The 70094-nt window shown below is 50.8% G+C and overlaps 2 protein-coding genes and 1 pseudogene across 6 annotated transcripts; all 3 read left to right on the forward strand.

Moving 5' to 3' along the window:
• Positions 1-22609: 22609 nt before the first annotated feature.
• LOC114886156 lies at positions 22610-23467 on the forward strand (annotated as a pseudogene).
• A 6221-nt stretch (positions 23468-29688) lies between these two features.
• ANKRD33 (ankyrin repeat domain 33) lies at positions 29689-32144 on the forward strand. 2 transcript variants are annotated; one of them, XM_029206469.1, is made up of 4 exons: positions 29689-29814; positions 30005-30145; positions 31279-31674; positions 31869-32144. In XM_029206469.1, exons 1-4 carry the CDS (start codon positions 29694-29696, stop codon positions 32018-32020), a joined length of 810 nt encoding a protein of 269 aa, XP_029062302.1. In that variant the 5' UTR covers positions 29689-29693; the 3' UTR covers positions 32021-32144. The 2 variants fall into 2 exon arrangements, with proteins under 2 accessions (XP_029062302.1, XP_029062301.1); XM_029206468.1 differs by adding an exon at positions 31131-31186 and having other exon boundaries at positions 29694-29814; positions 30005-30173; positions 31279-32144.
• A 12748-nt stretch (positions 32145-44892) lies between these two features.
• ACVRL1 (activin A receptor like type 1) lies at positions 44893-58249 on the forward strand. Of its 4 annotated transcripts, none has more exons than XM_029206069.1 (11): positions 44893-45180; positions 46808-46986; positions 49719-49787; positions 50347-50598; positions 50785-50996; positions 51249-51348; positions 51722-51868; positions 52160-52435; positions 53027-53224; positions 55769-55899; positions 57112-58249. In XM_029206069.1, exons 3-11 carry the CDS (start codon positions 49724-49726, stop codon positions 57244-57246), a joined length of 1515 nt encoding a protein of 504 aa, XP_029061902.1. In that variant the 5' UTR covers positions 44893-45180; positions 46808-46986; positions 49719-49723; the 3' UTR covers positions 57247-58249. The 4 variants fall into 4 exon arrangements, with proteins under 4 accessions (XP_029061902.1, XP_029061903.1, XP_029061901.1 ...); XM_029206070.1 differs by having other exon boundaries at positions 46826-46986; XM_029206068.1 differs by lacking the exon at positions 46808-46986.
• The last annotated feature ends 11845 nt before the right edge of the window (positions 58250-70094 follow it).

A 70094-nucleotide genomic window follows, 5' to 3' on the forward strand; every position in this document is an offset into this window, starting at 1 on the left:
GTGGGCTTCTCATTGCAGTGGCTTCTGTTGCGGAGCATGGGCTCTGGGCAAGCGGGGTTCAGTAGTTGTGGCGCTTGGGCTCAGTAGTTGTGGCGCTCGGGCTTAGTTGCTCCATGGCATGTGGGATCTTCCTGGACCAGGGACTGAACCCATGTCCCCTGCGTTGGCAGGCGGATTCTTAACCACTGTGCCACCAGGGAAGCCCTATAGTTTATTACAAGATATTGAATATAGTTCCCTGTGTTATACAGTAAATCCCTGTTGTTTATCTATACCACACAACTTTTAATGACAGTTTAATGTTCCATCATATGGACATGCAAGAATAACAAATTTCCTTTGTTGTAGATTTTTTTTTCCACAAATAAAAGCTTGATGAACTGACTTGTAACACCCACCTTTGTGCATACGTCTGGTTAAGATAAAAATACTAGTAATGAGAGGCTGGGAATGCATATTTTTAGCTTTGAGGAGCCACTACACTACCTCAGGGCTCTGGGTGGTGCCCTCACATTTCCTCCAGGCAGCCCTCCCAGACTGGCGTTTCAGGGCCCAGTGCATCTCCCAAGGCCCACGCCTTTCCCAATAGCGTCCTCCTTAAGCGACCTGGCCTGGAAGCCCTGAAAAATGCTCGGAAGCCCTGGCTGGTGAAGGCCAGGAGGGGCCCTGGGTGGAGAGCACAAAGCACAAAGCTTGTCTGGGGCACGGAGAGAGGCCCCGCCCCCTCGGGGCTGCTGGCCGAACATTCCTCCCTGGACAATGGCTGCCTCAGGGAATCCCGAGAATGAAGGAGGCCGGGTGGCTTCCCGAGGCCACCCCCAGCCACCTCCGCACCAAGTTGAACCCGTTCCCAAAATGGAAAGAAGGGGCGCTTTGCACTGGGGACGGGGTGGGTAGGGCCAGTGCTTCCTCTTGCCCACACCCCCCCTCCCCCGCCCCCTTCTTTCACCAACTGTAATCCGGGATGCCCCAGCCCGAGTCCCGCCCAGCCACCCCTTCCCTGTGGATCTTGGGCAAGTCCCGCTGTCTCTGTAAAATCCCTGCTTCCTCAACTGCAAAATCAGGGGCTTGTATTCAGCGACTGCTAAATTCCCCACGCATCTAAAAAGCCATAAGGTAGTGGCTAAGACAGGCACAGGCTCTGGAGCCAGATTGCCGGAGTTCAACTCTTGGTTTGCTCTTTACCCTGTAAATTTAACATTCCCGCCTCAGCTTCCCCATCTGTAAAGTGGATTGATGATAGACGCCCAGCCCTCACGGGGCTTTCCTGAGGAAGGATGAGAAGATGCTCATGAAACAAATGGCTGAGTCATCAAAATCTATGAATAGTGATTCACACTTACCTCTAAAGCTAACTGGATCCCTAGCCCCAGTCCCCTCTCTTGCCTAGTTGAGATTTTGGCCCCTGGACATTTTCCCAACAACTGGCCACACCTCTGGGAGATGAGGGGCAACGGATGTCCCAGGGAAGCCTCTGTCCGGCATGTTTCCACTTGCCCTTGCCCTTGCCATAAAGCCATAAAGCTGTGAAACTGTAAAGGCTTTTGGGGGCAAATACAATTTAAAATACAGGAAAACTCCTGTGTCAGGTCACACGTCTCCACTTTTGTTTGGGAACTGCCAGCATTTCCAATGCAGCCAGCCATTGCTACCCACCATGGGTGACAGGATTCCAGGCCCTTAATAACACATTGGAGGCTTAGGACTAACACACTTGAACAGTGAGCAACGTGGGCTTCCCATAAATATTTTTTGAGCTGTTTGCCACAGACCCCTGCCCAACCTCCTCTACTCTCCCTCACACACTTGTTCTCTGCTTTTCCTTACGCACCTCCTCCTCAACCCTATCCAATACCCCCGAATTAAAATCCTCTGCTGTCATAGAAAGAAACAAAATTGAGTTATGTGTAGTGAGGTGGATGGACCTAGAGTCAGTCATACAGAGTGAAGTAAGTCTGGAAGAGAAAAACAAATACTGTATGCTAACACATATATATGGAATCTAAATTTAAAAAAAAGGTCAGGAAGAACCTAGGGACAGGACAGGACAGGAATAAAGATGCAGACGTAGAGAATGGACTTGAGGACACGGGGAGGGGGAAGGGTAAGCTGGGACGAAGTAAGAGAGCGGCATGGACATATATACACTACCAAATGTAAAATAGATAGCTAGTGGGAAGTAGCCGCATAGCACAGGGAGATCAGCTCGGTGCTTTGTGACCACCTAGAGGGGTGGGATAGGGAGGGTGGGAGGGAGACCACAAGAGGGAGGGGATATGGGGATACATGTGTACATATAGCTGATTCACTTTGTTATAAAGCAGAAACTAACACACCATTGTAAAACAATTATACTCCAATAAAGATGTTAAAAAACACAAACAAACAAACAAAAATCCTCTGCTCCAAGTACCAGAAAACTCGCCGCACAATGGCTTATACAGTAAGGAAAACATGATCATATTTCATCCAATTTAGATGCCACTGATTTTTTTTTAATAAATTTATTTATTTATTTACTTTTGGCTGTGTTAGGTCTTTGCTGCTGTGCGCGGGCTTTCTCTAGTTGCGGCGAGCGGGGGCTACTCTTCCTTGCTGTGTGCGGGCTTCTCATTGTCGTGGCTTCTCTTGTTGTGGAGCACGGGCTCTAGGTGCGCAGGCTTCAGTAGTTGTGGCACACGGGCTCAGTAGGCACACGGGCTCAGTAGTTGTGGCTCGCGGGCTCTAGAGCGCAGGCTCAGTAGTTGTGGCTCACGGGCCTAGTTGCTCTGCGGCATGTGGGATCCTCCCAGACCAGGGCTCGAACCCGTGTCCCCTGCATTAGCAGGCAGATTCTCAACCACTGCGCCACCAGGGAAGCCCAACTCTTTATTATTAAGGAAGAAGACAGGAGAATGGATGTTAGGTGCTGCAATCTGTGTCGTCCACAGTCCTCATGCTTAAACCAAGCCCTGGTCACGGGGCAGGATTACTAGGATTGATGTAGATGCATCAAGATTTACTCCCGGGTGGACACAGGTTACATTCCTTGAGAGGTGGATCCCTGAACAAAACCCGAATTGTTTTGTTTTGTTTTCATTCATAGACATTTATTCCAGAAAAAGACTTAATAGTCACACAAAAATATTTTTCTTTTCTACATGAATATTTATGGCAGCTTTTTTTTTGTAATAACCCAAAACTGGAAAAGACCCAGATGTTCCTCAAAGGTTAATGGTTAAACAGGCTGTAGTACATCCATTCCATGGAACAATACTCAACAATAAAAGCAAACAATTGATACATGCAATGTGGATGCATTTTTTAAAAAAATTCTATTGGAGTACAGTTGATTTACAATGTTGTGTTAGTTTCAGGTGTACAGCAAAGTGAATCAGGTATACACCTACATATATCCACTCTTTCTTAGATTCTTTTCCCATAGAGGCCATTACAGAGTAGAGTCCCTGTGCTATACAGTAGGTCCTTATTAGTTATCTATTTTTTATATAGTAGTGTGTATATGTCAATCCCAGTCTCCTAATTTACCCCTCCCCCCACTTCCCCCCGGTAACCATAAGTTTGTTTTCTACATCTGTAATTCTATTTCTGTTTCGTAGATAAGTTCATTTGTACCCCTTTGTGAGATTCCACGTATAAGCGATATCATATAATATTTGTCTTTGTCTGACCTCACTCAGTATGACAATCTTTAGGTCCACCCACGTTGCTGCAAATGGAAAACCTGAATTGTTAACACTGAAGAAGCAGATAAAGCAGTCACTACTGGTTATTGACCAACAATCATTGCCCTTCCCCACCTTTCTTGCTAACAGAACCTTGATTTTGTTCAGGGACCGGACTGCCAGTTCTTCAGCAGAGGCTGAGCCCCTCCCCAGTCCCAGGGGTGAATCTGGATTAGTCTGAGACACCTGTGGAAATTCCATTCTCTCTACCAGTGTTTGGTTTAAGATTGGACGTGTAATGTGATCTTGGCCTATGACACATGAGGGGATGTTCTTTGGGAGACTTCTGGAAAGACTTCTCAGAGGCCAAAGGAGAAGCCCCTCTTCTTAGCTTCTGAATGTTGCTGTCTGCATGTGATATCTGGAACTGCGGAGCCATCTTGTGACTCTAAGAGAAGTTAGGGTACAAGGACAAAAACCAACATGATACAGATGGCAGAAAAAAGAGAACGCGATATGGTGGAATATTCATAGAATGGAATCCTACTCAGTAATAAAGATGAACTACCGATACATCCAACTATTTGGGTGAATCTCAAACACACTGTCTGAAGCAAAAGGGTCAGGCACAAACGAGTATATATAATATGATTCCATTCATAGAAAGGTCTAGAACATGCAAGACTGACCTATGGAGTTAGGAATCAGATCAGTGGTTACCAGTGGGGGTGAGGGAGGGACTGACCACATGTGGTCACAAGAGGACTTTCTGGCATGATGTCAAAGTTCCATATCTTGATTGGGATGGTGGCTACTAGGTATACACTTGTCAAAACTCATCAAACTGTACTTTTAAAATCTGTGCATTCTACTGCATGTAAATTATATTTCAGTAAAGTTGACAAAAGAAATAAAAAAGAAACAAACAAGGAAGGAAGGAAGGAACACTGGGTCCTTCCTTGGCCCTTGACAACACTGTTGAGTCACTGAATTAACCAATAGTCCCACCTATTATGTCTTGTTTTGCAACATAATAAATAAACATCCTTGCTGTTTAGGGCATTTTTAAGTTGGGTCTTCTGTTAACTTGAAACCCAATTCCTCTTGTCAAAGTGGGGAGAGGCACCCAGAGATCAGGACACAGATCCAGCCTGGGAAACTGTGGGCTTCAAGGAACAGCTGAAAAGGGCAAGAGACTTGGGAGCTCCATCTGATTTGGTGGGGTCTGCTCCCCACCCCACCATCATAGTGAGCCCAGTACAACTGGGGGTTTCTTCCCGCCGTTTTGCTGACCTTCTCCACCCCATTTGTAACATAGTGACCTATCAATCAAAGGACCTACTCTCAGACTTCTGGTGAGGATTAATTAAGAGAAAATGCAGGAAAGCTCTTAGCACAGTGCCTGGCACATAGTAAGGGCTCCATAAGGCTCTCGTCTTACCTCACCTGGCCCTCGTGAGGATTACCTGGGCCTGAACCAAGCGGGAGAGGTGGGAATAGAATTCAGAAATCTTTAGGAAGCAGATCCTGGAACTGTAAATGATTGATGACACCAAGGTCACAGGCTTGGGTGACAATGTAAATGGGAACGTTTCTCAGGATTTGGGCAAAGATTACCTGCAGTATCTGTTTTTATCACTAGGTAGATGCTGGTAAAGGGAGATAAGAAACATGGGAGGAGGAGGAGATTTGGAAAGTAAAAAGAAGAGTATAAGTTGAATTTGAGATGACTGTGAGCAGTATGGAGGGGTGGAAAAGAGCAAGGGCTCTGCCACCAAGTAGCTATGTGATCTTGGACAAGTTACTGCTTCTCTCGGAGCCTCAGTGTCCTCATCTGTAGAATGGGAATTCTAAGAATACTAGAATACTATCTCATTAGGTTGCTCTAAAGATTATATGAAACTGTATATTTAAAGTGCTGAGCATAGTGCCTAGCACATAGTAGGTGCTCATTAAATAGTGACACTAATTTTCATCATCCCTTCACACCCTGCCTCATCTGCCTTGGCAGGCAGCCTCACACTGAGTTACTGCTTAAAGGGATGGAGAGTTTTGAGCTTACACTTCACCTTCTCCTGATTCAAACAGGGTGTTCCCTTGCAGAAGATTTCCTCTCCTTTTCTTTTTATTTGACCCGTGCCTCCCTTCCTTCCAGGCTCTACTCTGCCCTCCCTCTTCCAGGAAGTCTTCCCTGACTAATGCCTCCCCCTTCCCTGCCAACCCCTCCACAAGCCTCCCTGTAGGGACTGGCTTCTCAGCCCAGAGTTCTATCCACTCCCTTCCATTGCCCCTCCCTCGGTAAAGACCACTCCAGCTCAGATAAGTCCTGGACCCATGGGGAAGGACGCTGGCTCTCCACCACATCTCCAGTGGTTGAAAGCTCAGACAGGGGTGGGGGGCTGGTAAGGAGGAGGCCACCTGCCAGAGTGGCAGCAGACAGGCCAGCTAAATCCTTGACCTACGATTTAAGGGGTCGGGCATAGTTCAATAGAGCACTCCAGGCTGAGTCCCAGCTCATTCACACAGGTCAGGGGGGTGAGGAGTAGGGAGGGGAGGAGGGCCATCTCCTCCAAAAGCCCCTTGGATTCATTCCCAGGCCTCGGAGGCGTAATCCAGCACCATGAAAACCCAAAACCCTCATCCCCATCAGTGCAGAACCTCCATCTGAGACTCCAAGTAGGGACTGGGAACCGGTAGGGGAGGCGGAAGAGCCGTGGAACGCATGGAGTCACAGAGCCTGGCACACAGTAAGGGCTCCTTAAGGCTCCTGTCTGTTTTAACCCAGAGTCCTTTGTTAGGTCCTGAGCCCCAGCATCTTTGCCCAGAGTTCCCAGGTCCGCCCTCCTCTCTACTCCCCTCCTCCTTTGGAATTTTCCCCCAGAACTGGGCCCTACCAAGATTTGGGGGCAGGTCCTTTGAACAATGGGACTGTCCAATGGAATCCCACGTGCAAAACAGAGACATTTCCCTCGCCATAAATGCTAGTCAGGTCTCAGGATGAGGGCCAAGCCTGGGTCCCGCTCTCAGCCAGTCGCCCCTACCCTTGGGATTCCCCATCGCCCAGGTTTGCCCACTGGGAGTGCTATGCAAATGAGATGCAAAGCAAGCCAAGATAGCCGTAGGGATTGGCTGACGCCGGAGACTTTGTCCGCCCAATCCCGGGCCTCCCGGCAGCTTTGGCTCCAGCACTCCATCCCACCCCACCCCCACCCCCCGCCCCCCACAGGTCGGTCCCGCCCATAAATCAGCTCCGTCAGCATTAATGGCTCCTGACTAATTGCCTGGACTCGACTCCGGGCTCGGGTCGCCAGCATTAAAATTCAATCAGGCCCAGCGCTGAGCTATTAAATATTCATTGGGAGAGCTTCCCGAAACCAGGCTGGGGGATGGGGATGGATTGGGTTGGAGGGACTACCCGAATCTACCAGCTCCGGAGGAGGCTCCCTGTTCCTCCCCAGTACTCTCTCATATCCTACAACTGCTGCCTGATTTCCATCCTGCTGGACCTGATTTCTCTCTGGAAGTCCCTAAACCCTCTCTAGAGACTCCTGGGAGATTGAGCTGCCCTGCAGGAGTGTGGTGTTAAGTTATGCCGAGGGGCTGTCCTATTCCTCTGCCCTGCATCCCCTCCATGCCTGGGCACCTCACCCCATGGACCTCTCACCCAGTCAGTGCCCACTGTGGGTCATTTTTAATGCCGGAACCTTAGGTCCCCTCAGGAGTAGAATAGCTCCAAGGCACAGATGACTTCGTCCTTAGCAGAGACCAGGAGGGGCCCCTATGTGCCTGGTGCTGCTGCCTTTGCCAGGGGCTTTGCTGGCGCTACTCTGGCCATCTTCAGCAGGCTGGAGAGAGCTCCAGGCTGGGCAGCCTGGTCTGTGCCGGAAGGGAGGAGGGTGCTCTGTGCAGTCCTCCTCTCCTCTCCCCTTCCCCCAGGAATGCAGCCTGTCCAAGCGCCTGGGCCCCTGGCCTGATGCTGAGCAGGCTGCCTGGAAGTTCTCAAGGAGGGTACCCAGGAGGAGGGGGCTGGGGCTGAGGGCCTGTAGGGGGTCACTGGGAGGGTCCTGGATTGAGCAGGAAGTGCATCCCCACTCACCCACCCACACATACAGACACACTATAGTCGGAGGGTTATGAAGAGGGTTTAGCAGGTGTGATGACAGCCATGGCCCAAAGGCTGGAGTGAGCCACTCAAATAAGGACTGGGAATTTTCCTAGACCCTCCATGTGGTATTGAAATATCGTGTGACGCACCTCCAGCCCCTGGGCCTGGAGGTGTTTGAGTTATAGGGGGAAGAGAGAGCACCAGGAAGTGTGCCAGGAGAAACCTGTTCCCCTCCCCGGTTTTACAGAGAATCCTCAGGAGCAAACCACCTGTTCACAAGGCTCTTCCCCTGCCCTTTGGACTGCTCCCTGCTCCTGGTGCCTGAGGTCCTGCAGGAAATGAACCCTGTGGGGCATGGCAGAGGCTGTGACTGCCAGAGCCACAGAGCGCCTCATAGATGCTACAAGGGAGGGATGGAGGCTAAGGGTACCAGTTACTACAAGGCCAGAAGCAGCTCAGGGCGCCAGGAGGTGTGTGAAGTCCAGGGCATGCTGTTTGGGGGGATACTGGGAAGGACTTCTTGCTCTGCTACTCTGAGATCATCAACCCTTGGCCCAGCAGGAAGCCTAGGATTCTGGTCTGAGAACCCCCAGTCCCCCAGAACTTAGGTGCTCTCCTAGCAGGAAATGGGGGTGGGGGGAAGCTGAGAAGCACCTCCTCTTCAGGACCCAGGCAGGCCCCTGAGCTGGGGCAGAATGTGTCTGGCAGCGATTACGAAGGGAGCTGGGGCTGGGAGGCCTCAGACTTCAGCAGGTCAGGAGTGACCTGAGCCAAGTGTCTGATTCCAAAGCCAGACGTCACAGGCAATCCAGGATTCCAGCTCACCCCACGTGTGGTTCCCATTAGGGCTGGCTGGGGTCTTCCTGAAGGCCAGGCGGATTCCTGAGCCCCTCCCCCAACACAGCCCCTCCCTCTTGGGGCTGTTTGGAATATCTTACCCAGTTCTTCCAGGTGGCCTGCTAAAGAGCAACCTTGGGGATTTTTTGGGGCATCCCACTCCAAATAGGTCTCCCTGCCCAGTAGATGATGTTTTTGCAGAGTCAAAGGGGACAAAGGGATAGGCGACTTATAACCCCCCAGGGAAGGCTAATCCCTGAAGACCCTACACTGTGCCTGGGGCCTTCCCTCCTCTCCAGGTTAGCTGCTTTTGTTCAGGCCTCAGCCCCTCTGGTCCTGACACTTGCAACTGCCCTCACTGACCAGGCCTTTCCTCCATAATGCCCCTGAGTGGGCGTTCTAAAACCCAGGCCTGTTATTCAGATCATTTCCCTCTTACAAAACTTCCAACAGCCTTCCGGTACGTTTGCATCCTCAGATATATCTGTGCTATGTGTGTTTTAGACACACACCATTTTAAAGATTTAAAAAATAGTTGTCAACATTTAAAAACCAGGAGGCAACACATAAAAACCTACACTTGTAATTTTTCTTGAAAATAGCTGACAATACTAAGCTCACAGGCTGGCATGGCAACAACTAGCCAGAGCTGAGTAGCAACTGGTCTTCCAGAAGGGATCCCTGGGGCTGACGTGAGCACCACAGTCCCCACCAGTCCCTATTGTCTCCCAGGTCTGAGGCCCAGATGAGTGAATGGTCTTTTTAATCACTGGGCTGGCACTGACTTTTATATCTTACTTCCTGTCAGTTTCACTCCTTCCAGCATCTTATGTTCCTTTCTGTCCCTCCCCATGCTGACACTTCAATTTGCTGCAACAAACCCAAGTCGAAGGTATGTGTCTCTTCAGCTTCCTTCACACACCTCTCTGCTCCCTTTCCCAGTCAGCTCCTCCCCCCCAACACTCCTGCTCCAGACACATCACTACCTTCACAGTCCCGAGTCTTTGCACATGCTGTTCTTTTTTTTTTAATTTTTAAATTTTTAACATTTTTTGAAGTATAGTTGATTTACAATGTTGTGCCCATCTCTGCTGTACAGCAAAGTGACTCAGTTATACACATATACACATTCTTTTTTGTTTGTTTGTTTTTGGCCTACGGAATGTGGGATCTTAGTTCCCAGACTAGGGATGGAACCTGCGACCCCTGCGGTGGAAGCTCGGAGCCTTAACCACCAGGGAAGTCCCTACATTCTTTTTTTTTTTGCGGGGGAGGGGATGTGCTGGGTCTTCGTTGCTGCGCATGGGCTGTCTCTAGTTGCGGTGCAGGGGCTACTCTTCGCTGCGGTGCGTGGGCTTCTCATTGTTGCAGAGCCCAGGCTCTAGGCACACGGGCTTCAGCAGTTATGGCTCAGGGGCTCTAGAGCGCAGGCTCAGTAGTTGTCCTACATGGGCTTAGCTGCCCCGAGGCATGTGGGGTCTTCCCGGACCAGGGATCAAACCCATGTCCCGTGCATTGGCAGGCGTATTCTTAACCACTGGACCACCAGGGAAGTCCCCTACATTCTTTTTAAATATTCTTTTCCATTTTGGTTTATCACAGGATATTGAATATACGTGCTGTTCTTCCTACCCCATGAACTTCTATTTCTCCTTCCAGCCCAAACCCAGAAGCCTCCTGATGCCTCCGGCAGGCAAGACCTTCAGGTTGTCCAGTGGTCCCTAGGATTCCAGAACATCTCACACTGCATCCCCACCCTATAGTGACAGCCCCTCCAGGGTTGGGAGCAGACCTGCTGAGCATCCCCACGGCTCACCTGTGTTGAGGAATCAGACCATCAGGTGGGTGATGGGGATGGTTGCGGGGAGGGGCTGTAGCTCCGCCCCTCTGGAACTGGCCTCAGTGGCAAACACAGGTTTGTTGGAGTTGGCAAGGTTGCAGGAGGGGAGGCAGCAGGCGTCCTGCAAGGTGAGGATCTTGGCAGGAGGGACACCTGTGTCACCCAGGGACCTTGACATGAGGAGGTGGGTGAGGGCTTGATACATATGGGAGCCTAATCTCACTCAGGATCACCTGTGCTTCTGCTCCTGGGGGATTGTTTAGACCCCTGAGGGTGTGTGTGAAGATGTGTAAGCATTTGGGCAGTGGCTCCTTGCGCCAGGGCAGTGGGGTACTCTGCCCTGTGAGCACCCGCAATGCCCCCAGAGCTGCCATCAGTACAGGGATGGAGAGGACAACATCCTCACCGCTTGAAGCTCATGTTGCAGAGACCCCAGGAGATGGGCTTGAAACCAGTGAGGCTGCTCGCTCGCATCGTCTGTTCCCTGGCCTCCTGTCCCTAGCCCACCCCCCTCTTCCCCAGCGGAGTCTCTGCTTCCTCAGGGTCCCCAGCTGTCACAGCACCTTCCACAGGACCCAGTCAACCCCTGTCATCACTCCCCCTGCCCCGGGGGCTCCCCAAGACCAGGGGAGGGCCTGATGCTCCTGGTATCCCCAAGACTAGCAACTAGCCCTCTGTGGAATCACCCAAGAAGTAGATACTGGGGTATCCCCGTTTTACAGTGGAGGAAACGTCTCTGAGCGGAGAAGGAACGTATTCAAGATGCCCCACCCTTGCGGAGTAACTGGGGGAGAATTTCAGGCCGGCCTGAGGGAGGCGTCTGAGAGCCAAGTTCTGTCTCCTCCACCCAGCCTCTTCGAGGGGGTTCCAGGCCCTCCCCTGGGTTCCTCACCCTCCCCTCCCCTTCCACCCACACCAGTCACAGCCGTCCTGTTCAGAGATTGATGCGTTAATATCCCAAAGCAAGACTTGACCACGGACCAATGCGTGCGTCAGCGAGTTGAGGAGGGACAACCCCCAGGATGCTTCAGAAGTCTCGACCCCACCAGGAGCAGAACCTGAACACTGGGATTCTGTGTCTTGTAAAGCTGTGTGACTCCAGCAGGGGAATCCACGTCCGCAGCCAAAGAGAGGCGGGTCGGGGCGCTCTCGGCACCCTACAGCATTCGCCCCAAGACGGGTTCGCGGGTCACCCCTGAGCTCCCGCCCTCCCCTCCCGAGCCGGGGTTGCGCGTAAGAGGGGGGCGTTCGGTACGCCTCAGCCCCTCCCCCAGGCTTGGGGGAGGAGGAGGGAGGAGGGAGCAGATGGCGGCAATTACCGCTCGGACCCTTCCCCGCCCTTAGCCTGAGGCCGGAAGATCGGCCTCGCAAGCTTTCGCGGGCGGGAGGGGCGGCGGCCTCTGCAGCCTGGAACCGACTGGGCCGCGAGCGGGGTGAGGGGCGCAGCTCCGGGAGAGGACTTCCTTCCCCCGGGAGCGGGGCTGGGAGATTCCCTTAGGAAAGGCCAAGCCCTCCCGTCCCGCTCCCAGCCCGAGTCGGCTCAGGCCGGTTGTCCCTCCAAGCCCCGCGCCTGTAGGTCTCAGAGCTCCTAGGGTGTTCAGGTCCGGGCAGGGGTTCAGGCTGGGGAGAGGGGAGCTGTACGGTTGTGCAGGTTGTGATCTAAACAAGGGCCGGGAGTTTAGAATGGGGTCCGAAATCCAAGCTCGGGCCTTGGCAGGAGTTGACTCTGGAGGAAGGCAAGGGGCACCTTTTCTCACGGAGGGATGGAAGGAGCAAGCCTGGACTGCCCGTGCTTTAGGGCAGCGGACTGTGTGCCGGAGCGCAGATGGCTCGAGGTGGCCTGTGTGGGGCAGGGGCAGGGCCAGAGAGAACAAGAGGGCTCTCAAGACCCAGGACACAGCTCTACAAACTGGGCTTCCCTGGCCCTTTCTCTCTTCCCGAATTACTCTCCCATCCTTCCCTTGTCCAGCTCATTAGCAAAATTTGGCCCTTCTGTCTCTAAGCTATTATCTTGGATCAGACCCCGCCCCCAACCTCTCCAGCATGTAAGCCCCTATTACTCCTACTTCCTTGCACAGCTTCAGAGGCTTCTGTCTGCTCTCCTGGTTCCCCAACAGTCAACTCATACAGCTGCCAGGGGGGCATTAAAAATACCAATCAGAAAACAAATCAGAGCATGTCACTCCCTGCTAAACAACCTCCATGGCTTCCTCTGGAAGAGAGCCCCAACTTCACCCTGGCCCCTGCCTATGCCGACGTCTCCTCCAGCATTCCCCCCTCTGCCTAGGCACTGCTCAGCCTGGCTGCCTTTCTGTTCCTTGAACTAGACAAGCTTTTCCCCACCTCTGGCCTTGGCCTTGCAGGTCCCTCTGCTTGGAATGCTCTGCCCAGCTCCTTCACAGGTATGTCACCTCCCCATCAGCCCTGACCACACTACTGAAGCAGCCCCACACCCATCTGCCTGATGTACTGTGTCACTTAACCTCACCTGTGTCTTCCACAGGACTCACCACTTTCTGTAATTATCCTCTTCGTTCACTTGGTCTGTGGTCTGTTTCACCCACCAGAATGTCAGCTTCATGAATTCAGGTGTCTTTCTTGTTCTCTGCTAGCATGATGCCCAGCACAAACCTAGAAGGTGCTCAATATTTCCATACATTTCAGGAATGCGGGAGTCCCCGGGAAATGAACTGGACACTAGTCTATCTGGTCACTCTAAGGGGTCTACTCCCTGGGGGGGGCCAGCTGCAAACCGCTGTGTTCACCCAAATGCCTCATATACGTGGGCAGGCCTGTGGTTTCCAGTCACGGTAATCTTAGCAGCCAACACTTACTGAGCATTTACTATGTGCCAGCCGTTAGGTGCTTTACATGGCTTAATTAATTTAATTTGTATGACAAAGTACCTACTAATATCCTCAGCTTACAAGTAGAGACACACACGATGTGTGATCGTTCAGCAAACATGCACACGCATCTCAGCGTTGGGTTCATTAATTTTCATCGCACAATAGATGCGTGAGATGAGTAATATACGGTTGAAGCTGGGGCATTTAATAACTACCGCAGCAAGGTGGAACAGAACAGGAGGACAGAACACCAGGGAAGGGTCAGCATGGGGGCACAGGGCTAGTGAGTAGAAGAGGATGTTTAGGCCACAGCTTGTGCCCTTGCTCTGGGTCCCCACAGCACTCAGAGGTGCAGCTGTGATGCAGAGGCAAGGGCCTGGGTCCTGGTGTTCTGCCCTCCGCCAAAGGGCAACCACTTACCTTCTCAGCGCCATATTAACGAAGCATCATGGGAGGCATACACAATACCTAACTCCCAGAGCCCTGGGCAGGATTACATTAAAAAATGCCCTAGGGGCTTCCCTGGTGGTGCAGTGGTTGAGAGTCTGCCTGCCGATGCAGGGGACACGGGTTCGTGCCCTGGTCCGGGAGGATCCCACATGCCGTGGAGCGCCTGGGCCCGTGAGCCATGGCCACTGAGCCTGCACGTCCGGAGCCTGTGCTCCGTAACGGAAGAGGCCACAACAGTGAGAGGCCCGCTTACCGCAAAAAAAAAAAAAAAGCCCTAACCTATAAGGGAAAAGTATCTGGAAAGAAAAAGAACAGATATATATGTATGTATAACTGAATCACTTTGCTGTATGCCTGAAACTAATACAACATTGTAAATCAACTATACTTCAATCCAAAAAAAAAAAAATTGCTTGTGGAAGTACTTCATCAGCTACAGAGGACTCGCTGAGGAAGGAGATCAGGGTACAGGTTGCCAGCCTGAAAAACTGGGGTTAGAGCTAGACTTTTGGTGCCTCTAAGTCACAGCCCGCTGTTGTGTGCTCCTCCAGGGCGGGCCAGGCTCTGCCTCTGTCCTCGGCCTGGCACAGTTAGTAATCAATGAGTGTTTGTTGAGTGAATACACGTGTTTGTTGAGTGAATGCCTGGCTTGAGGGAATGACCAGGGGATGAGTAAGAGAGGGAAAATAAATACTGTGATGTATTGACACCCAAACTCAAAGATAGAGTGAACGGAACAGGGACTAGAGACACCCTCTGCCCCTGAGCCTGTTTCTTCATCTGTCAAAAGCAGTGGAAAGGCTTGGCCCACCGTTCTCTCTGAGCTCCAGCGTGGATTAGATGAGATGCAGCAGGTCCATGGAGGCCCCCCTTTGCTGTCTATGCTGAGCTGAAGTGTCCCCTCCCCCGACATCCCTGTCCCCTGGAATTTATAGACTCTTCATTGTCCTGCACAAAGGCCTTCTTGGGGAGGAGATGGGGTGGGGGAGGAGACTGGGGAACTAAAAAGTCAGAGGCTGAGTAACAGCCGGCCACACCCGAGGCCCCATAAATCTGCCCCAGCTCCCTGTAAGATGGACTTCCTTTGCCTTCACCCCCAGCAGCTTGCAGGGCTCAGGCTGCTGGGATCAGTTCATCCTCCCAGCAGCTCTGGAGCCTCATCAAGGTGGAGGTGTGACGGGCGTGAAGACAAGACCCTGCGAGTGGTGGGGGACTCCTACCGTTTTATCCCTCTGATGTCAGAAAGTCCTTTCCCCCATTTCGTTCCCCTCCCTTGCGTGCCCTGTAATTCTAGTCCACTGCTGTTGGTTCTGAGCAGAAAAGTGAGCGTTCTGTGGGTATTCTGAGTGCAGACCCCAGAAAACAGCCTCTTCCCCAGCTCCGGCCTCTCAGGGAGAGAGGGTCGGGGCTGAGAGTAGAATCGGCAGATGGCGCAAGGCTAACAGATGACATGGAAAACAGAATTACTCAGATGTTCTGTCCCTCCATCTTCCCCCCAGAAGGGATGGCCTTCAAACTGGAAAGAGATAATGATATCAATTGGGAGGGTTGAGGAGGAGAGAAAGGGAAGCTACAGGGTACAGGGGACCACAAACCAGCACGGAAAAGACCTGGCTTGGAAGCCCATCCCTGCCACTCACCAGCTGGGTGATCTCAAGCAGGTCCATTAACCTCTCAGAGTCTGTGTTTCTTCATCTATAAAATGGGTCGATGAAAGAACCCTGCCTTACCTTCTCACTGGCTTTTATGAAGATGATGTGGATTTTCCTCTTTGTAAAATGGGCTTTACAACTTGTGAAGGTGTAAAAAAGTAACAGGTTACTTATAAACTGTAAGTGTCAGCACCTTAGTTGTTTGTAAAATTATTTTTTAAACATTTTTTCTTACAACGAAATAAAATGGAGTAGAAAACATTAGAGCGTGCCACAACTACTGAAGCCTGCACGCCTAGAGCCCGTGCTCTGCAACAAGAGAATCCACCGCAATGAGAAGCCCTCGCACCGCAACAAAGAGTAGCCCCTGCTCACGGCAACTAGAGAAAGCTCGCGCACAGCAACAAAGACCCAACACAGCCAAAAACAAATAAATAAATTAAAAAAAACAAAAACAAAAACCATCACAGTGCATCATATAGAAAAAGAAAACATCACAGTGCATCACATAGTTTTATAAAACTTTGCTTTTAGTTATATGTATGTTCATGTGTCCTGAGGCTGAAGGTGGATGTATTTACTGTGGGTGATGGTCAAAAAAGTTTGAAACATTCCAAATGGAGGAGATTCTTTAGTGATATCTCCAGAAAGGAATAGTGGATGGATGGAAGCTAACAACAAGAAATGCACCAGGGGGCTTCCCTGGTGGCGCAGTGGTTGAGAGTCCGCCTGCCGATGCAGGGGACACGGGTTCGTGCCCCGGTCTGGGAAGATCCCACATGCCGCGGAGCAGCTGGGCCCGTGAGCCATGGCCGCTGAACCTGCGCGTCCGGAGCCTGTGCTCCGCAACGGGAGAGGACACAACAGTGAGAGGCCCGCGTACCGCAAACAAACAAACAAAAAGAAATGCACCAGGTGAAACATATATGTCATTGGTGGTGGACTGTGGAACCCCAGGCTGGGAAGGTGAGCCCTGAGAAGCTCAGCAACTGAGGTTGGTGGCGATGGGTGGAGGGGCTTACTTAGGACCTATCTGCTCTCTCGGTGCGTAAGGAGGCTCTCTTTGCTTTGTAAAATGCCTGGGGCCTGAATCCTGAGGATGCTGACCCTGAACACCTACTAAGCCATGGATGCTGCTCCTTCAGCATGGTCCTGAGCTGAGCCAGCAAGAATGGGCTGGTCAGTGAGAACCTTGAGCTCCTGTGCCTGGACCCCTCCCCCCAAAAGTGCACTAAGAGTGCAGCAGGTACGATGTAGTGTTGGGCAGGACCCCCTGCCTGAACTTCACCCATGACCCTCATCCCCACCCCCACCCCCGGGGCCACAGTCTAGTGATGGTGAACTGGTCAGAGGGGGCCCTAAATCAATCCCAGGCTTCCCTGGTTGGCATTGAGTTACGAGCTGTGGGTTTTGTGATGTAGATCGTGGTTGGGGAGGAGGGGGCGTGACCTATGGCAGGTCACACAGGACCCCCAGAAGGGGCCAGAGCTGGGGTCAGAGGCCATCTCCTCCATTCTCCGCCCTACCCTGCTGGGTACCATTCCCAGTCCTTAAGCTGGGTTGGGCCATTTCCCTACTGACCTCTGGCCCCAGCTGTACCTGCCACCAGACCTGTAGGATAGGAATAGGGGGGCTCATGCTGGAAAAAGATCCTGAAAGAAAGGAAGAGGATGAGATGAGAGGACACTTGGCTCCTGACGGGTGCCTGGTCTGTGCTCCAAACTGGACCCAAGCGCTTTCTCAGCTCTTTATCTGAAGATTTGCCACTGTGCTCCCCCAAACTCCCCCTTTTTCTCTGATTGAATTCCACATGTCAAGACTCCTGCAAACCCCAGCCCGGAGGATTAGATGGCTGGAGATATGGCATGACAGTCAGAGAGCAAGATAGAGAGAGAATCAAGCCGGTGCTCCAAACAATGCATATTATCAGGGCTTAAGAGAGAGAGTTAGAGGGGTCAAAAGATGGAAAGACCCAGACAGAAAGATGAGAAAGATCAAAAACTGAAAAGATGGAGACAAGGTGAAGCCAGACAGAAGGCAGTGAAGAAAACTAAGCTGAAGAGAAACTGGAGTGGCAAGAAAAGAGCATTCTGGTAAACTCCTGTCAGACCCCAGCAGCTCAGAGATCAAAAGGAGGATAACCTGCACAATTCCTTCACTGTTAATCCTTAAGGCCGCCACACGGAGACTCCAGAAGGAAATGTACCTCACAGAAAGTTACCTGTATGACCCAGGATGTTATCCATTATTTGACACATTAACCAGGAACCCCCACTCCCCCACTGCCGCAATCATCTCTATCAGCAAAGACATACACAGGAAGGGTCAAGACCCAGGCTGAGGAACTGAGCAGGGGTGGGGGAGGGACACAGAGGTCTCCCGAGGCCTGGACGGGGCACCTCCAAATGGGCATCACTGCAGATGGAATGTAAAAGAAAACTCATGAAACTTCTGGGTGCCCGGACAAGCTGACGAATGATGACCTACAAAAATAATTCTCCTGTCCTTTGTGGTTTGCGCCACAAATCGAACTCCACCACTCTACCCCTGTGCACTAGTCCTGCCAAGACCCTGCACCTGCCCCCAGAACCCTCTGCTATAGCCTCCACTCTGTTGGGTGGGGATGCTCTCCCAATCCCTGCACAGGGCTGCCACCTGCTGGCTGAGAGTGGCCTTTCAGAAACAGGACCCTTGCAGAGGCTGGGGGGTGGTGTGTACTGAACTGGCAGGAGCTTCTCAAGGCTTGCGGGAAGAGAATTTGCAAAGCAAAATGTGAAATCCCCTTTACCTAGCTAGATGTTCCTGGGGCCTCTCAGCACAAGTTAAAGGCTCCTATCTTTTTAGTACAGTCACTCCTGAATGGTGCTGAGGGGTTCTTCAGGCCGGAGGAGAGCCTCAGGAAATTCACATTTCCTGAGTGGCGGACCCTGTGCTAGATGCAGGAGACAGAGGGACCAAGGTGAGGGAAATAGCCAAGTATGAGATTAACGATAACTAGTGTGAAAAGCACCAGAGCCAAAATATATGCCTGACACAAACTAGGTTTCAATTAATAGTTATTGAGTGAATGAATGAATTTCTGAGATAGCACTGAGCAATGATGAACTCTGTACAGCAGAGGTTGTGGAGGAAGAGGAGGAAATAGGGAAATCTTTCTGATTCTTTTCTTTTCCCCTTTTGTTATCAAGTAGTAATTATCCTGGTGGAAGATTCAAACATTAAAAAGCAAAATATGAAGGTCCCCTTTCATCTCATTCCTATCCCCCTCCTTAAGTGAATCAATGCCAACATTTTAAAAAATATATTTATTTGGTTGCACCGGGTCTTAGTTGTGGCAGGTGGGCTCCTTAGTTGTGCCTCGCAGGCTCCTTAGTTGTCGCTCCAGGGCTCCTTAGTTGTGGCATGCGAACTCTTAGTTGCAGCATGCACGTGGGATTTAGTTCCCTGACTAGGGATCAAACCAGGGCCCCCTGCATTGGGAGCACTGAGTCATAACCACTGTGTCACCAGGGAAGTCCCCACTGCCAACATTTTAATGAGCTTCATTCTTTACAGTAGTCCTCAACTTTGGCTGCACACTAGAATCACATGAGGAGATTTTTAAAATCCCCTTGCTCAAGTTGTGCCCCAGACCAATTACCTCAGAATCTCTGGGGTGCGTCCCAGGCATCACTATTTTTTTTTAATATTTATTTATTTATTTGGGCTGTGCCTGGTCTTAGTTGCAGCACTTGGATCTTTAGTTGTGGCATGCGAACTCTTAGTTGCGGCATGCATGTGGGACCTAGTTCCCCGACCAGGGATTGAACCCAGGCCCCCTGTATTGGGAGCGTGGAGTCTTACCCACTGGACCGCCAGGGAAGTCCCCAGGCATCACTATTTTTAAAAATCCTCAAGTGATTACACTGTGCAGCCAATGTTGAGAACTACTGTTTCAGGCCTTTCTATGCATTACTTACATATATGTAAGCAGCCAACTGCACGGGTGCACACACACACACACACGATATATATATATTACATTGAGTTTTTCTTCTCAATTAACATTTCTCAGAGATATTTTCAGAGCAATCCATATGGATCTATCCTTTTTTTTGGCCATGCTGCACGGTATGTGGGATCTTAGTTCCCCGACCAGGGATCGAACCCGTGCCCCCTGCAGTGGAAGTGTGGAGCCCTAACCACTGGACTGCCAGGGAATTCCCCTATCTTTTTTTTTTTTTTAATGAAGGCAAAATCTACACGTGCATATTTTCCCAAGCCCTTCCTCTACTGATGAACATTTAAGTGGTTTCTAAATTTTTTTACTAATACAAATAACACTGCAAAGTTATACACAGTATATCTTTGTTCACATATGCAAGTGCTGTTTTGGGAAAGATTTCTAAAATCAGAATTTCTGGATTAATGTGTATGTACATTTGTTATTTTGATAGACACTGTCAAAATGCTTTCCAAAAATACTTACTAATTTACATTCTTCCAACAGTGTAAGCATTTAATATTACTAGTGTTTAATTTTTGTTAAGCTGATGGTCCAGAGTAATATTGATATTTCATTATTTTTTTAAAATATATTTATTTATTTTTGGCTGCGTTGGGTCTTCGTTGCTGCGCGCGGGCTTTCTCTAGTTGTGGCGAGCGGGGGCTACTCTTCGTTGCCGTGCGTGGGCTTCTCATTGCGGTGTCTTCTCTTGCTGCAGAGCACGGGTTCTAGGCGTGCGAGCTTCAGTAGTTGTGGCACATGGGCTCAGAAGTTGTGGCTCACGGGCTGTAGAGCGCAGGCTCAGTAGTTGTGGCGCACAGGCTTAGTTGCTCTGCGGCGTGTGGGATCTTCCCAGACCAGGGCTCGAACCCGTGTCCCCTGCATTGGCAGGCGGATTCTTAACCACTGTGCCACCAGGGAAGTCCCCATTACTGTTTTAATTTGCCTTTTCCTGCTTACTTGTGAGATGAAGTATCTTTTCATATATTTATTTTGGCCGTTTGTATTTCTTCTATGAATTAATTACCATGCCTTTTGTCCATTTTCCTATTAGGTTGATTTTTAATTATGATTAGAGGAAATTTTATTTCCAATAATATGACTGGCTGGACTCTGGACTAATCTTTCGGAGTAAAACAGTAAAAATGCAAGTTAAAATACAAATTATTTTAAAAGCATTGAAGAGTTGGCCAGATAGCAAGAATTTATTAGGTTAAAATCTAAGGGAAGGCAGAAACTCAGGGAAACAGAGCAAAGAATATACTTTAGCTTGAGGACAGCTATTGAATTAGGCAAACTTGAGCTTCAATTTCCATAGCCTTTATATCTGACAGAATCAAGGTGAGGAATTTCATAGAAGATTTCTGTAAAAAGCTAGGAGTCCAGGGCTTCCCTGGTGGCGCAGTGGTTGAGAGTCCGCCTGCCGATGCAGGGGACACGGGTTCGTGCCCCGGTCCGGGAAGATCCCACATGCCGCGGAGCGGCTGGGTCCGTGAGCCATGGCTGCTGAGCCTGCGCGTCCGGAGCCTATGCTCCGCAGCAGGAGAGGCCACAGCAGTGAGAGGCCCGCATACCGCAAAAAAAATTTTAAAAATTAAAAAAAAGAAAAAAGAAAACTACAGCCTGGTTGATTTCACTGGGAAGAGTAACAAATATTAAGGAACAAATAATCATGATCCCCTCACAGACTCTTCCAGAAAAGAGAGAATGAGAGAATACTTCTCAACTTACTATATGAGCCTATTTTATGAATTATTATTTTATGATATCAAAACCTGACAAGGGTGGTAAAAAGTGAGAATTAGAGGCCAATTTCATCCATGAATATGGGTGCAAAAATCCAAAAGCATTTATAGATAAATTATTAAAATCAATAAGAAAGTTTAGAAAGCTTGTTGCATATAAAATTAATATGCAAAATGTATTCTATTCGAATAAAACATAAAATAGAATGTAAAAATATATATAGAAATATAGAATATAGGAATGAGCAGTTAGAAAATGTTAATAAAATTAATAAAAGGATACTATTTACCTACCATCAGAATGTATGTAGGAAAAAATCTATCAAAACATGTACAATATAAAATGTTCTATTAGTCAACCACATATCAGTACTTTAACACACACAAAAAGTTGATTTCTCACTCTCATTCACTCAAAATCTGCCATGTGTCTGGATGATTATCCAGGTAGCAATTCGGTAATTCAGGTTGCTTTGATCCTGTGGCTCCACCATCTTGCCATGAGGCATCCTCTGCCATCACCAAGGCAGGAAAAAAGCTGCTGGAGGGTCTTACATTAGCAAGTGAATGCACAGGCCCAAAAGGGACATTGTCGATTCCACTCACAACCTATTAGACAAATTAACCACACAACTTCGCTTAGTTGCAAGAGAGCTGGGGAAGTATAATCCTCCATATGGCTGGAAGAGATAGAAGAATTGAATACGGGTGGGCACAATAAGTCTCTAGCACAGACCTTTAGGGAGAAAACTATAAAATATTGAAGACATTAAAGAAATCTAAATAAACAGAAGATAGACCATGTTTAAGGATTAGAAGATTCAATATTACAGAGGTATCAGTTTTCTTTAAATTGATCTACAGATTAAATAGAAGAGTCTCTTATATGGTCGCAGACAGGTGTTCATTGCAAAGCTGGAGTCACCTGAAGGCTCAACTAGGCTGGATGCCTAAGGTGGCTCACTCCCATGATGCTGTTGATGCCGGCTGGAGGCTGGAAACTCAGCTGGGGCTGTCAACTGTGGCACCTACAAGCTGGGCTTCTCATAGCGTGATGGCTGCAGCCTGAGAGGGAATAACTTGAGAGAGTGTCTGGAGAGTGACTTCCAAGGGGGAAGCTGAAAGGTTTCTTCTGATCCCGCTTCAGATGTCACACAGCATCACTTCTGCCATGAGGACCAGCCAGGTTCAAGGGAAAGGTAAATAGAACACCTCTCAGTAGGAGAAGTGTCAAAGGATTTGTGGCCGTCTTCAGTCTGTCACATTTGACAAACATTCAAAATACCAATAGTTCAAAGGACCAAGAGTAGTCAAGACATTGTTAAAGGAGAAAAAGGAAGTGGGAATACTTGCTTTGGCAGACACCGTGATTCATTTTAAAGCTTCAGTAATTAGGACAGTGTGATTTGGGCCCAGGTATAGACAAATAAACCAGGTACTTCTCTGTAGTTCCTTCATCTTTAACATATGGCTTCTGCCTCATGGTCCTAGATGATTGCTTTAGCGCCAGCTATAACTTCTGCAGCCAGAAGGCAAGATGGTGAAGACGAGAAGAACACACTCCCATCGCATTAAAGATACTTCTAGAAACTGAGCATACCATCTCCACTTACAAAGAGTCAATTTAGGCCAGAGCTTAATCACATAGTCATACTCAATGCAAGGATGGCTAGAAAATGTACCCTCTAGTTGGGTAGCCTGTGTCCAGCGAGAGAATTCTATTACATACAGTCCACAAACACATGAAGAGATGTGCAACAATATTAGTTATTAGGGAAATGCAAATCAAGACCATAATGAGATACCACTTCACATCCTTCTAACTGGCAAAAATTAGAAGGCTGACAACACAAGAGTGGAAGAAGCCTCACAGGGTCTTTTACATTTACTGGGTTCAGTTATAAATGGTACAAACAATTTGGAAAACAAGTTTGCATTATCTCCTAAAATCGTATAATTAGAAGATTTTTGACTCAGCAATTCCACTCCTAGAATACTCTTGCATACACAATCATGCAAGAGCGTTTGATGAGAGGCTGGGTGGACTCAGGCCTGGGGCAGCGTGGACACTCTGGCCCTGGTCCGGTGGCGACGGCAGAGGCCAGAGGAGCTGCAGATTCCGGGGAACTGGAAGATGGCCTGCAGGAGATTGGAGGCAGCTGCACAGGAGCAGGGCTGCCTCCAGGTGAAGGCGAGCACCCTGGAATCCTGGAGCCGGGAGGAGCACGAAGGACACACAGTGGCCAGGGGAGACCAAGTGTGGGGATTCCTCGGCTCAGCCTTGCTCCAGATGCACTGCGGGGGAATCTGGACATTTTAACCATACAGAGAATTGTTAGAAGATGCAAGTTGAAAAAGGAAGATTCCAATTGTGGTTTGGAACCCTCGTGTGCCAGCAAATGTAAATCTCTCATGGATGGATGTGGGTGCCCACCTGTTCAAATAGCAGCCCGGTTTGTCCTCTCCGCCAGGTACTCCCATGGGCCTCTGCGCCAGAGCCAGGAGGATCCCGTCACTTCAGAAGAGCCTCCAAATGTTATTGCTCACTAGGCCTCCTTTCAAATGCATCTTGCCTGAGAAGATCAATTGCATTATTTAAAAGTTTAAGAAAGTTCAGTATCAAACATCCTGTGAGGTTTGAGAATCCTGTGGCTTATGGACCCATAACTAGATGTAGCCCTGCTTTATAATTTTCCATTGTTTTATGGATGTATCCAGGGCTATGTACTCTTTTTAAACTAAAAGTCTTATTTTTATATTTAAAATGCACTATAATCTTCAACTGAATTTTACTAAATGCTGGTACCCAGTCTGTTCTGTGTGAGTCCCTAACTGAAGTTATCAGGCACAGGACCACCTTTATATTAAAATGGAAATTTCTCATTAAAAAAAGAAGAGTGTTTGGGACTTCCCTGGCGGTCCAGTGGTTAAGACTCCGTGCTTCCACTACAGGGGGGCGTGGGTTCGATCCCTAGTCAGGTAACTAAGATCTTGCATACCTCCCTGCTGGATCAAAAAAAAAAAAAGAAGAGTGTTCATAGCTGCACAATTTATAGTGGCAGAAACTTGGAAACACCCCAAATATCCATCAATAAAGCAGCATGATAACTGTGGTATATTCACACAATGGAGTGAATATACGCATAGCAACAAAGATGACCGGACTGTAGCACCACACAACAATATGAATGAATCTTAGCAATATGTTATTTAGTGATAAAAGTAGACAGCAAAAGGCTACATACAGCATTTACATCCTTTAAAATACTAGAATTATATATGTGTAATATACATAATATATATATCTTGAAGGAATACCTAAAGATGCAATAAAACAATATATAAAGGAACAAAACAAAAGGCATGAAATTCAGGATTATAGCTGCCTTGGGTGGGGAGAGGCAGGGGATACATTGGGAAAATCACGTAGTGTATTGTCAAGTTCAAGCTTTCGTTTGGAGGTGGTATTCCAGGTATTTATTGCCTTGTTAAAAATAATTAACTAATTAATAAGCTAAATAAAAGCAGACTATACAGGCACCAATAATGAGAACTGGGGATTGTGATTAATCTGATTCAGCATATATGAGGTCTAAGAAAGAGAAAGAAAAAATTAAATCTACATCAACAATAAGCAAAACAAAAACATGAGACTTTAATTACAATAGCAAGAAAAACTATAAAGAATCTAGGAATCAACCTAACAATGAATGTATAAGACCTTGCTGGAGAAAATTTAACACTATTGAAGAACATAAAGGAAAACCTGGAAAATGGATATATACCGTGTTTGTGGAGGAGAAAATTTAACATTGTGAGGCAGTCAACTTTCTCCAAATTAATCTATAAATTCAATGCAATTCCTATCAAAATGCCAGCAAATTTTTTCTAAAGAATTCAACAAACTTATTTGCAATTTTTTTTTTTTTTTTGGCTGTGTTGGGTCTTCGTTGCTGTGCGCAGGCTTTCTCTAGTTGCGGCAAGCAGGGGCTATTCTTTGTGGTGGTGCACAGGCTTCTCATTGCGGTGGCTTCTCTTGTTGTGGAGCACCAGCTCTAGGCGTGCAGGCTTCAGTGGTTGTGGCACGGGGGCTCAGTAGTTGTGGCTCGTGGGCTCAATAGTTGTGGCACATGGGCTTAGTTGCTCCATGGCATGTGGGATCTTCCCAGACCAGGGCTTGAACCTGTGTCCCCTGCATTGGCAGGCAGATTCTTGACCACTGCACCACCAGGGAAGTCCTGCAATTTTTTATGAAAGAATAAAAATCAATTTTGAAAAAGAAAATGAAATAAGGAGAACTCACCCTATCAGGTAGTCAGACATACTACAAAGCTGGAGTAATAAAATCAGTGTTGCATCAGCACTGGAACAGTCTAGTAAAATGATATAAGAACTCAAACACAACATAAAACATTAAAGAAAACTTGAAGTTTATATATGATAAAGATGATGCTACAAATCAGGGGGAAGAGAATTGTCTAATAGATGGGGTTATTTCACTAGTTGGAGAAAAGACTGGATCTTGTATTAGTCTGTTTGAGCTGCCATAACAAAATACCACAGACTGGGAAGCTTCAACCATAGAAATCTATTTTCTCACTGTTCTGGAGGCTGGAAGTCCGAGATCAAGATGCCAGCAGGGTTGGTTTCTGGTGAGAGCTCTCTCCTTGGCTTGTAGATGGCCTCTTCTCACTGTATCCTCACATGGTCTTTCCACTGTGCTCACACAGGGGTGGGGGAAGGGAGGAGAGAAAAAGAGAAAGAGAGCGTGCTCTGGTGTCTCTCCCTTTTCTAAAAGGACAGCAGTCCTATTGGATTAGGGCCCCCTATGAACTCACTTAGTCTTAAGTACCTCCATAATATCACTGTCTCCAAATACAGCCACATTGGGGGTTAAGCCTTCCACATATGAATTTTAGGGGGACACATTTCAGTTCATAACAGCTCTCTTCCTCACACCATATATAAAAGTAAATTCCAGATGGATTAAAAACTAAATATTAAAAATAAAACTGCAAGAGTAATGAGAGATGAAGATCCTTGTGATCTTGGAGTGGGAAATTCTTCTTAAGCAAGACCCAAAATCACAAAGTATAAGGAGATTTTTTATGAATTTAACCACATCAAAATTCAGGATTTCTTTCGATGAAGTTCACCACAGATAAAGCTAACAGAAAGGTTTACATTACAGTTGCCACATTTAAAACCCATCTGACAATGGGTTTATTATCTAGAATATTAAAAGGAATTCCTGAAAACTCAATAAGAAAAAGACAGGAAATTCTAATAGAACATTGGACCCAGGCTATGAACAGGTGATTCACAGAAGGGGAAACAAGAATGACTATCAGGTATGTGGGGAGATGCTCACCTTGTTGATAACCAGAAAAATCCAATGTAACATAGCAATATCCCCTTATAGTTCTGTACCATCAGATTGACAAACATTAGAAGGCCGAATAAGTACAAGGGTTTGTAATGATTTGGGAGACTTTTATGCACTGTTGGTGGGTGCACTGCAAAATAGGGAGCAATCCGACAGTACCTGGTCAATAAGTATGTATGTTCCCTATGACCTAGCAGTCTCAGAGATGCTCTCTTTCAGGTCTACAACTAGATATGTACAAGGATGCTCACTGCAGCATTACTTGCAGTGGCATGAAGTTGGAGGCAACATGGGTGTTCATCACTGGAAGAGTAAATAAGTAAAATGTGATGGATGCACACTATGGAATTCTATTCAGCAGGAATAAGAGGGAAGAAAGAAAGAGGTTAAAAGGTACACCTCACATATTTTATCAAGAGAGCAAAGATTTTTTTCGGGAGCCTCACCCATCAGACTGCTGCTTGCATTTCATTGGCCAAAATTGTGTCACCTGGTCACACCAAACTATAATAAGAGGTGACTAGAGAGAAGGGAGGTTATGGATAGGGATTCTATCATCTCATCAGTGATTTCTGACACATAAGCTGGTAGATTTCTTCTAACTGCTGCATAGAGTCCACAGTGTGCATTCACCACATTTTACTGTGATGGCTACAGGTACAGCAGCCATCTTGTGACCATGAGGAAAAGTCAAGAGACTCCTAGAGAAGGCCCTGACAACATAAAGTTACTAAATCAACACGAACAGCTTCTTACGCCTGAACTTTTTATCCCGTATGAAGAATAAACCTCTATTTGTTTAAGCCACATGTGTCAGTTAGGGTTCAACTGCAGACAACAGAAATAAATCTGGCTAGTTTAAATGGAGGAGCAGGCTCTAGGTCCTGGAACAACTCCCAGCTTTGGGAGGCATGTGACCTCTGCCTATGATGGGGAAAACAACAGTCACTACTACAGGAAGCTGATGAATCAGGAAGCTGCTCACCAGGACCCTCCTGCATCTGTCATGACCTGTGACAGCAAAACGGATGTCCCATGCTACTTAGTTCTATCCCAAATTTATGCCTCACTCAAGAGTAGAACCTAAATCACAGATTCCTAGCTCACAAGAACCTGGGAGGTGTCATTTTAGCTTTCCAGCTTCTGTAGTTTTGGATGGATGTTGAACTGCCAGAATGTGGCAGCCACCACACCACTGAGGTCAGCTTTTGGTTACTTACAACCAAAGGCACTCATGACTGGCGCACTGCACAGAACGCAACAAGGCCAGATCCCAAAAACATAACGCTGAGTAAAAGGAACAAACACGATGAGCTCTGTAGCACAATCTAAGGTGTTACTTAAAACGTACACAAATCAACACTACCTTTTTCAATGAAATGTACATTTTCAAGGATATATGTGTCAGTTGGTAAAGGAAAGGAGGAGGATGGGCTGTGGGGATCAGGGATGAAAGAGATAAACCAAATGAAGTAAAATAAAACAAGAGAGAGATCTGGTACAGTCTGTTAGTGGGAGTGATATAAATAGAGCAATATGATTGGCTCCATTTTCTACACCTGAGGTCCAAACCCAATTCATTAAGTTTGATATTTAATAGTAATTTAACTTAAAGAATACTTAAATAATAACTTATTAATTTGATAAATAATTGTAAATAAATGGTTTAATTTAAATGATTTATTAAGTATTAACACAATTTAAATATTTCATATTTAATTTACCACACCAGATTAATCCATTAAACTTAATATATCATGATTTTTGTACCCCTAATTAAGCAATTCTTTATACTTTAATTTTCCCAGATCCTCAAAAAATCGATTCAGGTGACCCCTGGCACCCCACCTCCGTCCCAGCCCCTATTTAGTGAGATGTCTTCACCTGCACTCTCTCCCACCCCACCCCCACCCCCTCACCAAGCCCTGCTCCACCAAGGAGGAAGGGACTTCAGCTTTGGGGGCCGAGCTCGGAAACCTGGCAACGCTTCCGTCGTCGAAGGGTCTGGTTCTACGGCAGCTAGTCTCCCCAGAAGGCCGAAGGTGAGCGCGTCGGCAGAGAGGCGGGTCTTACTCTCAGAGCCGCCTCCGCGGGGGAGGAGCCGCCCTGACTCGGGCCCCGCCCACCCCGGCCAGGCTCTTGGGGCGGGTGTTGGTCGGCTTGGAGAGGAGAGCAGCGTCCCCGCCCGCACCCGCCCTCACCCTCCATCCCTAACAAACCCGGCTTGATCCGGCTCAGCCCCGAGGTGTCTGAGGCAGCTTTTTCTGTTAAGTCGCGCCATCTGTTACCTGCGTTGCTTCCTGGGGCTGTTAGTCCACCTCGAGACACTCCAGAGACCCGGTGTGTGTGCTCCCAGGAGTCTGGGGGGTTGCTGTGGGCTCCAGGCTGGGCCCCAGCAATGACTGCCTCCTAGGGACCCTCCAAACCCCAGGTAAGGTCCCATGGGAAAGAGAAGACCGCCTCTCTTCCTTGACTCTCACTAGGACCCTCACTTGCAGTGAACGACTTCGGCCCTCTTAGGGCTCTTGCCCTTCGGCCTCCCTGCCAGGGGCTTGTCCTCTCTCCAAGGTGGATGGGACGGGAGACTCCAGCGGGAAAAGGCTCTCCCCAGGGCCAGCTGCTGGGACCCCTCCCGGAATCCAGGGAGACTGTTCCCTTCGTTCTGTGTCATAGATGCCAACTGCGTGAGGAGGGGAGACTCGCCTTCTTGCCCCCAGGATGGAAGAGGAGGAACTGACACTGCAGAAGGGAGGGCTGGACGTCGCTGAGACCCTGTCCTGCCCCGACGACGAGACCTTTACCCCAAGCTGCGTGCTGGGCACCCTGTACTGGGCCTGTTTCCACAATGACACTGCCCAGCTCCAAGCCATGCTGGATGATGGGGTCTCCCCAGAGGAGGCCACCCAGGTGGACAGCAATGGGAGGGTGAGCTACCCTGGGTGCTTCACAGGGCAGCAGGGGGCGCTCTGTGTCCTCACCACGCCACACTCATCCTTAGAGAGTCTCAGGATCAACAGCCACAGCCTGGGTCCTCAGGAGGAAGGGAGTGGGTGAGAGTGGGTCTTCACAGGGGCTGGAACATCTCTGGGACAGTTGTGGGGTAGAAGGCACAGGGCCCCCCCAAGGAGCTCATGGAGGAAAGCACCGGGGCTGAGCTGTCCCTCCCCCAGACAGGCCTCATGGTCGCATGCTACCACGGCTTCCAAAGTGTTGTGGCCCTGCTCAGCCGCTGTCCTTTCCTGGATGTGAACCAGCAGGACAAAGAAGGAGACACAGCCCTCATGCTGGCTGCCCAAGCAGGTGAGAGGCTGCTAACCCCACCCTTTACCAAACCCTATCACCCCCCACCCCCGCCAGACCCGGCCACAGTCCCACACTCTTTGCACCGACGTTCTCCCACCCCAGATGCTGCCTTGTTGGGTGGAGGGTGGGTTTGGGGCTTTGTCATCCCTTTCTTGGGTAGCTAAGCTCTGCCCTTGGTGCCCTGCAGGCCATGTGCCTCTGGTGAGTCTCCTGATCAACTACTATGCTGGCCTTGACCTGGAGCGCCGGGACCAGCGGGGGCTAACTGCGCTGATGAAGGCCGCCATGCGGGACCGCTCCGAATGCGTGGCTGCCCTCCTCATGGCAGGTGCATGGGGCCTGAACCAGGATGTGTGGTCTCCAGTCCCTCCCCCACGCCTCCCCACCAGACACTAAATCAGCTGTCATAGTTGCAATGAGGAGAGAGGTGGAGATGGAAGATCAATCCAGGCTGACTTCCTGGAGGAGGAGAGTGTGCTGGGGCTTCTCACAAGCAACAAAGTCCAGCTATTGATAGCTCTGTTTGCATTGCGAATGGCGGTCCCAGAAAAGAAAGCTTGGGAGGATAACCTAGACCAGGTGGAGAACCTAATACAAAGAAGGCTGGTAACTGGAACCAGATTCCTAAGTTCTCATCCCGGCTCTGCCACCAGCTGAGTGACCGTGGGCAAACAGCTTCCCTCTCTGGGCCTCACCAGTGTAAGATGAGAGTGATGGCTTTCTCTGGGCTGATTTCCAGCTCTGACGAGCCAGGGTTCCAGGAATGCAGTGACGGGTAGTTGAGACGTGTGGCCGTGTAGAGTTGTTCTGGGGTGAAGTCCACACTGTCTGTGGAGTCTCGGGCCCTCATTACTCCCTGAGGTGGGGCTGCCCTCTGTTGTTCACTCTGGGGGACCCCAGCCTCCAGCTTTTCCCTTTCCCATCCCGTCACACTGGGTTTGGGGTGAGAAGGGAGGAAGCTCTACACCCCCTCCTTTGTCTCAGAGTGACTGCTACTCCCCTCGTGCCCAGGATTAGGGGTGTGTGGTGGTGCAGAGAAGAACCAGGAGTGGGAACCATGAGAATCCCCGCTCCACCTGCTCCAGAGGGTACAGCTCGCTCCCCACCCATCCTGGGCAAACGTCACACCCCCCCTCTGGTCAGTGCCTTGGCTCAGGAGGTCTCTATTCTTCTCCAGCTTTGGAGATAGCCGCCCCCCCCCCACACACACAGTAGGTCTCTGTGAAGTCTTTTCCCCTTGCTGGACTCCAATTTCTCTATCAGTCCTAAACCGGAAGTTGGGATCTGGGACTGGTACTGTCTCTGGGCTGTAGCCACAGAGGGGCCCCAGCTTCCAGCTGCAACAGGATGGGACTCTGTGGCTTTGCATGTAACCCCAATCAGTCCTGCTGCTAAAGAATCTGCCCTTCTGCAAGTCACCAATCCCTGTCCTACCCCATGTCACCCCGTACCTGTCCCCAGGTGCCGACCTGACTGCAGTGGATCCTGTCAGGGGCAAGACAGCCCTGGAGTGGGCATTTCTGACCGACAGCTTCGACACGGTGCAAAGGATCCAGCATCTGCTACGGCGGCCCCAAGTGGAGCAGCTCAGCCATCGTTACCAGCCTGAGTGGCCAGCCTTGCCCGGGCTTGTGGCACAGGCCCAGGCTCAGGCCGCCCCGTCTTTCCTAGAACGACTTCAGGCCACCTTGAGCCTCCCCTTCGTGCAGTCTCCTCAGGAGGGGGGTGTCCTGGACCACCTTGTGACCGTCACGACCAGCCTGGCGAGTCCTTTCCTCACCACTGCCTGCCACACCCTGTGCCCTGACCACCCACCTGCACTGGGCACCCGAAGCAAGTCTGTGCCAGAGCTGCTAGGCACTGCCCCGCCCCCTCCCCCAGTACCCCAACTCCCCCAGGAAGTCCCTGGCCCCCGCGTCTTCATCCCCTACCAGAGCCCTCAGGGTGTACTGAGCATGTGCCATCAGTGGCTCCAGCCCAGAGATAGTACCAGCCCCAGGCCCCAAGCCCCTAAGATCCTCCTCTCCAAGGCACCCTCATCTGGCATTCAGTGGAAGCCAGAGCCCAGGTCTGCAGGGAATCGAAGGCTGTCCCTTCCTGTCTGGAGATACCAGGAGCTCAGGATGGAGAGGAGGAGGCAGGAGGAGGCCAGGCTGGCACAGAGCCAGGGGACGAAGGGATAGGCCGGGCTGGGACTAGGTAATCAGGCCCCTCCCTGAGGCTCCTTTGCCCTCTAGAGCCCCTTCTGACTTCCCATCCACCTCTGTCTAAGTGACTGTACTCTCAGCCTGTGTACAAGGTTACTCATACAGCATTGTTTGCAACAATAAAAGGGTGGAAACAACCTAGGTGTCCATCAAAAGGGGACTGGCTAAATTGATTCCGAGTGTAAATACTGCACACCCGTATGATGCATTCTATACAGTGGCAAAACAAGAGTAAGGAAGCTCTTTATGTTCTCATGTGAAGCTATCTTCAAGATGTATTAAGTGAAAAAAACAAAAAACAAAACACGGGGTGGAACAGTGTGTATGGCATGCTACTATTTGTCAAAGTAAAATCTGCACCAAGGTAAACTTGACTAACACAGATATGTAGTGAGTACCAAGATTTATTTAACTACTTAATGAGCAAACCAGCAGGATGGATCAAAGGAAGAAATGAAAAACTATTATAGACATTCAGGGGAAAAAAGAATGCTTGAATAAGATTGCAAAGATAGATACAAAAAAATCAATTCCTACCTGGCAATAAAACCATAACTGTTTTTTTTTTCCTACCAGACAAAAATAATTTGCTATTTATCAATCTTCTACAAGTTAACCTCTTAACTTTATAGTCTGCGCATTCATCAATAGTAAATCGTATAGCAAACTTAGTTACTTCCCCTGAATGACCCATAGGTGGGGTTATTAGCCAGTGATCTAAAATATCTTTGAAAGGGCACGTAGTGATTTTTTTGGTGTGCCTTATTTACAAGTTTTGGGTATTTTTTCTTAACATATTTGTTGCATAGATAGATTTGCTTGCTTATTTGTGATAATGAAAGCAACCACTTGTAAGGTGCTTACTATATTCATTAATACATTGAACTCTCCCAATAATCCTATAAGGATTTTATCTTTGAGGACACAGGGTACAGAGAGGGTTAGGAATTGCCCAGGGTCACACAGCTAGAAACTGACAGAGATCAAGATTGAGAGCCAGCCGTTCCAGTTGTAGGGGCCAGACTCTTAACACCAAACCATGCTGCCTCACAGCACCTTTCTGGAAAGAGACATGACAGTGTTTTAGGGAAGAACACTGAGCACCTGATGAAGGGTGGGAGGGAGACTTCTCACTAAGTATCTTCTTGAAACTTTAGGCCTTTTTAAAAAATAAACTTGATTTTTTCAAACAGTCGTAGATTTACAGAAAAGTTGTGAAGGTCATGCAGAGAGTTTGCATGTACCCCATAGCCAGTGTCCTCTTTTATTAACATGAGTGTAGTACATTTGTTACAATCAATGAACAAATGTTAATACATTACTATTAATAAAATCCATTCTTAATTCAGGTTTCCTTAGTTTTTTCCTAATATCCTTTTTCTGTCTAGAATTCCTTTCAGGACACCACATTACATTTAGTCATCATGTTTCCATAGATTCCTCTCGAATGTGACAGTTTTCTCAGGTTTTCCTTGTTTCTGATGACCTAGACAGTTTTGAGGAGGGTTGGTCAGATATTTTGTAGACTGTCCCCCAGGTGGGATTTGTCTGATGTTTTTCTGAAGAGATGAGGGTTATGGGTTTTGGGGAGGAAGATGTACCATTCTCCTCACATCATATTCAGGGTACCTCCTACGAACATGAATTGATCACCTGGCTGAGGTGGTGTTTGTCAGGTTTCTCCACTGTTATGTTCCTCTTTTTACCCCCTTTTTATATTGCACTCTTCAGAAGGAAGTCATTATATGAAGCCCACACTTAAGGAGTGGGGAGTTATACTTCGTCTCCTTGGGGGTGGAGTATCTACATAAATTATTTGGAATTCTGTACAGAATGTTTCAACTTTTTAGTCAAGTATTACCAAATTTTGAAAGACTTGAAAATAAATCTGCTCTTGTGTCCATCAAAAGATGAATGCATAAAGAAGATGTGTTTTATATATATATATATATATATATATATATATATATACATATACACACACACAATGGAATATTACTCAGCCATAAAAATAAAATTTTGCCATTTGCAACAACATGGATGGACTTGGAGGGCATTATGCTAAGTGAGATAAATCAGACAGAGAAAGACAAACACTGCATGATATCACTTACTTGTGGAATCTTAAAAAGTAAAACAAACTAGTGAATATAACAAAAAAGAAACAGACTCACAGATATAGAGAAAAAGCTAGTGGCTACCTGTGGGGAGAGGGAAGGGGGAGGAGCAAGATAGGGTTAGGGGATTAAGAGGTACATACTACCATGTATAAAATAAATAAGGGCTTCCCTGGTGGCGTAGTGGTTGAGAGTCTACCTGCCGATGCAGGGGACACGGGTTCGTGCCCCGGTCTGGGAAGATCCCACATGCTGCGGAGCGGCTGGGCCCGTGAGCCATGGCCGCTGGGCCTGCGCGTCCGGAGCCTGTGCTCCACAATGGGAGAGGCCACAACAGTGAGAGGCCCGCGTACCGCAAAACAAAAACAAAAACAAAACAAAACAAAACAAAATAAATAAGCTACAAGGATATATTGTACAACATAGGGAATATAGCCAGTACTTTATAATAACTGTAAATGGAATATAACCTTTAAAATTGTGGATTACTATGTCCTACAACTGAAATTTATATAATATTGTAATCAACTATACCTCAGTTAAAAATAAATAAGTAAAACACATCTGTTCTTTGAATAGAGGAAAACATACACACACACACACACTGAGGTGACAATGATATTAGGGTTAGATAGTGTGTGATTTCCCCCAGAGGGTTCTGAAGGCAACTGTGGTGAACCAGAATGGGTTCAAGGTTAACTTTGCCATTTCCTACCTGTGTGATCCTGAATAAGACACTTAAGTTTCCCTTGCCTCCTTTCTCATCTGTTAACTGGGGGCAAACAGGGTTATTGGAAGGATCCACTAACTAATATGGGTAAAAAGTCTCTGTAAACCGTACAGTCCTGCCAAGAGTTGAGCTGCTATGGAAGGGCCCTGGGGAACCGAGTTTGACTGAGTTGCTTCTGAGCCTCTGGGATGGAGCTAGAGTTCCTTCCTCCCCACCCACTGCTGAAATCAGAGCACATGAAGCCAGCCCTGGCCCTGGGCATTGCAGCCAGGTAAAGAAACTACATCTACAGGCTTGGAACAGCATGGAAGTTACATGCTTCAGCCTGAGAGTTGGCCTGTGACCTTGGGCAAGTTACTGGACCTTTCTGAGCCTCAAGGCTCTTATATGTAGAGTGGAGGTATAATGACTTGTCACCAAAGGGCTGTTGTGAGAATTAATCGAGCTAATGCAGCACTCCGCACTGTGCCTGGCCTTAATGTCATCATTATCCTATGTAATCCTCACGACCTTCCTCGTTTACAGCTGAGGAAACTGAGGCTATGAAGGTTAAGGTACTTGCCCAAGGTCACCAGCTGGTAAGTGGCTAAGTGGTACTTGGAGTTCAAGTCTGTCGGACTCTGAAGCCTGTGTCCCTTCCGTTGCAGCACGCCCGGACTCCGCTCACAGCCTAGGCTCCCTGGTTCTCGGAGCCTCTCCCTCCCACTTCCAACCAGTTTGAGTTTTACAAGGGTGCAGGGGTGACCATGGCACCCTCAGGGCCAGAGAACTATCCCTCTGCGGCTCTCCCTCCAGGCTCGCTGGCTTGGGGTAGATCCGGGCTGGCAGGTGGTAACGCCTTGTCCATGGGTCAGACAACAGTTTCCAGCAGAGGGAGCCTCTCCACCTTGGAGAAGACCTACCCCTCCATCCCTGACCATCTCCAGGGCCACTAGAGTCCTAGGCCGAGCCATCTCTCTCTCCCTCTAACAGCTCCTGACAGCCTTTCAGGCCACCAGCAAGGAAAGAAGTCTAGTGGGCTGCCCTAAGTCCACGTCTCCACTAGCACCCCCAGCCTGGCTCCTGCGGCTTCCAAACTGAGTCCCTGTCAACAGAGGCCAAGGAACCCAGGACAAGGTCCCTGGTGGTGAAGAGCACAGGTCACATCAAAGCCGCTCTGCTACGGCCCACAGACGTGGATTTGAATCCTGACCCTGCCTCTTATCTCTGTGACCAGGTCCCCTCCCAGCCTCGGTCTCCTCCTCTGTAACATCTAATGGTGATAATATTTAATCGCTACTTCCCAGAGCTGTTGTGTGGCCTAAACAGCGGGAGGCCTGCGAGGCACGGAGCACCGCCTGGCTCACGGTCAGCACCCGGTAAACAGCAGCTTTTGTTACTGTGCTGGGCGGCAACGGGTAAGGAAACGACCAAGGGGGCAGTTCCGCGGAGGAGGCCAGCAGACGTGTCCTTGGAACCCCATGGCCTCCCCTGTGATTCTACGATATTATTCTGGTGGCCCCTGAAGTGAAAACACACACTTATCCCGGACAGCCTTCTCAGGCCGGCTCCCACTCAGCTCTGCAGCCCAGCGCCCCCAAGCCCGGACCACTCCCCATTACCATAGCGCTGATGGTACCTGGCAGACAGGGGCTCCTACAGAGGGGACTGCAAGGTTGGCTGTCCTGACGCATGCTGGGATGTCAGCCAGGCTGTGGGGACTCCTGGGGAACTCTCCCCTCACTCCTGCGAGGGCAGAAACCGTGTCTGTCTCCCTAACCCCTATAGGTCTGTGCCCGACCCATACAGGCTCAATAAATGTGTATAGAAAAGAGCTGAGTTCAGGCTCCACCAAGGTCTGGGATGCTTAAAGAGGCCATTATCATCTCCCTCTTCTTTTTAGGGGCTGCCCTGGTTCCAGGAGTGGCAGTGACCCTGGCTATTCCAGGGCACAGCCTAGGAAACACCTATTGGGTCAAAAGAAGGCAAGGGAGTACATATATGTGGGGAGGACAGAAGGACAAGCGGGGGCTCATTTGTTTGTGTCCCTTTTTTCCCAAACTGGGGCATCTTGACAGGATTCCCTCCTCTCTGGCAGTCGTACTTTCCAAATGGTTGAAAACATCTATGTACCTTCCATCACACCAGCCACCAGGCCAGCCGTGCCTCTCCTCCTCAGAGGGACCACGGCTTCTCATGGTTAAGGAAGATAACTGCGTTTGAAGGGAGGACTTGAGGGCAAGGCTTGGGGTTGGATGGACTCTGCAACATCCCTCAGAGTCACACAGGTAACGTCACATGCGGACACAGGGTCAGCCAGGGGCCCTAGGGGCCTGCAGGCTCACAGGCACAGAAGTACACACAGGCCCACTGGTCCACAAACTTCTAGTCCCATACAGAGAGGCCAGGCATACAAGCACACATAAACACACCCCATCACACAGGTGCACAAACGCACAGGTTCACTGACAAAGGGAAAAATAAAGACAGGGTCCCCCCACTCCCTGAGGTTCCTGGCCCCTCCCCTGCCCTTCCTATCCCCTGTGCCCCCAACACGTTGCAGTCCCCTGTCCAACGGCTCCATACATAGCCTGTACGACGGTGGTCGAGGCTGCAGAGTCTGTCTAAACATTGGGAGCAGCAGTTAGGGGGTTGAGGGAGAGCCAAGTCTGACCCTCGAGTCCTCCCCACAGACCTAGGTATCATCCGTAACTATGAAATCCATGGTCCCTCTCAGGGAAAGGAGAGAGGTGGTGGGGACTTCCCTGGTGGTCCAGTGGTAAAGAATCCACCTTCCAATGCAGGGGACGTGGGTTCGATCCCTGGCCGGGGAACTAAGATCCTACATGCTGCAGGGCAACTAAGCCCATGCGCCACAACTATTGACCTCGCGCGCCTCAACTACACAGCCCACATGCCCTGGAGCCTGCGCGCCACAACTAGAGAGAGAAAACCCACACGCCACAGCTAGAGAGTAGCCTGCGATCTGCAAAGAAGAGCCCACGCGCCGCAGCAAAAAAGATCCCTCATGCCTCAGTGAGGATCCCGCATGCCTGAACAAGGATCCCGCATGTTACAAAGAACTGCCACAGCGAGAGAAAGAAAGAAAGAAAGGAAGGAAGGAAGGAAGGAAGGAAGGAAGGAAGGAAGGAAGGAAGAAAGAAAGAAAGAAAGAAAGAAAGAAAGAAAGAAAGAAAGAAAGAAAGAGAGAGAGGTGGGCAGCTAAAGCCTAAATCCTTCTTTGTGGTTGTTTCCTCCAGACCAAGCTTGGCTACCCCCCATCCCCTACATCCTACATCTGTGATTTGCCCTTGGGGACAAGGGGCAGAGGCCTGCAGATGAGGGAGTCTTGGAGACAAGAGTTCGCTGAGAGCCCTCAGTACCAGGTCCCCTGGCGCTGGGAAGGGCAGAGCCTAGGCACGGATGCTGGAGGGGTAGGAAAGGGGCAGGATTTGTGGCATTTCCCCTCCAGCTGGAAACAAAGGCACATTCCTGTGTCCAGCTCCAGCAATCTGGTCCCACCCACCCGAGTGGCTGGAGCTGAAGGAAATCCCGCTGGCCTCTGGCCTCACCCGGCCACTCAGCCTCTCTTTCAAACAATGTCTGTCCCAGCCGGGGCCATTACCAGCTCTCAAATCCTGGGGACCCCCCCCCTTGTCCAAATAACAAGCCCTCTCCGTTGGGGATGGTTCCTTTAACTCCTCAGACTCACTCCTCAAGCAGCAAGGGTCCCTGCAGTACCACCCAAGAGCCTGCCAGGCCCTGCTTGGGCTTAGAGTGGGCAAAAGTCTTGATGGCCCTGGGAACTCCTGTGACATCCAAAATGCTCAGCCAGACCCTCAGCACATCTTCAAGTCCTGAGATTCAGTGGAACATCCCCCCAAAACAAGATCATTCACCTCAGCTAGTGGACACATCTTCCTTTATTGCAGCAAAATTGCAACTCTAGGGAAGAGTGGAGGTACCACGCTTCTGACCTGGTGAAGAGTCAAGAGAACTGTGTGATACCAACAGAACAGGAACTGAAGGTATATTATTAAATTTACAAAAGAATAACATATGATCAATAATTAGAAGGGAGAGAACCTAAATGACCTAAATTCCGAAGCTTTTAAATCTAGAGATAGGGCTTCCCTGGTGGCACAGTGGTTGAGAGTCCGCCTGACGATGCAGGGGACGTGGGTTCGTGCCCCGGTCCGGGAGGATCCCACATGCCGCGGAGCGGCTGGGCCCGTGAGCCATGGCCACTGAGCCTGTGCGTCCGGAGCCTGTGCTCCGCAGCGGGAGAGGCCACAGCAGTGAGAGGTCCATGTACCGCAAAATAAATAAATAAATAAATCTAGTGATAGCAGAAAGACAAATACTGCATGGGATCCCTTACACGTGGAATCTAAAAACAAGTCAAACTCATAAAAACTGAGAGTAGAAAAGTGCTTGCCAGAGGCCGAGGGGTGAAGAAACAGGGATAGGTTGGTAAAGGGTACAAACTTTCAGCTGTAAGGTGAATAAGGTCTGAGGATCTAACATATAACATGGTGACTATGAAACTGAGTTCCCCTAAAACCGAGTTACCTTACCAAGTTTATGATTAATCTCTTTATCCAAAATTTATTCCCTTTCTGGTCCCCTCTGACCTCAATCCTGTGCTAACTGAACACTAATCAAACAGAGTCAGATGACTAAAATTGCAGCTGTTGATAACATTGTTCATGACTAAAATTGCGATTATAAATATCACCATTAACGTACAAACTTTAGGCTGTTTCTCCGAGGCAAGATCAGCTAACAGACCCCTAATCCATGGACCAACTAGCCAGAGAATCGTAAACCAGAAACATCCTGACTCTCGAAACTACGATTAAGAAATGTCACAGAGGGCTTCCCTGGTGGCGCAGTGGTTGAGAGTCCGCCTGCCGATGCAGGGGACATGGGTTCGTGCCCTGGTCCGGGAAGATCCTACGTGCTGTGGAGCGGCTGGGCCCGTGAGCCATGGCCACTGAGCCTGTGCGTCCGGAGCCTGTGCTCCGCAACTGGAGAGGCCACAACAGTGAGAGGCCCGTGTACCGCAAAAAAAAACAAAAAAAGAAATGTCACAGAAATGTCAGAAGACGATGATTAATCCCAGCCTCTTTGTTCTTCCCCTTAAAAAAACCCCTAACTCAGAGACCATGTGGGAGTGGATCTGAGGCTTGTCTCCTTCTCCTTTACTTGCTGCCCTGCAGTAAATCCTTACTTTGCTGCAAACTCCTGCTGGCAGAGTTGGACTTTCTGCATGATGGGCCCACAAGCCCTTTGCTCAGTGACAACTATAGTTGATAACACTTTATTGTATAATTGAAATTAGCTGAGAGAGTAGCACTTAAATTTTACTACCAAAAAACTTCTCATCGAAAAAAAAAAAGATAAATATGTGAGGTGATGGATGTGTTAATTAACTAGATGGGAAGAATCCTTTCACAATGGATACGTATATCAAATCATCACGATGTACATTTTAAATATCTTTTGGTAAAATCTTGCATCTGTTTAAAAATTGAAGTATAGTTGATTTACAATGTTTATACTTTAAATACCTTACAATTGTGTTTGTCAGTTATACCTCAATAAAGCTGAAAACAATCTAGAGATAGAAGTGTAAACATATTATTTAGAGTTATAGAAGTAAATGTCAGAGAAATAAATAGCTTTGGGAAGGGGATGGCCCCAGCAAGAGGGTCTGGGGATGGACACAGTCACTTCTCATTATAACCTCTTCTGCAGAATTTTTAAAGTGTATTTACTCTGCGTATTTAGGATTTCCTGAGTTATTTTCAGAATGGCTGCCTCATGCCTCCAAGTCCTCTGCAGTGGCTCTGCATTCATCTATACAACAACCCCTCAGAGAGCTATTCATAGAAGAGGAGGTATTTAGGGCTCCTCTCCAAACAGGTAAGGAAACTGAGGCCCCTGTCACATAGGCGAGCCTCCGCCTTCCTGGAGACTCTCAGTTCATGCCCTTCTCCTGCCTCACAGCACAGTCTCCTTCTCTCAAAGCCAGACAGCTGTGAGAGTTTCACAGCTAGAGGAGAATGTTCACAGGTATTTTGCTTTTATTTGGAGAATGTGGTAGAGATGGAATTCGCAGCCCCTTTTTACAGGTATGGAAGGTGAGCCTGGGGGCTCTCCTCCAGCGCTGGGGCCAGTTTGGAGGAGGAGAGTCAGGGCCTCGAGGAGGCCCGTGGGGAGGGGCAATCCACAGGTTGCTGGACTGCCGAGGAGGAGTTGGGACTGGGGCAGCTTCTCAACAGAGCCCAGGCCCCCGAGGCATTGTGCGGGCACCGTCTCATCTCAGTCTCCTGCCCTGAAGTGCCATCCCTTTCTTAAGAGCTTCCCCCCTGAGATGAGTCATCCTCAGGGCTCCGGCTGGGCAAGGAGTGGACAAACCCATCTAGGGGACATCCTGGAAGAGCTGGAGAGGAAGAGGAAGGTGACTCAGTGGCTCAAAATGTGGCCTCTGTCTGCCAGCCTCTTCCTGAGGTGCTGGACAGAGCTCTGGCTGCCCTCCCCTCCCCAAACGTTAGCAGTGGCCAAAATGTCTTTTCACCTGAGCTGTGGTGTCAGGGCCCAGGCCCAGGTGGTTTCCTGAATCTTACAGCCAAAGGAGATAACACAAGGCTGGGAAGAACCTTTGGGAGGATCCGGTCTAAGCCAGGCCGGAACCAAGGCCCCACGTCCCCTGGTTTACTGCTCTTCTCAGGACTCCATGGTAATGGAGTAATGGTGTAAGGGTGCCTCTGGCCTGAGCGGACGAGACCTAGGGAGGGCACGTCCTCTCCCTGCAGCCCTCAGAGCTGAGACTCTCTCCTCTGTGTTGAACAGATGGATAAATGGAATTCATAGGAATCTGCCCCACTTCTTCCCTAAAGGAGACCCACAGTTCTTCCTCCTTATGTATCCTGTTCTACTGTTTTCATTTGAAAAACTCCCTAGGTTGCCTGATCTAAATCTCCCACTCTGCAATTTAAATGGAGCAAAGCACACCTCACCCTCTGCTAACCGTCCCACCCTCCTTGCTTTGCTTTTTTTTTTAAAAAAAAATTTATTTATTTTCTTTATTTATTTGGGTATTTTTGTTTGTTTTTTATTTTTGGCTGCGATGGGTCTTGCTGCGGCGTGCCAGCTTCTCTCTAGTTGTGGCCTGAGGGTTTTCTCTCTCTAGTTGTGGCACACAGGTTCCAGGGCGCGTGGGATCTGTAGTGTGTGGCATGCGGACTCTCTTGCAGAGGCGTGTGAGCTCAGTAGTTGTGGTGCAAGGGCTTAGTTGCCCCGTGGCACGTGGGATCTTAGTTCCCAGACCAGGGATCAAACCCACATCCCCTGCCTTGGAAGGCCGATTCTTTACCACTGGACCACCAGGGAAGTCCCACTCCTTGCTCTTCCTTCCTACTCATCCCAGTGCAGAACTGGCTACATAATTTGTGGGGTCCAGTGCAAAATGCTGGGCCCTTTTTTCAAACATGATTAAGAATTCCAAGATGGTGCCAGCAGAGCATTAAACCAAGCGTGGTGTCTGTACAGGTTGGACACCCACGAAGTCGGCCCTGCCCTAGTATCAAGAGCAATGCTTGAACTCAATATTCATAGCTTGTCCTGAAAGGTCAAGTTGTCCAATCCCCTGCCTTCATGTCACCTGCCTTCCATAGGTGAGAGTCTCCTTGAAGTTTCACCCCACATACCTTTCCTAGGATCTCCAGGCCTCTGCTTCACACACTGCTGGGAAATTCTTCTAAATGTCTAAATCTAACTAAGTCTTGGCCCTTTACGCCTGTTTCCTCTTATTCTGTCCTCACTGTATATGGGGAACAGCTGGTCCTTTTGAATAATTAATTCTTGTAGACTTGGACACAGTCTGTAATTCCTTTTCCCTTCCTCATTGGGCTGAGTCTCCAGTGCTTTCTCCAACTCTGTGTCCCTCCTCTGATGCCTTCCCCAGGTCCTCTGTGTTTTGTGGAAAGCATGGAGTCCACAGGAAGCTCCAAAGCACACCCGTCAGGGTCCACAGGGCTCCATGCTCTGGAGAGGTGGGGAGACTCCAGCACTGAGGAACAGCCACCCTGCATCGGGCCCCATCTTCCTCCTCCAAACCCTGCTCTCCTTTCATCTGTTTCATGAACTCTTCCCAGAAAAAGTCCCCCATCCCCACAGACTCTCCCCAGCGATGCTCAGTTCTTGTCCATCTCGATGTTTCTGTTCTCAGTGTGTGTTTCAGACTGAATGCTTCCCTTGGGGAAGCACCCCCCCCTTCCACCTCTCAGGACACAGATCCGTGGGCTGGGATTGGGAAGGGTTTATCATAAACCACAGCAAGGCATGGGGGAGAGTGGATATGAAAGATGGACACCAGCCACACTCCCAGTTCTCCAGCTAATAGTGTGCTAAAGCGGCCACTATAATCTGAAAGAGCAGATACTGTAATCCCATAGTACTTCCTATTGGCTGCAGGACACAGTTCTGCCCTGACACTGAAATTTGGGTGTGCCTTGGTTCTGGACTTCACAAGGCTCACAAGTTGTGAAGCAGCTGTGGGTGGGGGCTGGGAAGGGTTTCAGCAGAGGAAGTGAGGTCAGTCAACAATTGATGCTCGTCTGAGCCTTTAGTCATTGTCTCCCCCAGCCTCTATTCCTGTCGGAGAGGGTGTGGAGGCCTGGGAGGGATGCCCTGGCCCATCTTACAGAATCCCCATCTTAGAGCAAGACACCTTAGAAGTCTGCTTCTGCTTCTAACAACAACATCTTTCCACCTGGCTCTGAGGCCATCACCTCCCCAACCTTTTCATTTATTAATTTAATTAAACACTTTCATGGAGGTCCTGTGCCAGGCTCAGCCAGCTAGCATCTTTGCTGTGAACTAAGATAAGCATCACGTCCCTTCATTCTCCGGACAACCCTATGAGGCTGGCACTGTTTATTATGCCCATTTAGCAGATGGGGGACTGAGGCATGGAGAGGTGTCACTTGTCTAGGGTTATACAACTAGTCTGGATTCTGACTTCAGAGTCTTTGTGGATAACCTGGAGGCTAGGGATAAAGTGGAGTCCTACCTTCAGGGTGCTCACAGTGGTTGGAGCAAAGCAAGACAACAATGTCACTGTTCTGAGCCCAGGCAAGGGCATGAGGAGGAAGGGTTTGCTTCTCTCTCCAGGAGAAGCCATTCTGCTCCCCTCCCCAAAGCATCTTGTCCGCCCTGTCCCAGCAGTGTCCTGAGGGAGGCTCCCCGTCCCCAACTCTAAAGCTCCATTTGGTGGGGTGAGGGGCCGGCCTCGAAGGCGGCAGTCCACGGCAGTTCCCAGCCTCTCCCTCCATTCTGACCGCCCGTGGTGCAGAAAGGCATCCCCGTCACTGAGCTGTGCTACGGCGGAGGGGCTCAGACCGTCACCCCTGACTCAGAGCTGCCCCATCTGGGCCTGTTTACCCTGCGCTGAGCGCTGATCAGTGAGAGGCTGCGGAGGGGGGCGAAGGGGCCGAGGGAGGAGGCTGAAGGATTTGGACAGAGGGGGGAGTCCCCGAGGGGGGGGGGCGGGCGGAGCCAAAATATTTCGCACCCAGCCAGCCCCAAAGTCTGCCCTTGCTTCTGAGCCTTCTAGAAGGAGGAGCTGGAGTTTTGGGTGGGAAGACAGGTAATTTCTCTCCATTCTGCCCTCCCCGCGTGTCGTTCCCTCGGTGCCCTCTACCCGTCCAGGATTCCAGGCCGCCCCTCAGCGGCTCTGAGCGGGGAGGGGCACCTCCACCTCCACCCCTCCCCCGGCCGGCCCTCGTACGGTGCCTAGCGTCCCAGCCCTGGCCCCCACGGCTCTGGGCCTGAACCCCGCGAGACCCCCGCGGCCCAAGGCCAAGGCCCGCCCCCTCGGGGAGGCGGATGTGGGAGGCTGGGGGCGGGAGCGCGGCCTTGATCCCGGGCGGGGGCAGCCGAGGGGGATGCCGCCCTCGGGATCTGCAGCCGCGCAGGGGGGGTCCGGCCCTGAGCCCTGGCGAGGGTCGAGCGGGCGGCCGTCGGCTAGCTGGGCAATAGGAAACGGTTTATTAGGAGGGAGTGGTGGAGCCGGGCCAGGCAGGAAGACGCTGGAATAAGAAACATTTTTGCTCCGGCCCCTTTCCCAGTCCCGGGAGGCCGCCGCGCCAGCCGCGCCGAGCCAGCCCCTCCCCGGCCCCAGCCCTGCCCGGGGCCGCGCCCGGACCCCAGACCCTGTGGCCCTCTGTCCAGCGCCCGTCGTGCGACCGCGGCCGCCGCCGGGGAGGGGAGGAGGCCGCCTGCTGCACGCTCGCGCCGCGCTGCCCGCAGGGCAGGCCAAGAGGTGAGTCGAGGTCCGCGGGCCGGGCCGTTGTGGGGGGGCGGCTGATCCCAACCCCAGTGGGTCCTCCCCATGGCATATCCCAGAGAGACCCTCAGAGAGGTCGCTGTAGGGTCAGTCCCAGTTCCTCGTAGTGCCAGCCGCCCCTCGCCCTCCACCGACATCTGCCCATCACCCCACCTAAGACTGGAGGGGGCTGGACCGAACCCGCACTGAGAATCAGAAAACTTTGCTCCTGGGGCCCGTCACTTAGCTTCTCTCATCCTCATCCATAAAATGGGCGGAAGGATCCCTGCCCTCCTTCATTTACAGAGAAGGGGGTCACATGTCCTTCCAGGAACCTGGATTGACCTGGGGGTGGGTGTCTACTCCCAGCACTGTTGAGCCTCCCCTTGAAGCCCATCTTTCCCAGACCAGTCCTGGCCACTCTTGCCAAAGGAATCTGACACTACAACTCCCTCCTCCAGACCTCAGTTCCAACCCTGTGTGGTCAGATAATCCCCAATGCACGGACTTCCTTCAGGATCCAGGTCAGAGGGGATCCCAGTCTCCCTCCAGCCTGGGACCCCAGGTTTTCAGTCTGCCCTGGAGGTCAGTCTGGAGACCAGTGCTGTCATGACCATCCCAAGGCTGGCCACCCACCCCCTCTTTTCTTCTCTAAGGACAGGGGCAGAGTGGACGGTAGCTCTCACCCTCTCTATATGGGCAGCTTCTGGCTGAGTCAGGGTCTGTCCGACATCTCTTACCCCTTACTGTTTGTTTGGCCTGGTACCTGTCCTCTCATCTTATCAGGTCGTTAAAAATAGCTACCATTTATTGAGTACTACTATGTAGACACTTAGATACATTTTTGTCATGTAATCCTGGCCACAACCTAGCAGAAGAGGTGTTATTATGTCCATCCTACAGAAGAGGAAAGAGATTCAGATTTGAATCACTTGTCCAAAGCTCCATGGATGGTTGGGTGTTTAGTAACATTTATTAAGTGCTTACTGTGTACCACTTAGTACTCTGCTAAATAATTTTACTACATTATACCTATGAAATGAGCACTATTATTATTCCCCATTTTTCATAGGGGAGCCGAAGCCTCAGAAAGTTCAAGTAACTCGCCCCAAATCTCATAGCCCTAAGTGGTAGAAGCAGGATTTGAATCCGGGTCTACATGATCCAGAGACCACAACCTGACCTCTGTGCTATACCGTGCTGCGTTCGCATTCTGTCTGAGATCCTAAAATCCAGACCTGATGCTACCTCCCAGCGCTGTGAAGCGATGCCGATGAACGCGCTTTGTGACGGTTAAGGGGCAACCCAGGATGAGCAGCTCAGTCTGGTCCTCTGCTGTACGGTCCTCTGCCGATGTGCAGAGCAAGGCGCTTCCAGCCCCATGACAGTCACTGCTGTGCTGAGCCACTGCTGCTGATGGGAGCCGGTTATGTCAATCCTTCAGGCGTGCTGGGGAGAAAGGGATTGACATCCACCTCCTGAGCACACCTCTACTCTGCTTCTCCCCACCTAGGGCTAAGCCTACAGCAAACATGATTTCTAAACAAACCCGCGTTTGGGCAGAAGGTGATGACAGTTGCAGTCTGTTCACGCACCCCCCGCTTGCTCTTTTTCCTCTTTTGAGGGACCTACCCAACACCAGACAACAGCAGAAATAAAACGACCAAGTGAGGATTTATTACCAGCAATTTAAGCTGATCAAGACATACCTGGTGATTCTGGGCAAGAAACCTGACATCCCCGAGCTTCCGTTTCCCTATTGGATTGTCGTGAGGACTAAATGAGATCAGCCATCAAAGTTCGGTACTTAGCGCATAAGTATTACTCAGAGGAGGTTAACTCTTATTACTAAGAATTTCACAGTGGTGAGTTAATATTTGAAATTAGTTTAGCATTTGTGATTTCTGGCTTAAAACTGTGATGCTTCAGTCAGCAGGAGATCTTTCAAGAAGTTTTGTTAGACATGAAAGGAGTCCACTGGTCCCCAGGAGTCTGTCTGTGCTAGAGTCAAGTCTCAGGGCGAATCAGGCAGGGTCAGCTCGGAGTTGGGACTGATCTGGACTCAGCACCCTCTTGTACCTAATCTTACGCCAGGCCCGGTTAAAAATTGGACGGTCGCAGTTTGCCTCCACTACATTCCCAGGATTAGGCCAGAGGCGGATTCTGCAAATGCTGCCAAGCCCTCCCTGCACTGTTCCTGGGCCCCAGAGGCTGGACATGTCCTGAACGAAGCCCGCGCCCTGCCCTCCCTCCGCCGTGTCTCTGAGTCCCTGGTTTCAGTGTTTAGCCTTGTCTGTCCCTTCTCCAGTAGAAGCGGGGAGAGGTCCCCGGGTAGGAATTAGAGTCCCTGCCCCCTGCACTCCACTCCCACTCACCCAGCGGGGTCCTGCCCAGTGAAATGAAAGCACGGGGACCAGTCAGCATTGTGTAGGACCCACTTCTCAAAGTGTGGTACCCACACAAACTGATCAGAATTACCTGGGGAAATTTTTTTAAATGCATGTTTCTTACTGGTCCCAATGGACTAAATCAGAATCTGGAGTGGGGGTGAGACCAAAGAATGTGCATTTCTAATGAAGCACTTCAGGTGCTTCTGCTGTGGAATTGTGTAGGTGAGAGGGTGCACTGGAGCACAGAGAGGTGAAAGCATGGGTAGAGGATTCTAGAAGGCTGCCAGCTATCATCCTGTTGTTACCCCCTTTTGCTTCCTGCTGCATACTCTCTCCCTAGCTGCTTTCTGGGCAAAGACTGCCAAGGATGGATTCTCGCCCTTACCCCAGTGGGCAAATTCAGCTTGTCTGGGGCTCCCTCTCCAGCCACCAGTCCCACTGTAGAGTGCTTGCCAGACTCCCCACTGCCTTCTGGGAGGGGCAAGAGGCAGAAGGTCAGGCAGAGGCTGGGGACACAGCTGCAGCAGCCCAGGGCTCCGTTTCCTCCCCCAGCCCTGGGCCTCTGGGGCAGAGGAAGCCCAGGCAGGAAGGCCAGAGCTGCCACCAGCCAGAGAGGCCCACGAAGCGCCCCCCTCGCCCCCACCACGAGTCATCCTGCCCTCAGAGCCTCAGCATCATGGATCTTCATTTGGCACCATTCTTAGACTAGGGGCCTTCTGCAGCCTATATGGCCATATGCCCAGCCCTACCAGCCTTACCGTGTCATGCCAGAAGACACTGCCCCTCCCTCGTGGCAGCTGCCCCTACCTGGGGATCCAGTCCCCAGGCACACACCTGCAGACTCTCCACCATTCAGAAAGTCCTTCTTGCTGTCTGACCTCAGTCCTTCTTGCTGCAGTCTCAACCCTAATCTTCTCATTCTCAACCTCGGAGAACTGAAGAAGGGGGTGGCTTCTGAAGCACTGGATGGTTTGGGAGCTGAGATGGGGACTGTTACATGTCAGAATTACTCCCCTAATGCTCTCCACCAAACTTCTGGAAAAGTTCAACCAGCCACAGAAGGTCAAACATTCAACATCTAAGTATGTTTCACTTCCCTTCGACATCACTGGCCCTACCCCCACTCTTTCCCAGGACGGCAAGGAGAGAGAAGGGGGCCGGGGAGTGGCTCAGAGAGGGCGTCGTATACTCCGATGAGGGTGCAGAGAGGTTCCTTCACACCTGGCACAGCCTAGCACTGTCCAAGCTTTGTATGGTTGTTACAACCCTGAGGGCTCAGACATGGGCTGCCACCCTGGATTGCGATATGGAGTAGAAAGACACTGGACTGGGAGTCTGGACACCTGGGTGGTACTCCCGGTATTGCCACTGAATCCTGCCTGACCTTGCACAAGCCTCCTCTCCTGACTGAGCCTTAATCCCCATCTTCTCTAAAATAAGAGCTGGGCTTTGTGATTCACAAGGTTTCCTCCTAGGACTCCATCATGGGGGTGCCCCAGCCCCGGGTGGCCCCTGCAGACCCTGTAGCCACTCCAGCCTGCCCTGAGAATATGTCCTGCTCCTTGCTTGTGCGTGACTCCTGCCTGTTCTATCCAGACCCCAATCTAAACAATCTTGATTCCTGTTCCCAGCTTGGCGGGACCCTGAATGGCAGGAAGTGAAGACAGGAGACTGTTTATGTTTGAGGCAGCCAGGCCGGGGGGGGGCGGGGGCACTGGGAAAGGGGTGGGCAGGGGTGGAGGCTGGGAAGGGGTGGGCAAGGGGGCAGGGGACAGAGGGTGGTGGTACTGCTGAAGAGATGCCCCTTCTACCCTAGTCCCGTAGTCTCCTTCTGCCCTCTGCACCCTCCAGTCTGAACGCAGCAGCGGGAGAGCTGGGAGTCCCCCAGGCTCTCAGTCACTTAAACATGGCTCCCCACCCTTTACCCCTAACAGGATGGTTTCCATGGGGAAGTGAACCAGGACTTCCCCTGCAGGCCCCTCCCCAAAGCCAGACACAGGGAGGAGGGAGGAGGCCTCCCTGCCCGCCCCCCCACAAAAAAACTCCCAGTGATTTCCTCTGGGTGGGAGGGACCCACGGTCAGTGGCTGAAAACACTGAAGGGATCACATTTCATAGATGTTATTGCACCCCTTCTCCTCTCCAGGGACCATGACCTTGGACCCTCCCAGGAGAACCCTTCTGATGCTACTGACGGCCTTGGGCCTGACCCAGGGTGAGTACTGGGGAGCAAGTATGGAACAGGGGCCTGGGTGGAGAAAGGGCTACCTGGGCTCAGCTCTTGTTGGGCTGAACTTGAGGAGCTGGGGAGGAGGGGGACTTAGGAGCTTGGCTGGAGGGTGGGAGACGGGCTCAGTGGGACTAAGCTCCCGGCTACCCCAAGTCCTCCTGATCCAAACCCGCAGACTGCTGCTCTGTCAGACTCCAGGGTGGGACCTCTATCTGGGGGTGCGGGCAGTGGAGATGTTGGCAGGGAGGGCCTGGGAGAGCCCTCAGAGTTGGGGCTGGGGGCTGGGCTGGGCCTGGAACTGGGAGGGGCGGTCCTAGGATCAGGGAAGGGACAGAAGCCTGGTTCTCCTGGTGGCAGCTGCCCCTGGCAGGGATAAGTCACTGGAGGGAAGGATAATCTGAGGATGGAACTGAAGGACCAAGGCCTCAAAGATTTGAGAGCTCAGAAGCTGGGGGGGGGGGGGGGGGCAGGGGGCAGACCTGGGTATTAGGCTCATTCTGGGGAGTTGGGCCCAGAGCAGCTGAGCTTCCAGTGTGTCTCCCAGGCGACCCCGTGAAGCCCTCTCGGGGCCCGCTGGTGACCTGCACGTGTGAGAACCCATACTGCAAAGGGCCTACCTGCCAGGGGGCCTGGTGCACAGTAGTGCTGGTGCGGGAGGAGGGCACACACCTCCAGGAACATCGGGGCTGCGGGAACCTGAACCAGGAGTTCTGCAAGGGGCGACCCACCGAGTTCTTCAACCACTACTGCTGCTACAGCCCCTTCTGCAACCACAACGTGTCCCTGGTGCTGGAGGGTACGTCCAGCTGCTCCAGCAACCTCTCCCTGTCTTCTCAGACTCTGCCCTCCCCGCCCTGCTTGCCTCTCCTCCTCTGGCCTGGAGGGCGGGGGAGGCAGGACCCTGGGATCTGACTGGCAGAGTGGCAAGGTGGGGGGCGTCTGGCCTGGTGGAAGCTGGGTCTCAATGTCCCTCCTGTGCCAGCCACCCAGACTCCGCCAGAGCAGCCGCAAGAAGATGGCCAGCTGCCTCTCATCCTGGGCCCCGTGCTGGCCTTGCTGGTCCTAGTGGCTCTGGGTGCCCTGGGCCTGTGGCATGTCCGGCGGAGGCAGGAGAAGCAGCGGAGCCTGAACAGCGAGCTGGGCGAGTCCAGCCTCATCCTGAAGGCATCCGAGCAGGGGGACAGCATGCTGGGGGTATGGGACTGGGAGAACCGGGGACACAGGGTGGTGAGAGTAGACAGGAGGCACAGAGCCAGAGGGGACCCAGAGTGGCAGGTAGCTGAGAAGGGCACAATGGCGGGCACTCAGAGATTTGACTGGGTGCTGGACGGGAGGGGTTGGTGAGTGAGAAGCCTGGAGAGACACAGCAGTGGGGCCCGGGTTGAGGAGGGAGAAACGGGTTGGGCGGGTCGTGGCTGCCTCTCAGTGGCCTCTCGGTACTCCCAGGACCTCCTGGACAGTGACTGCACCACCGGCAGTGGCTCAGGGCTCCCCTTCCTGGTGCAGAGGACAGTGGCGCGGCAGGTGGCTCTGGTGGAGTGTGTGGGTGAGCAGTGGGTGAGCCCGGGGGATGGGGACCAAGAGCTCCCATGAGCTTGGAGGGGTGAGGGAGCTCTTGGCCTCCAGCGTCACAGGTGGGGCCAGGCCTGGCTCCGAATGAGAATGCTGCTGGCCAGGGAGGGGGTTGGAGATGGGTCAGTGCCAGACCCTTCTGCAGGAGCTGGGCTGGAGCAAGAGGCAATGGGGGTGGCCTGCCGGCTGCCTTTGGGTCTGGATTAAGTTAAAACATAATCATCAGAGGTTCTGCAGATGAAGTCGGTGCAGCATAACGATGGGGACTCTTCCGGGGATTACTGTGCCCACGGGCTCTGTGTGTCCGGTATGTGACCCCCCTCCTTCCTCTCTGGCCGTCGGATCAGGAAAGGGCCGCTATGGCGAGGTATGGCGGGGCCTGTGGCACGGTGAGAGTGTGGCCGTCAAGATCTTCTCCTCGAGGGATGAACAGTCCTGGTTCCGGGAGACTGAGATCTACAACACGGTGCTGCTCAGACACGACAACATCCTAGGCAAGCGGGAGGGTGCGGTGCCAGGCCCGCGGCTCTCATCCCCCCGCACTCAGGGCTGGACCGCCACCTCGCCTCTGGACACTGACCTAACCCTGAAGGACTCCCAGCCGGCCCTCAGCTTTCTCAGCCCTCTGATTCCAGCTTCCTCTCTGACCTAAGCCAGACGAGCCTCCACCCCAGCCCCAGCTTTGCCCTGACCTAGTGCATCCTCTGTCCCCAGCCCTGACCCTGACCCGTCGAGCCTCCTTCATCCCTAGACCCTTGGTGAGCCACCTGACCCTCCGCCCACAGGCTTTATCGCCTCGGACATGACTTCCCGCAACTCAAGCACGCAACTGTGGCTTATCACGCACTACCACGAGCATGGCTCGCTCTACGACTTTCTGCAGAGGCAGACGCTGGAGCCCCAGCTGGCCCTGAGGCTAGCTGTGTCCGCGGCCTGCGGCCTGGCGCACCTGCACGTGGAGATCTTCGGCACGCAGGGCAAGCCGGCCATCGCCCACCGCGACCTCAAGAGCCGCAACGTGCTGGTCAAGAGCAACCTGCAGTGCTGCATCGCGGACCTGGGTGAGCGGGGAGGGGCGGGCTCTTCGCGGGGGGCGGGGTCCGTGAGCTCCTCCCTTTCCACGCGGTACTGCCTTTGCTGGTTTGGATGCCCGGCGTCGGTGAGGACACTGATTGGCGCTTTAAAACTTACAGACGTGTGTTTGGTCTCATCTCACCTCTCCAAGAGCCCCACAGGTTGCCTTAACGTTCTTTTCAAGCCCACACCAGCCGAGCTCCAGGAGTTAGGAGAAAGGGGCAGGGAGCCAGCAACCTGGGTTCTCATCCTGGCTTCGCTGACTACATCGTTCCCCGTCACCAGGCCTTGGGGTTCAGCTCTGTGAAATGGGCATCATAATGCCTGCCTCCCCTACTCACACCTCGCTGGGTTCTTGCACCTAGAGGGCACCACACAAGCACAGTGTAACTGGGACAGTTATTCTCCCCGTGGCTGCTGTCTCCCAGCCCACCTCAGGGCGGGTCTCCATGTGCCGGCCCCTCTTATGTCCTACCATCTCTCTCCATCCCACCTCACCCCCGGACCCCAGCCTCCCAGGGGCCACCCCGTCTGTGGGCTGGGATGAGTGGCAGGAGTGACAGGCCCGGTACCCACAGGCCTGGCTGTAATGCACTCCCAGGGTAGTGACTACCTGGACATCGGCAACAACCCGCGAGTGGGCACCAAGAGGTACATGGCTCCCGAGGTGCTGGAAGAGCAGATCCGAACCGACTGCTTCGAGTCCTACAAGTGGACGGACATCTGGGCCTTTGGCCTGGTGCTGTGGGAAATCGCCCGCCGGACCATTGTCAATGGTGAGGATCCCCCCTGCACAGGATAGGGAAAGGGGAATAGGGTGGGTGGATAGACAGGCAGGAGATGGGACTTCCTGCCGTGGCTGGTGCCCGTGGCCTGAGAGGCTTGTGGTCAGACCTCCCATATTCCCTTTACTGCCACTCACCAGCTGGTCCAGCTGAGTGACCTTTTAAGGTTCATCTGAGTCTGATTCTGGCTGTGAAATCTTGGGTAAGTGACAATAACAAAAGTGTTAAGAGCAGCTAACATTTACTGAGTTTCAACACGTACCAGATGCCACGCTGTATACACGTATTATCTTATTGAATCGTTCTTTGTTGGCAGGGAGGTGGTATTGCTTAGTGGTTAAGAGCGTGGGCTGGGAATCAGACTGCCTGAGCTCAGTTCCTGATTTTGCCGTGTGCAAGGTACTTAACGTTTCTGTGCCTCAGTTTCCTCATTTGTAAGATGAGAATAACATAATTTCTAGTTGTTGCGATAATCCAAATGGGGTATTCAGGGCAGCATCTGGAGCTGTTCTGTAGCTCAGTAACTATTAGTGGCAATTACTGTTGTAATGACGCATGCTTGACACAGTATCATCCCTATTTTACAGATGAGGGGATTGAGGCACAGAATTACAGCTGTCTAGAGGCAGCACTGGGGTCTGAAACCAGGCAATCTGACTCTGGGGGCTCAGTGCTCTTTATTACCGTGCTTTTTCTACCTCTCCGGTCCTTGGTTTCTTTGACCGCAAAAATGCGGGATATAATAGCGCTTGCAGTGCCTGCTTATTACTGCCTTACTATTATTATTAGCCAAGCCGTGCAGCATGCGGGATCTTAGTTCCCCGACCAGGGATCGAACCCGTGTCCCCTGCATTGGGAGTGTAGAGTCTTAATCACTGGACTGCCAGGGAATTCCCTGCTGCCTCTTTATTACCGTGGGTGCCACAGGGGACTCAGATTTGGAGGGGCTGAGAGCAGGCGGAGGGACCTCGTTCCTGATGGCTCCATATAGGGGGCCGCCCTGTGGCTGGTGCCCTCCCAGCCCTGGGGTGGATGGGTGTTGGGTGATGGTCTGGACCAGGTGGGGAGGTGATCAGTCTTTGTGGAGGCTGTCCATGGGGAGAGGCTGCTGGGAGTCCTGACAGGTTGGGGACCACCCTCTGGATGGGCTCAGGTCCCTGCCCCTTCAGACGTGAGCTCTAGAGGCTGGGGCTGGGGAAGGGGGCACCTGGAAGGAGCCGAAGCCCCTTGGACCAGGCTTCAGGCAGGAAAGGGAGGCTGGAGCAGCCTGGGCTGAGGGGGAGGACGATTGCCGACTCCTGGAGCGGAGGGAAGCTCGGTCGGCCCCACACAGATTCGTGGCACATTATAAACACTGTAATCTGGTGTCAGCCCCGGCGCTGATTAAAGGCCCATTAGACACGCTCAGGCCTCTGCGCAGCACTGACTAGGGCTCGAGCAGCACAGGGGCTGGCCTGGAAGCCCGCCATGGGGAGCACAGCTGGCGTGGGCCCTACCGAGGTTGCGGCTGTGCTGTGTGGCCGCGGCTCCCAGCCGGGGGCTGGAAGCAGGGTGTGGCCTGCGGCGCTCTTCTGGGGTCTGGCCTCTTCTGCCCCAGCGCCTGCAGCTCCACAGCCATCATCTTCTGAAAGCTCCTGCTAAGGACCACGTACTTCAGATGACGAGGGGAGGGGGCGCTGCTGGCTGAAGGGCTCAGCAGAGGCCTGTGCCATCCCTGGGAGTGGATGGATGTGATCTGGACCCGGGTGAAAATCTCTTTCTCTTAGGAGATGTGTTTTCTCCCCCTTTCCCTCATTCCATATCCTCATCCAGCAGCCAGCCAGCCTCCCTTCCTTAAGTGTAGCTTGGAGGTCAAGAGCATGGGCTTTGGTTAGACTTTCTGGGCTTAAATCCTAGCTGTGTCACTTACTACCTGTGTGATTTTAGACAAGTTTCTTCACTCCTCTGGCCTGAATTTCATTGCTTGTATAAAGTGGAGCTAATAGTAGTGCTTACCTCATAGAGTTGTGAGGATTTAATGCCATGCAGTTAGGACAGTGCCTGGCACATAGTAAGTGCTCAGTGAACATTAGGTATTTGGCGGCATCTGTGATAGTTGGGGCCTGGGAGCAGTACCCAGGCCCTGGGTGGGAGGCAGCTGTGGAAAGACTGGAACAAGATCTGGCCTAGGAATACAATGAGTTTAAGTCTTGGCTTTGCCATTACTAGCTGTGTAACCGTGGGCTCAACTTCTCTGAGCATCAGTTTCTTCATCTGTAAAATGGGTCTTTGGGTTTGCTGTGAAGACCGACAAGATAATGCATGTAAAGTGTTTATGGCACAATGCCTGGCATATATGGTAAATGTAAAATAAATGGCAGTAATTATCATTATTTATAAATACATTTATTATATTATGGTGTCTCTCTCAGGGGTAGCAAGGCCAGGCAACTGGTTTCCTGGACCCTGGGACAGAGGGTGGGCAAGGCTCTCTTCTGGGTGGTATTGGGCCTCCTTGAGGTCCCAAGTGACTGTCCCATTGCCCTCCATCCCTAGGCATCGTGGAGGACTACAGGCCACCCTTCTATGATGTGGTGCCTAATGATCCCAGCTTTGAGGACATGAAGAAGGTGGTGTGTGTTGACCAGCAGACCCCCACTATCCCCAACCGGCTGGCTGCAGACCCGGTAAGGCCTCTGTGGTGGGGCTGGGATGGCGTGGGGTGGTGGCTCACAGCTGGGATTTCTGAGCCCAGGAACTTGTGTCTGGCCTCTGCTTCACCTGGATAGATTCTGGGGGACAGATTCCAGGGTGCTTCTCTGGGTACTCCCTCCCACGTCCCTGCCTGTGGACCTCCGGGACCCTGTGGTTATTCTGGTAACCAGAACCCTTCACCTCGCCTGAAAAGTCAGAGGCTCTCTGCTGCATTTCCTGCCACGAAGTTTTTGTTGTTGTTACTCATTTTTGCTCTTTCTCAGAACACTCCATATACTTATACAGGACACATGCATACGTGTATATAGACACACAGGGGCATGCACGCGCTTCTACACAAACACACACTCACAGGTACACACGCATGCACATATATGCCAGACTGTTGACCCCATGAAGAGGAAAAGCATGTCTCCTTTGCTGACCCTTATCTCCCTGTTAACCTGTCACAGTGCCTGGCACACAGTAGGTACTCAATAAATGTTTATGGAAAGAATTAATCCACGTACACATGTGTATACATGTATGTATACATAGACACGTGTATATTTCTGCACAACGTACAGAGCCACAAAAAGCCACTCATATGCACTCCCGTGCGCACACACATACGCTCTGGCTCGGGAACCGGCTTGAGCTCTGAGGTGGAGTGAGGCTGGCTCACTCTGGGACCGCTGAGATTCCTGGGATAGGTTCCTCCCTAGACACATGCATTTTGAGGACGCAGCCAGGGTTGGTGGAGGTGCTGGGAGCCACTGCCCTCTACACTGGGGTCCCGCTGCAGATAGGCACGTGGGAGCCCCGAGGCCTGCAGATCTCCCCTTTCCTGGATCTTGGTGGAGGTGAGGGTGGGGTGTACTCACCGAAGGGTGTCCCCGAAGATCTGAGTTACATCTCTCTTTCCGTCCTGCCTGCCTCTCTCCATCCCCTTCTCACTCCACTCCCTTCGTCTTCCATGTTTATCTTTCTTCCTCATCCTTGCCTGGTTCCCGCCACTCTCCCTCTTACCACCACTTCTGTCCCTCCTCTCCCCCTCCTTTTCGACACTCTCGTTTCCGTCTTCTCATCCTTCCTGTTCTGCTCGTGTCTCCCCACTACTGGGCATCCTCCTCGCCTCTTCCTTTCCACCTTCCCTGACCCGTGTCTCTGCTTTCTCTCCTCTGCTTCGCTCCCCCTCCCCCCAGGTCCTCTCAGGCCTGGCTCAGATGATGCGGGAGTGCTGGTACCCAAACCCCTCTGCCCGCCTCACTGCGCTGCGGATCAAGAAGACACTACAGAAGCTCAGCAACGGTCTCCAGAGGCCCAAAGTGATTCACTAGCCACAGGCCTGAAGCCTGACTCCCCTCTGCCTGCAGTGTGTGTGGTGGGCAGTGGATGGTGGCCTGTCTGGGTAGAGGTTGTGTGAGTGTGTGTGCTGGGGAGGGGAGTGCCCCTCTGTGGGCAGCTGTGCCTGCCCAACTCGGCCCCCAGCCCATCCAGCCAAAAATACAGCTGGGCTGAAACCCGATCCCCGCCCCCGCCGCGCGCCTCCTGGCCTCCCCCAAGCACCCCCCCCCCCGCGCCCGGGGACCCCCCCCCCCCCCCCCCCCCCGCCTCCCACGCCCTGGGCGCACCCCCCTACCACCCCCAGGACCTGCTGCAAAAGAGGCCTCAGAGCCAGGGTGGCCAAGCCAGGGAATCCCAGTCCTGGGCCCAGAGTCTGGGCCTGCACTTTACCCCCTGCTATCAGTCAACCCCACTGCCCCACCAGAGCTGCCAGGGTGGCACAGGGCCCCGTCCAGCCTTCAGTAGACACCCTGCCCTGCCAGGCTTTAGCCTCCGTCCCAAGCCCCAGACACCCAGGCCCATGGGTTTTTCTCCGTGGGTTTGTATCTCAGCTCCAGGCCGCCTTGGGCCTCTGTCTCCTAGACAAGACCCCTGCTAGCTGAATGCTAGCTGCCCAAGAGAGCGGGGGGCCTGATCCTGGGCCCCTGCTCCACTCCCCTCCTAGCTGACTTACTGTGGCATTAAAGCCAAGGAGTCTTGCTGCGGGCGTGGCAGAGTCATAGGCCAGTGGAGAGGTGGCAGGTCAGATGGGCAAGGCCCAGGACTTTCAGAATAAACTGAGAGGATGTTGGAGCCAAGCATGGCCGCCGGGGAAGGGCTCAGCTGGGAGTCAGGAGACCCAGGGTCTGGTCTGGGTGCTTGCTCTACAGGACAAGAAGGAGGCCTTTCTCTGGCCCAGGACCTTTGTTTCTTTATCTACATATTGAAAGATTTGTAGATGAAGATTTGGTCCTGATGTCTTTTGAGGTGTTTTTCAGCTCTAAAGTTCTTTGAAATGTTTAGCCTGTGTCAGAACTCAGTTCATCAGTCCCTTGTACTCATTGTGCCCCAGCCCCTGGCAATTTGCCTCAAGATGGAGATTTGAAAATAACTTTAGCTGAGGCCAAGGGTGTCTGAAATGCCTCCTAGTTTAATTCTACGAGCTCCAGTTCCGGCCGTAACCCATGCCTGTGGCCATCCTTGGGCTCACACAGCCCTGGGCCTTCTGGCAGGCAAGCCAGCCCCTCACCTGCTCTATAGCTTCGCCTTCTCTGCCCAGGGCTGAGAGGGGCCAGGGGCCAGCTTCCTGCAGGGCCTCAAGGCTCAGAAGAAATCTGGCTCCAGCCAGCAAGCCTGCAGCACCCAGGTTCCTGCTCCCCACTGGCCCCTGGCCCAGGCCCACACCCTTGGCCGGGCCCCAGAGAGTGTGTGTCTAGAAAGAACCTGGTGGCTGGAGAGAAACACATGGAAAGTTCGGCGTTTGGAAATATCGAGGGTGTATGTCCATGCGCTGAGGAGGTTACCCTGAATCCTAGGCAGGTAGATGGGCTGGAGGGTGATGGGGCTGGAGGTGGGGCCTGAGTGTTGGTGGGGAACAGAGCTCAGGCTAGGGACATGACAGCCCCAAGCTTGGGAAGACCTGGCCTCACAGCCCTCAGCCTGGGACAGGGTGGAGAAGGACCCTCAGTTGTCCACAGGAGATTAAGGAAACACAGCCTCCTTCCCCTCCTGCTGGAAACGCCCCAGCACAGCCTCCCTGGCCGGCTTCTCGAGTGTTTCTTCCTTCCACCGTCAGAGAGGCACCTTCCCAGGCTGCCTCCCAGCATTGTGCAAGGCCCGGAGGAGAACCAGGAAGTGAAACTGGGTGAAACAGAAAGCTACATGGACCTGCCACGTTCCCACATCGTCGTGGGTCACTCTGCTTCCCGGTAGTGTCACGTCTTCTGGTCACTGGAACCCACCTAGCCCAGGAATCAGGACACTCCTCAAGGGTTTTATCTCCACTGGATTTGGGTGTTAAAAGTCTCCTGAGACTCCACAGCCAGAAACTGAAGGCAGCAGCTCACCAAAGGCTGGAAAATCCCTAAGAGGAGAAGGTCTGAGGCAAGAGGCGGAGTGATGGGGGAGGGTTGAGGGAAGGGGCCGGAGTTGGGAGTACAGCTGTGGCCAGGGAGAGGAGGAGGCATTGGTGAGAGCGGTCTGCATAATGCTTCTGAGTTCAGGACGGTGTTCCAAGGCCGAAATTACAGTCTCTTAACCTGGAGATACTCTTCGTGGGAGCATTTAGCTCGTGCTTAGCACATAGTAGGTCCTCAATAAAGCATGGTTGACGGTCCGGAGCTCCTGCTGAGTCTTCGCAGGCCGGTGCCTCTGCAGTGGCCCATCGCAGAGGGAACCAGAGGGGACGGGGAAGGAGAGGGTCCCAGGGTATCCTGCCCGGGCTTTGCCCGTGAAAGACAAGTCACAGCTGGCGCAGGCCCCTGCTTGGAGCCAAATCTCAGTTCCCACCGCCAGCTGGGAGTAGCCTGCTCGCGGCGCCTCCGCATCGCCCTCTGCTGGCCGAAGGGCTACCCAGCGGCCGCCTCCCGCCCCGCCCCGCCCCCGCGCGGGGATCGCCTGTTTTTACCCGCCCAGGAGCTCCCCACCGGGCGCCCGCGTGCGTGAGCTTCCCTATGCTTCTGTTCTGTAGGGACTGTCCGCCGAAAACCACACCTAGAAAGGAGCTGCGTCCTCACTCAGAGGCAGCTTGGACCCGCCCGCCTTAATTCCCTGTTCTCAATCCCCTCCTCAAATGGGGCCCCCGCCTTGCCTGGAATGAGAAGGCGACCGCCATCCTCGGGATCCCACCTTGGCGTCCTGGGCGGGCTCAGACAGCACCCTTCCCTCTCCCCACGGGAAACTGAGGGCGGGGACATACCATGGGGGAGGCAGGTACTGAAAGAAGACAAGAGGTGACTTTTCCATTTGACCGCCCAGCCTAGAAGATCTGTGCCTTTGCAGTAGAGGCCCCCTTAGGGAGCCACAGAAAGGGGTACCCTTGGTAAAAGGGTATCCCAATTCGTTTTACCACGAGGACCTGCCCTCCTCGCAGCAGCCCCCAAGGCGGCCTCAGGCCTGGAGCCGGCTAGGACTGTGGATGCCAATGTCCATGGACCTCCACAAGAGACAGTACCCTCCTTCCCAGAGGACCTCTTACACCAGCTTTGGGGCAATAAGAGCGTTCCTGGCGTCCTGCAAAGGCAGCTTTTCCCTTCCTCCTGTGCCTGCCAGTCCCTGGTCCTTAAATCCCCACCCTGATGTCCACATTATGGTTGGCGTGTGGGCAGAAGGTCCGTAGGAATATTACGGAAAAGAAATCACAAGAAGACAGGCTGGGATCTGGAAAAGGAGAATTGGCTCGTTGCCCTCCAGGGTTAGTCGGTGGGAGGTCGTGGCATCTAAGCCCCTGCCTCCACGTAGAGCCTCAGGGAACCTGCCTGCCTTTGAAAGAAGAAAACCCATCAACTTCTTCGCAGCTTTGTTTTGCTTTCCTGGGGGACCCCAGGCTCCAATTTCCTTATCTACATAAAGAGGGAGAGGATCATTTGTGTGGTAAGGATTCTCTCTGAGGGGTGATGAGTGTCTGTGTAACGTGCCCAAATGAGAGTGAAGCTGGTTCCTGGAGCATGAGCTTTGATGCTGAGGACCACGCCCTCCCCCGCCAAGGCCTTGTGGTACCCAGTTCTTCCTATTCTCCCAGTCACCATTCTCCCTCAGTCCTGCCCCACATCTACACTCAGAGGGTGGCTCTTCTCCCTCTAGAGCCTCTCTCACATCCAGATTAACAGACCAAGAAGTGGCAAATCCCCATGCCTAAAAGATCCAGCCCTAGGGATGGAGCGGAGGGGTGCACGTCCTGAGTCCAGTCTCCCAGGGCGGGGACGATGCTGACTGTGCAGTCATCACTCCGGGTGGGCGACTCTTGGAACGAGCTGCTTCTACCAGGGCCACGTTCAGATTGCTAGAAATAGAGACAGAAGGCTTCTTGTCTTTGCATATGATCTGCATAATGTCATAGACACACAGTCTATTTTCAGGCAGCTTTCAGGTTAAAGTGTTGTCACTGCTGCCCTGCGGGTGTCACGTCTGGATGAGTCTCTTCTCTGTTCTTTTTCACCCACCCACTCTCACTGACCTAGATCCCCAACTGCAGGAGCAAGTGGTGAGGTGCGGGGCAGAGCAGGCTTGTCCGGGAAGCCGGGGGTGGGGGGCAGGGCAAGAGGCACACTGGCATTTCCTTTACTACCACCAGCACCACCAAAAGCAGAGTGGGGCTGCTCAGGGGCAACTGATAGGCAGAGGCAAGGAACGGGAAGCAAGGTGGCCCACATTCTGTTGTACACAAACCTTTCCCGCCTCTTCTACCAGAACAGCCAGTTCCCATATGGTTGATTCAGTCTTCTGCCAGTTTGACGGAAGACATCTAGATAAACCTGTTCCTCTCGGCCACCATAAAGCTGGCTTGGCCCAGCTATCCGTCTTGGACGTTTACTTTCAGCACTAAGACTTGCTCTTAGCCTCCTGTGAAATCTGACCCTCAGTCTGTCCCTCTCCCGGGAGCCCCATCTGGGAGACGGGTATCCTAGACTGATGATCAATGTTTTTAAAGCACCTGGCACATAGTAGGAGGTCAATCAATGCTAGAGTCCCCTCTTCTCCTTCAGAAGTCTGTGCCAAGCACCTAATTGTCCCAGGCCTGGATGCCCAGAATGGGCACCATGCTCTGAGGGATAAAGGCAAACATGCTAGAAGGGCCAGTTAGGGTGACTTACTAAGACGTCTGTTGACCTGGGCAGGTCACTTGGCCTCTCAGTTAGAAGAGAGGGGGGCTGGTGGGTTTTAGGGGCAAGGACAATTCTCATGTCACAGCTTGAGCCGTTTGGTGACCTGTCCTTGGTCACAGAAGGCTAGAGTTGGAGCCCCGGCAAAGGGATCATCAGGGCCTGTCTGCTGTCGTGTCTTACTATGGAGACCTAAGGATTCACCAGATGCCAAGGTGAGGAGCCTGGGAGACTTGCTGGGTCCTGGGAATCATGAGACCACTCAGTCAGGCTGGAGAGCAGCACCGTACCACCCAGAGCTCCTGGCCCCTGGCGTCCAGTCCCCCTGGACCTGCCTCATCCCCTTAGGCAGGCGTTTCCTGTTGATAAGAAGCTCAGTCAACAAACACTGATAAAGAGATGAAAAAAGGAAATTAACAGGGCTTGGGTATAATGGGCATTTTGTCTGCCTTTTCTACCCTTCTTCGTTCTCCCTGCACTCCTCCCCCACTGCTTCCCAGAACTGAGGCAAAAACATACCCCCCACCTCCACTATGGGCCCTATTTTGCAGTTTCCAGGAATTTAGCCTTACAGAGCCCTTAGAAGCAGGGCCTGGTTGACCTGGGGGCAGGAGGTGGGTAGGAGTTCAGAGGCAGGAAACTCTGGGTGCTGCGAGGCCCCCAAGTCCAAGGAAAAGGGCAGTGGCAGCAGGAAGGAAGGACTGTGAGGCACAGGTTGCATCGACGACCTTCCCTCTTCCCTTCGCCTCCCTCCCCGCCAGAGGCCTGGATCCAAGTCGTGGTTAGGTGGCTGCATAGTCTATAATTAGTGGATTTTCCATCATTTAAGTCTCGGGCTTATTACTGGAAAATCTCATTAATTTTGATTCTACTAATTTGGAGTCTATGATCCTTTGGGACAAGAAGCTGGGCTGATGTTTAGGGAAAGAAAACAAACAAGTTTGCGAAGCGTGTCCAACTGCCCTTCTTGGGTTTGGTTTTTTTTTTTTTGCTGTACGTGGGCCTCTCACTGTTGTGGCCTCTCCCGTTGCGGAGCACAGGCTCCGGACGCGCAGGCTCAGCGGCCATGGCTCACGGGCCCAGCCGCTCCGCGGCATGTGGGATCTTCCCGGACCCGGGCACAAACCCGTGTCCCCTGCATCGACAGGTGGACTCTCAACCACTGCACCACCAGGGAAGCCCCTTGGGTTTGGTTTTGTAAGCTCAGCTCAACAAAGGCCCTTTTCTCAAGCATTCGGCCTGCAGTTAAGATAACCTGCCACCAGGTGGGTGACGAGGCTTTGTCCTCACTAGTGCAAGTAGTCATGGATCATGGACAGGGTTTTTGTTTTGTTTTGTTTTTTTAAATTAATTAATTAATTAATTAATTTTGGCTGCGTTGGGTCTTCGTTGCTGTGCACGCGCTTTAGTTGTGGTGAGCCGGGGCTACTCTTCATTGCGGTGCGCAGGCTTCTCATTGCAGTGGCTTCTCTTGTTGTGGAGCACAAGCTCTAGGTGCCCGGGCTTCAGTAGTTGTGGCACATGGGCGCAGTAGTTGTGGCCCACAGGCTTAGTTGCTCCGCGGCATGTGGGATCTTCCCGGACCAGGGCTCGAACCTGTGTCTCCTGCATTGGCAGGCAGATTCTTAACCACTGCGCCACCAGGGAAGTTCAGACAGGGTCATTTGAAAGATTTATACTAGATACTTCTTTTCCCCTCTTCCCTGGTGAGATCATTCCTTAATAAAACAGTTAGGCAAACATAAAGGAGCAGAATAGATGGTTCTAAATGGCCAGGGTTTAAAAGAAAGCCAACAGCCATCTACAACTTGAGGTCTTTCTCCTGAATTCAGAACTGTTTCCAGTCCTGGTTACCACCCGACCAGGGCCTTCTCTTGGCTTCAGGCCCTCAAAGCTGTCAGTGTACTTCTGACCCTTGAGGGGAGGAGCAGAGGATTTTATCCTAGTCAAGACTTGGATTGTTTTTTTTTTTAGTAATTCAATAAATGTATTCTAAATTTTATATGGAAGAATATAAATTCATGAAGAGCTAAGTCAATATTCCCTTATTTTAGGTTAATTTTTGCATAGGTCATATAGTCGCATGATTCAAAAATGGTAGTGTCAAAAGGCAGACAGTGAAATCTCTCCCTCCCATCCTTGTCTCCCATCTGCCAATGTTCCCTGACCCCCAAATAAATTACTGGTCTTAGTTTCTTATGCTTCTGTCTCTTCAAAGTTTCTTTGTATGGATATAAGTGAATTTGAATATGCATCCTTGTCCTTCCCCATCTTTATACAAAAGTAACGTACACACTATTCAACACCTTACTTTTTTCACTTAATAATACGTCTTGGAGATCTTTCCGTATCAGCAGATAGAGAGCTTTAAGATTCTTTCTTCATTTTTCTCCTTCTTCCTCTTCTTCTCTTTCTTCTTCTTCTTCTAATTCTTTTTTTAAACAGCAGCATGGTATTCTGCTGTTTGAATGTACTGTAATTAAACCAGTCCCCCATTTTGGAAGTTTTGATTGTTTCCAATTTTTGGCTATAGCAAATAATTCTGCAATGACTAAATATGTATGTATATCATTTTGCTTCATTCAAGTATATCCATAGGATAAATTCTAAAAAGTGGAAGTCCTAGGTCAAAGGATATGTGAATTTGGCTAAGCCAATTTCAAAAAAGTGTGAAGAGGGGAGACCTGCCATAGCAGATAATAAGACATAAGACAAACCATAGTAATAGAATAGTACTAGACAAGTGGACACATAGACAAATGGACAAGTAGAACATATTAAGGGCTCAGAAACAGATCCATATAGACCTGAGAACTTATATGTGATAAAGGTGTCATCAAAAATTAGTGAAGATGATGGCTAAAGGGTATAGTGGGTTTTCTCCAGGGGGAGTGATGAAAATGTTCTAAATTAATTGTGATAATTGTACAAGTCTGTGAATATGCTAAAAGCCACTTTAAATGGGTGAATTGTATGGTATATGAATTATATCTCAATAAAACTGTTTAAATATTAGTGAAGAAAGGCTAGGCTGTTCAGATAGTGTTGGTTTCCTCAAACCATTTTTGAGGAAAAATGGTTAGGTCTCTACATTGCCTCATATACGAAGATGGACTCCAAATGGATTAAGAACCAAAATGTGAAATGCAAAACTGTAAGGGTAATAAAAGAAAATGTAGGGCTTCCCTGGTGGCTCAGTGGTTAAGAATCCACCTGCCAAAGCAGGGGACGCGGGTTCGAGCCCTGGTCCGGGAAGATCCCACATGCAGCGGAGCAACTAAGCCCATACGTCACAAGTATTGAAGCCTGTGCATCTATAGCCCATGCTCTGCAACTGCAACAAGAGAGGACACTGCAATGAGAAGCCCACGCACCGCAACGAAGAGTAGCCCCCACTCGCTGCAGCTAGAGAAAGACTGTGCGCAGCAACAAAGACCCAGCGCAGCCAAAAATAAATAAGTAAATAAATTTAAGAAAAAAAGAAAATGTAAGAGAACATCCTTGTGACCTAGGTGTGAAGAAGGATTTAAACAAGACTCTTAAAACACAAACTACAAAATGAAGAACTATATGGATATGATGATATCAGTATACTCTTCAAAGATACACCATAAATTTAACATTAATTAAGATCATAGATAAATGGTAGACCAAAAGAGATATTTACAGTCCCTAAAAGACTGTTAAGCATTAATATCTACAAGATATGAGAATACTATCTACAATATATGAGAAACTCCTTCAAATCAACAAGACTCCATAAAAAAATGGGCAAAATACATGAAGAGTTCATTCACAAAAAAGGAAACCCAAATGACTAACAAGTATAAAAAGGAATGCCAAAACTCACTAGGGGTCAGAGAAATGCATATTCAAATGACATAAAACTAATATCTATCAAAATGGCAAAATTAGAAAAGTAAGTAGTGCCAAGTATTAGCAAGGAGGTGGGGAAATAGGAACTCTTGTTCAGTTCTTGTAAAGTATAAACTGGTGTAGCCTTTGTAGCATTGGTTAGTGAGAATGGGTGTGCCTATGCCATTTGACCTCATGATACCATTTCTGGGTCACATCTCAGAGAAATTCTCATACAAGTCCCCAGGGGGACATGCATGAGGACGGTGCTTGTGGTAGCAGGGAGCTGGAGCCAACCTTGGTGTCCATCACTAGGGGAAAAGATAAGTAAAATGTTGTGGATGAATACTTCAGAGCATTATGTCCTCCATCAGAAGCAAGGAACCAGATATACATACAGCAACGTGGATAGATCTTTAAAATATAGAACTGATTGGCAGAAAGAGAAGGCGGGCACAGTGCCTTTTACATAAATTTGGAATGCATAATAAAGCTATCCTATGATGGAGCAATCTTACTTCTGGGTATATATCCAAAGGAATTGAAATCAGGATCCTAAAAAGACCTCTGCACTTCTGTGTTCATTGCAGCATTACTCACAATAGCCAAGACATGGAACAAAATAATGTCCATCGACAGACAAATGGACCAAGAAAATGATGTAGTATATACAAACAAAGGAATATTATCCAGCCATTAATTAATTTTAATATGACTATTTAAAAAGTAGGAAATCTTGGGACTTCCCTGGTGGTTCGGTGGTTAAGACTCCGCGCTTCCGGTGCAGGGGGTGCTGGTTCGATCCCTGGTCGGGGAACTAAGATCCCGCATGCCGCGTGGCAAAAATAAATAAATAAACATTTAAGAGTAAAAAGAAGGAAATCCTGCTGTGTGCGACAACGTAGATGAACATGGACAACATCACGCTTAGTGAAATAAGCCAGACACAGAAGGACAAATACTACAGGATGCCACTTAGATGAGGAATCTAAAACAGTCAGACTCATAGAAGAAAAAAGTAGAATGGTGGTTCTCAGGGCTGGGGTGAGGTGGAAATGCGGTGGAAGTAGTCAAAGGGTACAAAGTTTAATTTATGCAGGAGGAACAAGGCTTAGAGATCTACTGTATAGCAAAGAGCCTCTAGTTAATAACACTGTATCGTATGCTTAAAAATATGCTAAGGGGGAGACCTTATGTCAAGTGTTCTTAACACACACACACACACACACACACACACACACACAACAAGAATAGAATTCATACATATTCAAAACAACACTACATTCTTAACAAGGATACCCCTGTACTTAAGGACACAAGCTGGCTAGAATGCTTGTGCAGTGAGGGGAGCAAGGTGGATGGAGAGTGAAAAGGGGATTGGAGAAAGAGGTGGAAAATACAATCTGAGAGAGTCCTCGCCGTGATGATGACAAGCTACCGCGTGATTAACCTGAGGCCCATAAGTACAGGGGGAAAAGGCAGCAAAACCACAGAGTCTGAGTCCTGACGCAGCCGCTCAGAAGCTTGTGATCCTGGGCATGAGACAGCACAGAATACTCGGCTTCTTCATCTTGAAATGGGAATAATGTGAGGAATCATGATCACGTTGGACAAGCGGCCTGGCCAGTGGCCAGAACTGTTGTTCAATACATAATAAACCAATGAAAGTGCACTCTTTTCACCAGTAGTGCTCATGGCTTCGGTTCTGCAGAGCTACAAGCTGGCTTTGTGTCAATTCCTCTTGCTGGGAATTCCCTGGTGGTCCAGTGGTTAGGACTCGGCGCTTCAACTGCAGGGGACATGGGTTCGATCCCTGGTCAGGGAACTAAGGTCGCGCATGCCGAGCGGTGCCACCAAAAACAAAAAAAAAACAAACAAATAAAAAACTCTTGCTTTGTCCCTCACTCAAATCAGGGGAAAGAAAAGCAATCCCTCTCCCTAGCCTCTGGCTCTCTAATCTCCCCGGCCTCCTCATCTGGGCGGCAGCTAAAAAAGAGAGATGTGCAGGGCAAGGTGAAAGCTTATGATTGCAGATATATGTGTATATGCACCTATACGTATAGGTACACATGTATGAATATATATATATATATATGTGTGTGTGTATTTATTTCCATTAGAAGAAGACTCCTTATCCTGTACTTACTGGCTGCTCCTTTCGGATCAATACTTTGGTTGGGTCTTTTGTGAAATGAAATTTATATTCACGCCCACCGTTTCCTTAGTAACAATCTCCGGCAATCAGATCTGCTCTCTGGTGGAAATGGCCTTTGGAAAGTGCCATGCGGTGCACAGTTGCACAATCTTACCTTTGCCAGAAACTGTTTTCTGATGTAGCCAGTATCTTTTACAGAAAAAAAAAAAAATTAACTACATTTAAGCAGACTTAACAAGGTCTTAAAATAGATATAAAGTGGTTTCACCCCACAAGGGAAATTCTTAAAATACTAAAGTACTGTTTTTAAGCATAGTCAAGTACTTCAGAGAAACTAATTTACATTCCAAACAATTTCTATGCTAATTACAAATGATTCTTTCCCAACCACTAGGTAATATTTTGTGTTACTGTATGTACCTGAAATGAATAAAATTATTATTTTTTAACCAGTACTCGCTCATTCAAACTAGCCTTTCCACAATTCTACTGGATCTGCACTTTTACTGTATTTCAACAAAAATTTGAATGTTTTTTTCAAATTTGATCCCATAGTATTGAGGTAAAAACACAAAAACGGATTTATCACAGTTGTGTAAATGAGAGGCTTGCGACTCTCAGATCTCCGCTGATTTTGCCTTTTCCTGCATAGAAAATAGTAAGCCCCAGGATGTCTCGCAACTGCAGACACCAAACCCATGAACTCACTGCACCCGTAGCTCTCCCTCCTCAGGTCCCCCTCTCAGGTCCTCACTCTTTTCTGTTTGTTTGTTTGTTTGTTTTTGCGGCATGCGGGCCTCTTACTGTTGTGGCCTCTCCCGTTATGGAGCACAGGCTCCGGACCCGCAGGCTCAGTGGCCATGGCTCACGGGCCCAGCCGCTCTGCGACCTGTGGGATCTTCCTGGACCGGGGCACGAACCCGCGTCCCCTACATCAGCAGGCGGACCCTCAACCACTGCGCCACCAGGGAAGCCCAGGTCCTCACTCTTAATGGCCCTTCACTTTTCGAAATGAATCCTCAACTTGCCCTTCTCTATGAAGTCCTCCCCACCAGGGTGTAAACTTGCTGCAAACCACCCCCCTTCCAACCACCCCAATCCCTCTCCCCTTCCCTTCATGGTCATATTTATTGGTGAAGTCTCTGCTTCCGCACCTCCCACTCACTCCTCAGTCCACCACCTTCTGGCTCTGCCATGGAAACTGATCTCCTGGAGGTTACCCCTGGCCTCCTTGTTGCGAAATCCGGTGCACCCTTATCAGTCCTTCCTTTTTTAACTCGACCTCTCGGCAACATTTGACCGCTGAGCACTCCCGCCTCTTGGCTTTCCTGCCACACGCTGCCGGTCTCTCTCCAGCTTCTCTGGCGGCTCCTTTTCAGATGTCTTTGAAGGCCTCTCTTTACCTCTCCTGTAAATGCTGGTGTTCCTGGCTTTCAGTCCGAGGTCCTCTTCGCCATCTGCACAAGCCTACTGCATAAGCTCATCACACCTTGGCTTTAAGGCTCATTGATGACGACTTTCAAATCTGTGTCTCCAGCCCCCACCTCCACCCTGACCTCTAGACCTCAAGACTCAGCTGTTTCCAAACAGCTCCTTGGATGTCTCCCAGACATCTCAAATGCATCATGTCCAAAACAGAACTCGTTATCTGTCACCCCAAACCTGCTCTGCCCCTGATGTTCAGAGAACGGTATTACTATCCAAGAAAACACAGGAGATCTGTTCATGACCACCTTCTCCCAAACACCATCCCCGCCCCCATCAATTAAACACAAATTCTTGTCCATTCTACCTCCCAGTTATCTTTCCAACTCCATCCACCTCTTTCTGTCCCCATCCTGGTCTCAGCTACCAGCACCCCTCCTCTAGGTTAGTGGAATGTCCCCCTGCTCTCCTGCATCCATCTAGCCCCTCCAACTCATCCTTTACACTGAAGCCTGGAGAAGTTCCTCTAAAATACAAATGGACACTCCATAATGCTCTCTGCTGAATGTCACTGCCCTCAGGTTAAAGTCTAAACTCCTTATTAACA

The sequence above is a fragment of the Monodon monoceros genome, unplaced genomic scaffold (genome assembly GCF_005190385.1).
Source record: "Monodon monoceros isolate NGI ecotype Baffin Bay Population unplaced genomic scaffold, NGI_Narwhal_1 Super_Scaffold_6, whole genome shotgun sequence".
Lineage (NCBI taxonomy): Eukaryota > Metazoa > Chordata > Mammalia > Artiodactyla > Monodontidae > Monodon > Monodon monoceros.

Excerpts from the sequence above, each read along its gene's own strand:
- ANKRD33 (XM_029206468.1), top strand. The coding sequence starts at position 29,694 with ATGGTCGCATGCTACCACGGCTTCCAAAGTGTTGTGGCCCTGCTCAGC. Across the intron at positions 29,815-30,004 it reads CATGCTGGCTGCCCAAGCAG|GCCATGTGCCTCTGGTGAGT; the intron begins GTGAGAGGCTGC and ends GGTGCCCTGCAG. Across the intron at positions 30,174-31,130 it reads GGCCTGAACCAGGATGTGTG|CCACAGAGGGGCCCCAGCTT; the intron begins GTCTCCAGTCCC and ends TCTGGGCTGTAG.
- ACVRL1 (XM_029206067.1), top strand. The coding sequence starts at position 49,691 with ATGTTATTGCACCCCTTCTCCTCTCCAGGGACCATGACCTTGGACCCT. Across the intron at positions 53,225-55,768 it reads CCGCCGGACCATTGTCAATG|GCATCGTGGAGGACTACAGG; the intron begins GTGAGGATCCCC and ends CTCCATCCCTAG. Across the intron at positions 55,900-57,111 it reads ACCGGCTGGCTGCAGACCCG|GTCCTCTCAGGCCTGGCTCA; the intron begins GTAAGGCCTCTG and ends CCCTCCCCCCAG.